General features: G+C 33.8%; 1 protein-coding gene across 1 annotated transcript; it reads left to right on the plus strand.

The window, feature by feature from the left end:
- Positions 1–11,927: 11,927 nt before the first annotated feature.
- Positions 11,928–53,168, plus strand: LOC143222966 (IDLSRF-like peptide). Its single transcript, XM_076450212.1, has 4 exons — positions 11,928–12,253; positions 36,165–36,305; positions 49,501–49,653; positions 51,966–53,168. The coding sequence occupies exons 1-4, from the start codon at positions 12,124–12,126 to the stop codon at positions 52,157–52,159; spliced, it is 618 nt and encodes a 205-aa protein (XP_076306327.1). The 5' UTR covers positions 11,928–12,123; the 3' UTR covers positions 52,160–53,168.
- The last annotated feature ends 18,921 nt before the right edge of the window (positions 53,169–72,089 follow it).

The following is a 72,089-nucleotide window of genomic DNA, read 5'->3' on the forward strand; positions in this document are numbered from 1 at the left end:
TCATGAAACTGTGGAGCGAAGGGATTTTGATTGACAAAAGCCTAACATTTGATTAACGTGACTAAGTTTAACTTAGCCCATTTCCTTAGTGGGTTTACACCTAGTCACACTATTTTGAGGCAAGTTAATCAAATTTCTGCATCATACGATAGGCCCACTCACGTCAGACAAAACCATCTCTTTCCTCCTTTCTCTTTAAAGATAAGTAGATTTGGTCAAATTATATTTATAAAACATTTTCCTTAAAATACAAAAATTAATATTTTTTATAATGAACCTTTTTAAGTCTGGGTCTAAGGTTTGCTGTAATTCTACATATGCTTATACATATGACAACTAAGAACAATCCTGTTGTCATGAATGTATCTTTAACGTGTTATTATTATTATTAACAGCATAAGAAAAGGTATTCGTCCCAAGTGACATAAAAAATTACATTAATCTATCAATTTAAATTATTCTATGGATTTTAAAAGGAGCCAAACTATTAGCAACTTATCCCCCCTCCTCCGCGAAAACCAGTTGTTGAGAATTTCAATCATCCTAAGATCCGCTTAATAATAACATATGGTAAATCTACATTTTTGTTATTTCACTTACACTTTAATATTTCAATGATAGTGTGATTAAATTTTCTAACAATTTAGTGTAGAATGCCCTGCTTGCAAAGTAAAATTTAGTATCAACATTTTACATACTTTTTTTCCTGTTACGTTACAAGTGAATGTTGGGCTTTGTCTGCGTGCGCAGCTTTTCAAACGAGAGACAGACGAACATTCCGAAAGACACCACGGTTCGCAATATATACAAGATTTTTTAATATTACTAAAGTATTAAGACTAACTTCATTCATTACTAAACATTACACGACGATATTTCGCTAACACTAAAAAATGAGAAGTAGTCATGCCTAAAATAAAATTTAAGAAAAGACAAAAATAAGTAAGCAACTCTTGCCTAATAATTGACTGAAAAACGCAATAGAAACAGTATACAAATATAACATGCATTTCCTTAGATAATCGAAATTAAACCGGTAAGTAAAGATGCTTTACGTTATTCTATACGAGTGTATGTGTGTGTTTCTTCTTATAGCAAAGCCATATCGGGCTATGTGCTGAGTTCACCTAGGGAAATCGAACCTCTCATGATAGCGGGAGACTATTCTATATAATACTTGAGCAATAATTTTAAGGCAAATCTCAGTTTTGTGAGTTTGTGCTTTTATCATTTAAATTTAGGGCTACTTCTTACTTCGTGTATATTTCATTCAAAAATATTGCACAAAATTTCAAATTTGAAAAAAAAAGTTTCTCTTATTAAGAAGACTTTTCAGAACAAAGAGAAAATCGAGATTCGAGTGTTTTATTTTTTATTTTTCTGGCGATAGTTGCGTGAATATCTTAACAGGTGTTTTGTTACAACAAAGTTTTGTTTCGAAATAAACTCTCTTGGTAATTAAATATAAAGCTTTTGAACAAAGTAGATAAGCCGTTACGGTTTTCTCTTAAAAAGATCTTCCAAATTAAAGTCGCTTTGTTTCTAACAGAGAAAAGACATAATGCCATGATGTTCTATGATAAATAGGGCTTATTTTTGAAAGAAACGTGATATAATACATTTTCATGTCCAGTTTAAGCTGTAATGCATCTTTTAGAGCTATGTTTAAATACTTTTTTCAAGCGATATGTGACAAAAAAGTAAAAACACTCAGGAGTCTTTCTTAAAAAAACATAAATAATAAAAACGTCTCTTTCTTCTTTAATACATTATGTAGGCAGAAGTTGATTGATAATGTTTTCATTTGAGCCGACAATCTGCCTAGAAGGAAGTAAATCTCGATAACGTTTAGGCACTCTTGTGCTGAATAAAAGATTCATATTTTGGCCGATTGCAGCGACCACGTCTTAGACTTTCTACTTTAAGATATCTACGTGAAGACATTGGGAACGATTTATTTAAGTTATGCTAATGTGCTCTGACTGGTTGGTTAGAATTTATGTGTCAAGACACTCTGCTCTGAATGATTTCTCGGGATTTTTATGTCAAGATGCTCTGAATGAGTTCCCACATCCTTATGTCAATGTGCTTTAAACGGGTAGTTAGAAACTGTACGTCAGGATGCTCTGACTGATTCGTTAGGCACAATAAATCAAGATGTTATGTATAAACGTTTAGATATATTTACGTCAAGATCCTTTGGCTGGTTTGTTAAAGTCTATATGTCAAGATATTTTGCACTGATTCTCAGGTCTTTACGTCAAAATGTTTGACTATTTTGTGACCTTTATGTCAAGGTACTATGAGCAGATTGTCAGGTCTTTACGTGAGGGTGTACGACTGAATTGTCGGGTATTTACGTACAGGCGTATAACTGAATTGCAAGGTAATTAAATCAAAGCGTATGAATAGATTGTCAGCTACTTACATTCATGTGTATGAGTTGATTGTCAGTGTTTACGCCAAAGCGTATGAGCCGATTGTCAGTGTTTACACCGTGTAAAATAATATATATTTGCCTTTAAATTACTACATCACAGACTTTACGTTGATAATTTGTAGAGTATGTGATTTTTTTTACATTGCTTGAATAATAAACATGTAAATACAATAGATGACAACAAAAACATTATTCTAGTTTATTGTTTCTAGATGTCTTGCTATCTAATGAAGAACGTAAATCTTAAATAAATGTTTATCACAAAATTTGACAGGATTTTAAATTCCTATTCACTATAATAGTTTTGTGTTTGTTATTGATTTTATACATTTTTCTTAGACTTAAAAATAAAATTTGGAATGATAAGCACGCTTTCAAAGTATACACGTTTCTCTCTCAATATATTTGTGTTCCCTTCTTTCTGTCCTTGGTTACCACTTTACTATCCTCTTTGTCTATCTCTTGTTGACATGTGACCTACACATTTCCAGTACTTTGGTTCTTTCCACTTCTTTAATATTAGCCCGTGCTACTGGTTCCTATAAAGATGAACACTTTTCCAGTCGAATGAACAGTTGCACTTTCACTCTAAGCGTACCTATTTATATTAATGTTTTTCTTCATTACAGATGTTGTTTAGGTACTTAAATCCATCAACGTTTTATTTAATGTGTATTTTAGTAAGTATGTATCATCTCTAATGTGGTTTTACTCTGAAGTATTCAGGATTTTACTGTCGAAACGTTTCTAAAAACTCGTATACAAAACAAAATTATGAACGATTTGAAGGCTGAAAATGTCCATTGAGAGCATACGTTTTATAGGGATGAAGTACATGACTGGACGCAAATAAATATCTAAGTAAAAGGTACATAGCTGGAATAACATGAACAGCAAAGTAAGACGTATCCAGCTGGAATAACACAAACAACAAGATGAGATTTATGCATCTGGATTAACATCAACAACAAAGTAAAAAGTATGTATCTGGTCTGATATGAAAAACAAAGTATGATGTTTGATGCTGAATTAATAACAACAACAAAACAAGATTTATGTAGCTGGAAAACATGGAAAACAAAGTTTAATGATGCAACTGGACTAACGTAAACAATAAACTGAGATACATACAGTTTGTTTAACATGAAAAACAAAGTGAGATATATGCAGGTGAACTAACGCGAACAGCAAAGTGAGATTGTGCAGCTGAATTAATAGGAACAGTAAAATACTATGTATACATCTGAAGTAACATGAAAAACAAATAAGTTTATGCAGCTGGACTAATATCACAAACAAAAAACAATATAAGAAGTATACAACCGTAATAACAAACACAAAGTATGATGTATGCAGCTGAAATACCACGATAAATAAAAAAATGATGTATGCAGCTGGAATAACACGGAAAACAAGACCTGATGAATGCAGCTGGGCTAACGTGAGAAACACAGTATGATGCGTGATGCTGGAAAAAGTGAGATGTATTCGGCTCAACTAACATGAAGAGCAAAGTGAGATGTTTACAAATGGAATAAAATGAAGAATGATGTATGCTGTGGAGCTAACATGAAGAACAAATGAGTTGTATGCATCTGGACTAATATGAGAAGCTATGAACTAATACATAGCTGGAATACCATGATAAACAAAGAACGATGTATGCAGTAGGAAAAATATAAAAAAAACAAAGTTAGATTTATGCGGCTGAGCTAATACTAGAAACAACAAAAGATGTACTAAACCCGAACAACATGAAAAATAAAGTAAGATGTTTACAGTAGTAATAACATGACAATTAAAGCAAAACGTATTTTGCTGGTGCAACATGAGAACCAAGGTTTGTGATTGCAGCTGAACTAACGTAAATATAAACATACAAGATTCATTAAACCTCTAAATATCTACTTAAATGAGAGAGACCAAATCCAAGTCATTCCTTAGTTCCTTTGATAAAAGATTACATTTTACTGTACCAAGATTTATTCTAAAACTAATTTTTGCATCAATAATATGCAAGAGTTGAGATAAAATATTCATACACAACTAATTCGTAAAGCATGCGTTCATAATAATCCCGACACACTAGTTAGAGGCGTACAGTCCAACAAACTGTCTGAGCTCATGTATGTAAGTAACTTTTAACACATAAAGCGCTTAGAATAATCCCGATGGGAGGTAAATAGAAGACCTAAACCGTCAAGCTGATTGAAGGCGCGCAGTCATGCTAAATAATTTCTCCTCATGTTATTTTGGTTTTGCTGCATATTTTTGTCGCTGTATTTACCTAGAATGTACTTATATAATAAGAAATATGATGCACACATAATGAACACAGAGACATCTCTAACAACATGCCCACTTTATATATTTAAAGAAGCGAACATACTGAGTTTCGCATTTGTTGCTTTGGCCCATATACAAATAATATTATATTTATTTTATAAATTGAGTTACATATTGCTTTGGGATACATTTATAACATTTTAATGTTTTGTTCACTACACTGAAGTCTAGAAGTTAGGTGAAACCTTAAGCTTCTGTGAAACCTAGAATCTTCTTTTAGTATGTAGAAAACATGTGCAATATAAAAGTGCCAGACTAAGAAAGTTGGATTAATGTACCAGTTCAGGATCAGTCAAAGAGTTTTAGTGAATTAAACTGGAGAATCATACAATCTGTTCGTCATAGAATGAGTTTTAAGTTAATCAACGCAGTTGTTATCGATCAGTTAGCGAGTAAATTGTTTTGAAGTAAGTTAGACCTACATAATTTTCGGAACTTCTATTGAAACGTTGTTTGTGAAGCTAGGCCTGCCAGTATAAAACATGATTGAAGAAATAAATTAATTCATTGTCGATGAGGACTGGATTTCTCAATATCTTTACTAAATAATCTTAAAGAACCAGCTCCACGATAGACACGTTATAACACTTGTAGCAGATGCTTAATTATCTTGGTAAAGCTAAAAAACAAAGTGACTAACCCTCAAAATGATAATAGAAACCCAAGGCGAGTTCGCAGGTGTGCTGTAGATGATGAAATAATCGAAAGACGAACAAGCAGAAGGAGAGAAAACAATTGAAGAATATTAAGGACTATAAGAAAGATAAATAAAACAAATATCGAGAAAAAGAGATGTAACATTTCAAGAAGAATTAAGGACAAAATGAGATCGGTGAAAGTATTAATAATATACAGAGAGATTACAACAAAGACATGAAACAAGTTCGGATATTCTGTAGTGACAAAATAAAACTGAAGTACAGAAATATCATAGCAGCAAAAATCAATGAAGTGGAAAATAATTTAAATCGTAGAATAAATCATTTGGAAAAGGAATTGGTAAATGTAAATCTCATCTAGCCAATAACCAATAATTTCAGCCTAAAATGCCATACACAATCAAATAATAAATATTTTGTCTACACATTTTACCTCTACTGCTGTGCTATTTGTGACTGCAGGACCTTCCTGGACTGTTCCAGCTATATCACAACCAAATTCAGTTCTAGAAACTATCAGGCCAGTTCAACAACATCACACAATTGAGAAACCAATAGACTATGATAGAAAGGTACCAGGGGATATATATCAGGCTCGTCTCGAAATAATTTCCAAAGCAAACTGTTGAAATCTGGAACAACAAACTGTTCATCTTGTTGCTCACTTGAAAGTACCAGATTTAACGACTATAAGAACCCTTATCAAGCATTGGTAACTCCTATATCCAGCAGGATCAAAGTGACACAGCAGAAGGAAACCTGCAAAGCAAAGTACAGAAGCTGAGCATAGAGGAAATAAGAAATCTCTAGTTGCCAGTTATCTTACCTGAATGCTTCAGATAGAATGATAGATTGGTTCTTACATAATCAGTCCATAAATGCCTTAATAGACAAGAATATGTGAATCAGGCTTAAGCACAAATGTGCACCTCTTTAAATAAAGCTTATTAAATCATTTAAGCATCAACTCTCAATGACGTTTAATTAGAAGAACTTTAAAAAAAAACGTAGATCAGTCATAAAATTAGTTGTTCAGAGTGGAAGAAGCAAACCACGAGAGAGGTGTTACAATTGTAACTCTCAACGACATTTGCTAGAAACTTTTCTGAAAAATGATAGTCTAAGTGTGGAAACCATAAACATTACGTTTGAATCTCTGAGGAGTTGGTAATTGTTAATGAACTAAAAATAAACAAATATTAAATATGATAATATTCTACCTGATGTAATGGAATTAAAGGGTGTGTTATGAGTCAACAACTTTATTAGAGTGAAGCCTTGCAGCATGTGATATGTTGATCAACACTGGTTATTTAGCTACAATTGGTCAACCAAGTTTAGTAATAAAAGATGTGAAATTGCCTCCACAAATGAAAAAGAAAGACAGAGAATGGTGCAAATAGTAAGTAGATATAAAGTCAGAGAAAGAGGAAAGTTTGGATTTAATCTCACCGTTAGAAAATTTTGTACACTACGCGTAGTTAACTGACATTGAGGAAATGCCTATACTGAAAACTAACATTGTTTAGAGACATGAGTGCGAGGTTACGCTTGCTTCAACCAGATTTACAGATTGTGACCAGGAACTCCTTACGTGCCTCACGACAATAACAAAACAACAGTTGAATTTCCAGTAATAACAAGAAGGACTAATGGTTGAAAGAACGATCTGAAAAATACAGATGTCATCATTAAGGCATAAACACAACAAATCATAATCTCAGGGTCAATTCTAAACTAAAGATGTGAAGCTGTATTGGTAACACTTCCACACCAAAGAACATCACAGGTAATCACTATTAAGATAAGATGTAGGAAAAATTATATCAAATCCTAAAATAATAACATCTTACCCCTCACTTACAAGACCTATATGACTATAGCTGCAAAAGTCTTAAATGTCATAGATCGCATGACTTACTCACAGAATATCAAAATATCTCTTCTAGTGAATCTCATTACTTAGGCCAAACAAATAGAGTGTCTTATAATAGATACTGAAAATGCAAGGTTACTTCCAATTGCAGAATAAGCTGAGCATTTCAATGAGATGAAGGTCATGAAGGAATAAGAGGAAATAAAACCAAGTAATAATTGTTGAGCATCATCTATTGGACTTCTGAAGAATAGAGATGAATCTATAAAGTTATGTGTGGGTTACAGGAAGGAGAATGTAGCACAAAGAAGGATTTTTACTCACTGCTAAGGACTGAGTCAAATTTGGATGCTTCATTTGGATCAAAATATATTTCAATCTTAGATCCTAAGAATGGATACTGGTAAGTCTAAGTCGATAAAGCAATAGAGAGAACACAGCCTTTACTGCAGGATATGGATTGTGGCAATTTGTCGTGTCACCAATAGAACCATATAATACACCAAATAACTTTCAATGATAAATGGAATGTGCTTTCTTTGTGAACTACCCTATAACACCGTATTTATGTACTTAAATGAAATAATCACGTACGTTAAAACCTCTCATAATGCTTGTAAGCATATCAGTTTTCTGAATCTAATCACAGGAGTTAATATATGTTATATTACTTCCACTTTGCTGAAGTCTCTCATGGTAATAGGTCATCATCATACTGATGTAAGCACTAGAATTATATTAAATCCATGAAATCAGTATAAATTGTTATGATTTATTTTGACCTTGTTAACTTTCATGTGTGGAGTTCTACTATGCCTTCTGCAAGCTGGTTCTTCAAATAATTTAAATAGAACTCAATTTTTATGTTTATTGCTTTCAAATAGATTTACAACTTAAAGGTTATTTTCTACAACAAAACGACTCTGATTGCAGTAGGCTGCAAAGCTTTAGAATCACCTACATTTCACCCACTTTTATTTTACACCACCAGCTTGAAATTACACATAAGCGTACGTATAGATACCTACAAAGAATGAAGAGAAATCTAGAATAAGAGAAATTCCCACTCGTTTGTGTACACAACGAAAACACCAAGAAGTAAAAAAGCAAAAGTAGGATCTGTTGTTTCGTTTAAAGTTGTATTTCTTTCACCCACATGAAACAGATATACATTGTACGAGAACTCAATGAGCAGGAAAGAAAGAAAAATTAAAAGTTATTTACTTACATGGTAATCAGTACATACTGGCTCTAAAGAGAAAAAAAACACATTTTTATTAGTTAAAATCCAGTAATAAGTAATAGAAGTCATTGGTGTTCAAAGACTAATTGATAATATTTACTAGATAGAGATAATAACATTGAAGAATGTCCAAAAAAAACTTTATTTCTGAGCTACGAGTTTTAATATCTACTTTAGTATTTAGATTTTTCGTAATCAGTTAATCTTTTTATTTTAATGTTAGCTGGACGGAATATATGTAAATTCGCGATTAATTAGACATCTTAGGACATGAAAAGTTGCTTCCCTTAGACGTAATTGCAAAAAGCGAAAAAACATCAATAAAAACTTCAAAACGGAAAAACAAAACAAAGCGTTTGTATGTTTCTCCACAGAGATCCAATGAACATCCATCTCAAATTTAGTGAAATTCCATCCACAGGAAATGAAGTAGTGGTAAAAATGCAAAAATTTCATAAAACCGTAAAATACAAAGTGCAAAACTAAAAACCTATATCTATCTCTCTAACGAACCAACAAACCTTCATGCCAAATTTAGTGAAGGTTTATCAACAAGAGGCAAAATATTGATAAAAAGCACGAAAATAAAACCGTAAACCGCAAAATGCAAAATTTAAAACTTTTATGAATCTCCATACCAATTTTGATGAAGATTCATTCATCCCTTGCAAAGAAGTTACATGAACTTACAACATACAGTACTGTTATATTTATATAGATGCTAGTCGCCTGTGTGTTTCAAACGGTAATGAATAGCCAATTATAATTTCTTTTATATTGAAATATAGGAATTTTACTTCTACTTTTGGCGCCAGTTAGTCTTGTCGTACGGTTCTGGGTTTCAAACTTGGGAAGCGGGTTTCAGTTTCTTTAATACCATAAAAATGTTCTGTGTGATTTTAAAGTGAGAATGTTTTATAATGGAGAGAGTCAATCCCTTAATACAGAGGATGGGTGGTAGGATACTGTTGATCAGCTGCCTCTCCTTTAATGGGTAGTTTAAAATCAGGGATGGCGGTAGGTATCATAAAACTACTAAATACACTATCTCGACTAAACAGTCAGGCCACATACCTCAATGATTAGGTATTTACGTTTCTAATTTTAAAGCGTTGAACAGAGAGAAGGAAGTCACTTACCAGTTTCTGTCTTCTGTACGGCTACTCTTACCCGAATAACGGAACTGAGCAGTTCGTTTATAACGTCCCCACAGTGTGTCTCGAAACTCGGACATTCCAATCAGCAGCACGGTATAGGATAACTGTTAGGTCACGCGCGTTGCAGTAGTTTAAAAAATACCGTATGAAACTATAGATATCATACTGTTGGTCATCCATTTTCATCACTCAAAACGTTTTTTTATGTTAACTTAATCATACATTTTTATTCAGTGATAAATTTTTATATATATTAAGAAATGCATAACCTATATAAACGAATACATATTTTCCACATATTTTACTAAATACATAGCCCACATCAGCCAAACAATGTTTTTCACACATATATTAATAAATAAATAATTCACACAACCGAATACATGCTTTCAACTGTCCTGAGTCAACAAATGTTCTTTTCCTAATATATTCCACTCTTTTGTAGTTCTATGCAAATGAATCATTGTCGAGATCTCTTCACTGACGTTAAACTAGGTCTTTGTAACCTTTATAAAAATATTACAGAATACGAATTTCTTAAATTCTCACTACCATCAGCGTTTCTTTCAATCACTTTAGCATTACCTTTTTCTCTTTACAAAGCTTAAATGAATAATACAGGATAAACTGGTGTCGCTGTATCATTCACAGCCATTGCACGATTAATAAATACAAAGCACATCTGTGTCACTGTATCGCAAACAACAGCGTTCGTATTTGTACTACAAATATATCAAATTTACTATATTCACGCCTCATCATCGAAGGAGCATCCTCACTATTTTTAATTTGTTATACAGATTACGGTTTTCGATATATTTAACTTTCCTTTTTATGGTTTATGCAAGACAAAATGTACCATTTTCTAGTAATACAATAATGATTAGCACTTCTACTACAATATAGTTTATTGTCACTTGCTTAAGTTGTCACTGAACATATGCTCTTTGTGTTATTGAAAATTCAGATAGTTCAGAACAAGCATTTGTGTCAGTTGTGTGAAACAAATCGTTTATGTTCTAGCATAGCTAGATTTTTAATACAAATAAAGCTATAAACCACATGACAGACAATCAAGTCAGTAGCAGTACGCTTGTGACATGACATCAATGGATAAGGACTTAACACACTTTCATAATTCTAATTTTCAGAAAATCCTCTAGGTATATTGCATTTCAGAGAAACAAAAATGTAACATGATTACACCTATTTCACGATCCCTCACTTGTGATATACAGGGTGGCCCATAAGTCCCTACTCATCCATATCTTATTATGTTATATTCAATTACGCATGTATATAAATTTGTTTATTTTTTTCAGAGAAATATGGCCGATGTAAGTCCATGTTGAGGAAAATGTCTCACAGAATATGGCGTCGCATAATATTATGCAGCGAGAATGAGGGACAGCATACAGATACACTGGATACATAAGATATATGGATGGGTAGGGACTTACGGGCCACCCTATATGTATCTATATATACATTATCATTTCCTTCGGAGTGTTCTAAAGTGTTTTGTGAAATTATGTAATATTGTATGAAAAGGGCCAATTCTTGCTATCAGTCGTCTTGAAGCAGGGCATTAAAATCGAAACTGAGAAAATATAAATAGTTTTCTCGCTGCCGAAATTGCTTCTCAGGGGCGAGATTTTAAAGCGTGTTTTCTATAGTAATCAGAAAATAATGTTTGTTCAATCGTCGTTATTTAAATCGTTAAAGATGTTGACTTGTGTGGGGAAGTTATTATGCACAGATATCAACTTCTTAGTTCGATTTGTTTAACATGTGGACTAATACAAGGTATGTTGAAGGACATGTTACATTAGCTATTCACCTATCTCCCTTGTTACTTGTCTGCCGTTTCTCAGTGTTCTGTTTATCTGGTTGTATTGACATTAATATTAGTTTGATTTACGTTTTCTTTGTTACTTTGAATAAATAAACAATTTCAAAGATGCACACTAACTCTTCATACTTTTCCAGTTACACGTTTTTCGTACTGTTGTGACGGAGTTTCTGTGACTTCAATTCTTTTTTCACAAATAATATTTACCTTCAGCTAAAATTCAGTCTGCTTTGTGATTGGACAGTTGCTGGACGACATTTTGCTAAATCACCGATTCCAGCCAACCAAGTTTTCCGGTAAAATAACCTTTGAGGAATGCGTGGGATAGAGAAAGGATAAAAAGGTCGATTTTCTGTTGGTTTCCTCTGACAGCTATATTCGAAAACATCGAGAGAAGAGGCTTCGTACAACGCAGTTGAAACTTTCAACTGGCGCTTTCGCTTGCTGTAACACTGACTGGCTCAGGCAGACGACAAACAACTTAGAAAGGAACTTAACGTATTAAATGTTTGTTTGACTTGCAAGCGTCACAACATAATTCTTAACAACCATGAAATGCAAACTGAAAGCTCTCTACATTGATGTTTTAATATTCATATCCGTTGGAATCGTTCAAGGAGCAAATTTCATTGACTTCGCAAATTTCTTTAATCACAATTTGGCCAGCGTTAAACGACAAGGTAAGTTTAGGACGTTTTATTGTTTTGAAGTATGAATATCGAATGTGATTTGTAATGACCTAAAGGTATTTAAAAAATTATATCATCATCTCTGGTAATTTGAACTTTTACTTTATATTTCTTACATATCAGGATTGTTGATTCTCTTCGTATCGCTGGAGTTTAAATTACGTGTTGCAACAATATCACTATATGGATTATTAACGCTTCTTCTTATGGTACTAAAATTTACAAAGATTAATTAAAAAATATTTCAAACGTTGTTAACATTTTATTTTGAGCACTGTAAGCTTTCTAATTCAAAAATTAAAATTATTATTTCTCAATAATTTAAGGTTGTTGTTTTTTTAACATACTAGAGAAAAGCCTACCAAAATGACGGGGAAAGTAAATCCTAACATCACATTTGATAACTAACTGAAATAAATAAATTTTGCGAAATCAAGCATTACCAACAAGAGGCAGAAAACTGTATTCCAGGTAGTCAAACGTCGCTAAATTCCTTTGCTGAGCCAATCAAAATTATGCCCAATCATGAAATGAATTATTGGCGTATTCAAAAGTAATTATTGATAAAAATTACCTGGGTTAACAATTTCTAATATATGGAAAATCCAGTGCATTTTGGTAACCTTACATTTGAATAATGGCTTTTAAGTCATGTCGCTGAGCAACAAAAGTATAGCCTGATATTGTTGTTAGTTTATGTACCGAAAGTATCAAACGAAATGTATAGACAAAAAACAGGAAAAATATTTGTTGATTTATTAATTTAGTTTCCACTGATTAAAGAAGTTTGTTTTTATTCAAAATGTTAGCGATATAACGGAAAATAGCCTAATTCAGAAAAGATTTAAGTTTAAAACTGAGTCGATAGTTTTACTTTCATGATAAATAGTATGCACTTGGCCATAGGTTATGTGTTACCTTTACTTTAGGCTTATTATACTAACACTCACTACACATACAAGGTTTCCCGACACCCCCTTCCTCACGCCACCCTTGCACACCTGTCGCTAAAACTGTAATAGGAAGACAGTAACTAAACTATTTGATCTGAGTAAATGCTTTTTAGCTTTTATGACTCCTTCTATTTCGAGAAATTGAGCGTGGTGTGACGCGACACGCATTAACTTTTATATAGGTGAGATTTTTCTATTTTTAAGAAACTTTGTTATTTTAACATAAACAGATTAATATATTCACTTAGTATAATTTAGTAACAATATTATTTTAATTTAATAAAATTTACAAAAGTATGTAAAGCATAGAGTAATCATTAGATTTTTTCCACAAATTATTTCAACTTACTGAAGATTTTGGGTGATTTTGAGAAGTTTCTTCAAGATTTTCAGAGATTTTATTTGAGTTCTATCAGCAAAAATCTCAGTTAAAGAGAGCAGTTATACAAGTTCATGATTCGTAAATACTTCTTTCTTCTTCAGATTCCGATTAGTCCAAAGTACTGTATATAAATAATTTTTTCTTACTTTATGAGTTTTTAACACTCAGTTTCTTATAGGTCTATAGTTCGTCGAACGAAACATTAAAGTGCGCCCTAAATAGCATATGTAATATATAAAATGCCTAAACAAAACTGAATCTTTTATGATTTAGACGGTGTATGGGTACGAAATAGTAAAATGTGAGCACATGTTCTTCCAAGAAAATGTTTCCAAAAAATTCTCTAAATGCAACTTCTTGCAATGTGGAATCTTTACATAATCCTGCTAATGAAAATTTGAACAGGTGTATCGCTAAATAAAATAACTTTTAAGAGCTAGTTACTGAATTTAAAAAAGGAACCAAACAAGATAGGTATGGAAGCGGACATATACCTTGATCGGTAAATGATCACAGAATAGACTAAAGTGTCTCAACTTTTCGGGGAAAATAAAATCCTACATTATTGGCTTCACCGCTTTGTCTATCGAAAGTTTGGTGTTTGAATAAAATCTCAGCTGTTATCCTTATACCTTTCCTTTAGTTAATTTTAGCATACTACTTTTATGACGAGCTTAAAATAGCATAACACTTTGCGATTGGATATTCTGGTCTTATTTGTTTCGCCAGTGATGAAATTAATAATGTAAAGCATGCATTCTCCATGTAAAGTTGAGAAGGATTAGTCTGTTATGTGATCATTAGGCGGATCAAGTGATATGCTCACTTCCATCCCTACCTTGTCTACTTCTTTTTTTAATTTGAGTAGCCAATCCAGCATAGCTGTTTTTATCTAGCAATAAACTTTTATCCTTGTATTTGTTTTTAACTTTTTTATAACTTGGTCTACGTGGGTTACAAGGTTGTAGTGTGTATTCCAAATCTTTAGAATATTTGCACATAATAATAATAAAATAGATAGTCAAAAATAGTGAAAACATTTTTGCTCTATCAAATTATTGTAAAATTATATTTACTGCTGAAACTAGGTAGGCGCTAAACCGGTTGAAGAGAAATGATAACGGTGAACGAAAATTAGAAATCTCATTTATGGTTATTCGCCGTTTTTCGAGTTTGGGACGCGCTAGATAGCTGAAAAGCAGCAACTACACCGTGAATAGGTAGCTCTTCATATTTAACTTCTGATAATCTGTAAAAGAAAATTCATTGTAAATCCGTAGACTTACCGCTATACCAACGGGGTACTCTCTACATAGAGAGCGCTAATTTGTTTGTTTGTTTGTTTTGGAATTTCGCACAAAGCTACTCGAGGGCTATCTGTGCTAGCCGTCCCTAATTTAGCAGTGTAAGACTAGAGGGAAGGCAGCTAGTCATCACCACCCACCGCCAACTCTTGGGCTACTCTTGGGATTGACCGTCACATTATAACGCCCCCACGGCTGGGAGGGCGATCATGTTTTTGCGCGACTCGGGCGCGAACCCGCGACCCTCAGATTACGAAGTGCACGCCTTCACGCCTTTTTTGTTGTTGTTTTGAATTAAGCACAAAGCTACACCATGAGCTATCTGTGCTCTGCCCACCACGGGTATCGAAACCCGGTTTTTAGCGTTGTAAGTCCGCAGACATACCGCTGAGCCACTGGGGGGCAAGAGAGCGCTAATATAAGTAGTCTTCACATTGAAAATATCCAGATTTAACGAAAACGATTTGTATCTGGTTTTGAACAACTTTATTTAAGGAATTTTAATTTATTTTATATATATATACGTAACTGCTAATACTTTACTATATAGTTCAAGAGTGCTAGAGGTGGGGGTATTGCACCTGCTGGTGCTAAGTAAACAAGGTAATATTTTTTACTTCTTTTTCTACATGTTTTTTTATTATTATTATTTACAAGACTGTTGTAAACAAGGCTGCTAGGACTATGTTTAAAGCTTCTTGCTTTATATAATTAGATCAGGATCGTATATTAAGAAACATCAAGGTAAATCTACTTCCTAGGATCCCCAAAAATCAAGAGTAATGATTATTTTTATTTTCTGTTTTTGAAGTTCATACGTCATAGTGTCTTACAGCCTGCAGAGTGCATAATTCTTCTCGTAATTCATGACATTCACACGTTTTACGTTCGACAACAGCATAGATTACAACGTTAAGTGTCCTTTATGTGACATCGTTTTAGTGACTACCGACTGACTGACAGACAACACACTACTGTATAAAACTGCAAATGGTTAAAAAATGTGACCCTTCCAGGCACCTTCATGACCCTATCGAGGAAGTGACGTGGCAGAGTTAGATAAATAATCATTTAATTGCTTGATAACTCTAGTAAAATGCAATGATGACAGAAATGTAATGGATCTTTCTTCCTTACCGTCAATTTAAAATTAAGATAAGTCCAGTGGTTAAATTTGGGTAGAACATTCTCGAACGGAGTTTCTTCTCTTGACTATCAAGCTGTTAATATTCGAGGTTTCTGATTAGAATGTCCAAGTTGATCACAAAAAGAAGTTGTACCTTTTTCAGAATCCCAGCTTAACCATTTAGTACGTCTGTTACCTAGTGGCGAGCAAGAATCCTAAGGGTTGGTGTTTTATCTTGCAAATAAATTACAGAAACTGTAACAATTTCGAACTGTCATGTAACTACTTCTGCAAAATTATGAGGTAGATTTCCAACTCGTGTGTGTTTTAAATTCTCCCTGCAAAATTTCATTACTTACATAGCTGTGCCTCTTTGGTAAGTGTTAATGCATATCCTTAACTAGCTTTTGTTTTCTAATGTATTTATTTACCATTAAGTATTATAATTCATCTCGGACGAGTTTCCGATTTATTATTTTACATACTCTCCATATATTACGATTCCAAATAACCGGAAATTTTATTTTTAATTTAGACGTTAATTAAATGTTTAGAATCATTAAATTTATGATACTTGCCAATAAGATTGAAACACATAATTTTATTTCTTAACACAAATATACTTTAATATAAAAATAATAATACAACTGATATTAATGGTTATTACTAATAGTTATTACAAATATTGGTTTATATGCAATATTTTTACAAACTTACAAACTATTCTGAGTCTTCTATCTGGACTAGAACTAAACATTTTATTGATGGTGCAGGTCCACAACAAGCATATTAATTCTTAGCTGATATCGTTACACCTCTCTTAAGCTAGTGCTATATTTTCTTGGCTGGTCTCACAACCTTACAAGCTGACGTTTTCCCGGCGAAGATATTTAATGTCCTCATAGAAATACTAATGTCCGAAGTTAAACCACTGAAATTGCACGATTCGTAAGGTTCAAAATCTATAAACGTTCCTGATCAAATTTTGTAGTTTCCAATTAATAAGCGTTTATCATAATTATAGCTTCCGAGACTTATAGTACACTGTAGCTGACCAACAATAATAATTTGTCACTCGGCTCGCTGCTTTTGTATGAATCACACGAGATTCTAGAACTTTCAACAATTTTCGAAAACATGCTAGTGGTTTTTGTAAAACAAATGTTGTTGGTTCTCATTCTCAAGAATCTTTTACAAATTTAGAGAACAGGCAGAACTTTGGCCATAATTCTGTTTTAGGAAATACTTTTGAAGTTCCGACATATATATATATGTATACGCCTAAATATAGCTTTGAAACTTTTGGATGAATTTCTTTTATCTTATTAAAAAATAAGATCTTATTAATAAATTAATCTTATTTGTTTAAAATTCTGCTTTGGTATTTCAAGTAAAAGGTGTGCAATTAACTGCAAAACTTTTATCATTTCTATTTATAAGTGTGTGAAATATTTGTGTTCCCATTAAATTAAAATTAACAAATTGTTACTAGAAAGGTTTTATTTACTTGTATTAATTCAGCTTTGTTAGCTTTGTTACCTACAACGTACTTGTTAGAAGAATGTCATCATTTACGTTTCATAGTAGTTACTATTTATATACTAAATTAAAGGTGACATTTATACATCAGATCGGGAGAAAGTAAAAAATATGCGTTTTTGGTTGTTACAAATAGTTCGGTATAAAATTTGTACAAATGTAGATTTCAATATCAACTTTACAGTTGAGAGAAAAAGTTTCGTTTTCTAAACACTGCAGCGAAAAACATTTACTTTAGTTCTTATCATAAGCAATTTATCATTTTATTATGGAAATAAATAATTAATTTTTAACGAACTCGAACTTTTCACTTATAATACTGACCTGGCGTGGCCAGGTGGTTAAGTCACTCGACTCGTAATCTGAAGGTCGCAGATTCGAATCCCAATCACACAAAACATGTTCGCCCTTTCATCCGTGGGGCCGTTATAATGTGACGGTCAATTCCACTATTGGTTGGTAAAAGAGCAACCCATGAGTTGGCGGTGGGTGATGATAACTAGTTGCCTTCCCTCTAGCCTTACACTACTAAATTAGAGACGGCTAACGCAGATAACCCTCTTATAGCTTTGCGCGATATTCAAACAAACCAAACCAAACTTATAATACAGTAACTAAAGGAAACATTTTTTTAACCAGATGTCGATAGAGATGCTACAACATTGAAAAGTGTTGCTTAGAATGACGTTGAATTACAATGACAAATTGATAACACACTGAAATACCCTACAAAAAAGATAGTAATGAATACGAGCAATTTGGAAAATATAACAAAACTCAGAGAAGAGCTGAACAGCAGGACTAATTTGGTTTTTGTTTATTTTGCTTTTCAAGTAAAGCTACACGAGGACTATTTGCGCTAGCCATCCCTAATTTAGCAGTGTAAGAGTAGAGAGAACGCAGCTAGTCATCACCATCCTCAACCAATGTTTGGCTACTCCTTTACCAACGAATAGTAGGATCGAACATAACCTAATAACGCCCCCACGGCTGAAAGAACGAGAATATCTGTTGGGACTGGAATTCAAACTCACGACCCTCAGATTGTTTGTTGAGCACCCTAACCCACAATCTGAGGGTCGTGGTCTATTAGGAGCAGACTGGGAAAACACTATAAAACCTAACTAATATCAAGGAATGCTAAGATTGACAATGTGCAGAATCCTGAAATAGGAAACACGAGACATGTGAGTATCAAGAAACTGTTTATCTCTGTAGGTTAAGTCTTGATTCCGAAATCAGAGATCTCTGTAAGACAACAGTTAGTTTACTTGTTTCATCAGTTTACTAAATACATGTTTCATTTGTTTTACTATTATCATAGTGCTTTTAATCACATACTATTTTTATGTTATTACTATCTATATTTTGATTCGCCAGTTATTATTATATTTTTCATTTTTAGTCAAATTCTGTTTTTTTTAGATACTTTGTGATCAGTTTTTGTTCCGAGATCACTTTCTAATTATTTTCAAATCCTTTTCTTAATTCTAATGCCCTCCCTATCTCCCACTTGCTGTCCCCTGGTGAGACAGCGACATGTCTTCGGAATTACAATGTTAAAATTAGAGACACAGCAGATGGCCTGATCTAGCTTTGCTATAGAAAACATGCGACTTCCAGTAGCTGAGAGGGAAGTCTTTAGGCTTTAACATTAAAACCTATGTTTTGATTTCAGCGGCTGGTACAGCACAGATAGCTCATTCTGTAGCTTTGTATGTAACAACAAACAATATAATATTCCAATCTGATCACCTCTACTAATTGTTTCTCACACTTCCCCTTTTTCCGTCAATATTCCAGTTGATTCATACACTTCATATCACTCATTTCTTTGAACTCCTCTTTCACTACCAGCCCAAATATTTCTTTGTTAGCTATTGGCTCTGATCACTAGGAATCTATTGCTGTATATAGTGATATTTCTGTTATTGTGAATTACAAAAATTTTGCAATAACTTTTAGGTTTATGTGGTTGAGAGTTTGGGGATCCAGCGATAGCTGGTAGATTTTTTATTGCTGTGGATTCTAGAACTCAGTTACAAATTGCAAGCTTTTTTTGTAAAGAGTTTTCGGGTCCAACGACATCTAATATATTTTCATGACCCTGGGTTTTACTATCCAGCGACAGATAATGTATATCTTACTACTGCATTTTACTATTCAGCGACAAATAGTGAATATTTTTATTGCGTTTTAATATTCAGTGACAAGTAGTTCATATTTGATTATCGTGTTTTACTATCCATCGACAAATAGTGTGTTCTAGTATCCAGTGTTAGACAGTGAATATTTTACTACTCTATATTTTATCACCCAGCGACAGATAGTGGTTATTTTCTTACTGTTTTCTAGTAGTAGAGACAGGTAATAGATATTTTATTACTGTATATTTTAATATCCAGCGACAAGTAATGGATATTTTAATGCTGTATATTTTAGAACCAACGATAGGTATGGAGTATTTTAATACTGTGTATTTTAGCAAGTAGCAACAGGTAAGGTAGTGAATGTGCTGTTACTATGGACTAAAGTTAACCACATAGTTTCTGTAAACTATTGGATGTGATATCGATATGAACAAACTGTGCTATATTGTTCTTATTTTCGTAAATAAAACAATCAGAAACTACTGCTAATCTATTAACTTGTCTGCCTGTATACATGTAACAAAAAAAGATGGTGCACAATGAATTAAAGATTAAAATCCAAGATAAACAGGAAGTTTTAAATAAATGAATCACACTTTGAAATATATAAGGTAGGTAGTTATTCCCTGGACTCTTCGATTCGGTTTCGTTACGAAACACACGTCACTTGTTAACAGATCTAAATTTTTCAATATCATATCTCTTACGTTTTATAAAGTTACTGATTAGTTTGTGTCTTTACTTGAATGCGATCAATTTCGTGAAAAACATGTCAAATGTTTCCCTTACATCTAGTGGCAAAAAGCATTAACCGTAGTTTCACTTGCACTGGAAATATTACGAGTTTTTAATACTTATCATGTATGTTACCCCTACAACAAAATATCGCACAATATATTGTTCAAAACTTACAGAATTTTGTACAAATTATATATATATTTATATGGAGAGAGAGAGACAAAATTATAAATAAATATAATAAAGGATTCATAGGAAAATGAGCTTAGCAATCAGTTAAATAAATGTATATAAGTTAACATGCTTAAACTTAAATATTTATTTATTTAATTTACGAAGCTACTTGGGATAATACAGGTAATAAAAACACATATTTTCCTGGCTGATGGTCGATCTGGTTGTGGCGCCTCCAAAAGCAAGAGTTTCCATGGCGACCGACATAACATAAGATTTTCAACAGTTTCTACACTGCTTTAATCCGAAATACTTCTATTAAATATTTAAGAGCCATATGATCAAATGGTTGATCTTTCAATGTAAAGTCATTTTGTTGACTTCCTTTCCGTTTGTTGCACTTAAGATACTGAGAAAGAAAAGATAACCCCTAAACAAAATGTGCTATTTATTGATAAAAACAGGAAATTTTAATTCTAAAAAAAATTTAGTTACACATATTAGCTGATTTCTTAGTAACGTTGATTGGTTGGTTTGGCGTTTTATTGCACAAAACAACCAAACTATCTACGTCAAAATATCTTTGCAAAATAATCAATTTATCTTTGATACCTTTAAGTAGATTTCTTATTAAGTCAGTGTCTAACAATTTCAAACATCTGATACTTTTAATCCCACATTTAAAATAAAGTCTGCAGCAATCAACGACTATAAATTCCAAATAAGTGTACTTGTTTCATAAAAGTGCCTTAATTTCACACGAAAGGATATAACATTCGTTCATTTCCCACTGCTAATATTTTAAACAAGTAGTGTTTCAATGTCAAAACACGTTTTCAGCCAAACATTCGAACTTCAATTAATACTGAAAGAAGTAACGCCGTATATTTTTCTCCCTTATCAAAATTGTAAATTTTGAAAATAAAATTACAAATGAAACGGGAAGTACACTTTCCACTCAACCTCTCATTAGTATCCAGGGCAAATCAAAGAACAATATCAGACTTGTTGTAATGGTGAAATGAACTGTATGTTTACAGTGTTTATTCACCACAAATTACTTACAGGTATTTGATAAAGAACTAATGCTAATACGAACAACTTATTAGTCCGTACTATTCAATAAACAAATGAATAAAAATGAATTTTTAGAGTCAATATTATTTATTTATTATTTAACTACGTATACTTTATTTGTCACAAATAAAAAAATTGAAAAAATTAAATATGTCAATGTCAAATACTACAGAAGCAAAACAAAGACGTATGCGTAAATCCATACAAAAATCCCTACATAATTATCCATTAAGTACCGAGTCAATTTTTTAAGCTGATTCCCGTTAACCACTGCGAGACTGTATGATACAAAACAGTTTAAATACTTTTACTCAAACCTGAAATCATATAGATAAAAGTTGTTCTTGGAAAAATTTGGCTACTTATGCAGTTATTTTGTATGATTTTGTGTATTCATCGCAATTTTTCTGCATTACCATCTCTATATCATACTTAACTTTTACAAATAATGTTTTCACTATAATCTTTCCTCTTTCTCGATCAGGTGGTTAGGGAACTCGACTCGCAATCTGAGGGTCTCGGATTCGCATCTCCCTCACACCAAACATGCTTGCCCTTTCAGCCGTGGAGTGCGTTAAAAACTTACGGTCAATCCCACTGTTCATTTTTTAAAAAGTAGTTATCTCAAGAGTTGGCGGTCAGTGGTGATGACTAGCTGCCTTCCCTCTAGTCTCACGCTTCTAAATTAGGGACAGGTAGCGCAGATAGCCCTTGTGTAGCTTCTACTTATATTATTCTTTCCTTAAACACTTGATGTTTCACTCAAAACTATAAACCTCTCCACTTGTTACTTAATATTTCCACAGATCTTTTAAGATTGGTGATTTAAGTGATTTATCGTCATTCCCTCTTCTTCATCTCTTTTAGTGGCTATAGAAATAAATAAATGTCACTAATTATCTACAATAAGTTGTAAAAAGAAACGTTACGTCAAAAAAGAAGTGCAAGTTCAACATAAAGTTCTTTCCTTCTGCTACTGATAAAGATGAATTCACACTTAACTATTTTATATAACGACAAACTGTTTAACAGTTTTAATATTGATCTATGTATTTGCTCATTCTTTGTTCCACTGGGAAGACCATTTAGCTTATTATATTTCATCAAATGAAAAGAAAGAAAAGACGTACACAAAATGTAAAACAAAGATAGAGACGAATTCTTTAAAACATCAGCTGTCTTCTAAGGGTAAAGTGTTTCAAACCGCTCTTTTTTACATAATGTTACGGAACGTTTACATTTCATGAAATAAATTTAAAAAACTAAATAATTTCTCAAATAAAACTAGATGCCTCGGGCTTGTTATTTAAAACAAAATTTTAAGTTTCTGTTTCTGATATACAACTGTTAGTTTAAAGACATGTGAATATTAGCTGTAATTGTATAAAAGAATGTGAATTTTTTAGACTTTCGTTCGTGTTTTTCATTTGATGTTGGCTTGGCTTGGCCTAACCTTTGATTGTTGTCAAATGGAACGTGAGTTAAAGGAAAACAGGTATAGGCTAAAAGCCTACCAAGTACTGTCTTTATACTGCATTTGAAGTACAGACTGATCATAACAGTATTCCAAATTGGATTCTCAACAATATTCCAACTTGGATTCTTAAGTGAGTGTAACATCTGTTCATGGAAATGAAGTTGTATCCCTTTCAATTTCAGCTATCTTCTTTTCGGTTAAACAAAAACGTCAAAGTAGCATCCTAATGTATTCAAATATTGCATGTGTGTTTACTTATAGCATAACCACATGGGGCTGTTGTGTTCACTGAGATTAACGAACCCCTAATTGTAGCATTATAAATCCGGAAACTTACAGCTGTCCCACCGGGTGACATTCAAAAATTGAGAAAAGGTACAGAAACAAATATGATAAAATATTTATTTTAAGAAAAATATACAAAGAAAAAGTAAAAACTTAGGAAGTGGCATTTCAATTCTACACATGAAAGGGTCTTTTAAGCTTCGCCAGAGAATTGGGTATAACAATTCTACAGAATGTTAAGTTACTTAATCTAATAAACTAGACTTTCTGGAGATACTTCCCTAAAAGAGAGGAAGTGAAATGAAAAGAAGTACAGCATTATAAATACAAGACTATAAACAGACGTACTTAGATCGGCATAATAAATGCTGTATTATTGGGTATTTAGAAAGGTCTAAACTTTCTTGCTCTATACTTCCGCATATAGCCTAATCAGAAATGTTAGTACATATATAAAATTTATAAACTTTATTTTCGAAGTCGTTTAAGCAACTTAAAAGTACTAGCATTTAACTGGCATTTTTAGTCCGTTAAAATTACATGTTAACTAATCACAACACAAAGTTAAACAGTGATACCCATTGTTAAATTTCTCCCGAATCAAAAACAAGCAGAAGAGATCCAGTCTTTGAAGAACTGATCTGTTACTTTGGTAACAGAATGACAAAGAAGTATCTTCAGGTAAATATAATGATAATCTCATAGTACACTGAAAGTTGAATACATTATTTTAAAACGGTATTTAATCTGCAGATCAGCGAGACACGTAACAACCACAGGTTTAATGTGAATTCATATTGAAATATGATATTACAGAAGTACATTTTGACACTGTTTGGCTTTCATAGGTAATTTAATGTCACTGACAATTTGTGGATGGGAAGAGTATACAATAATTCCTGCAGATAAAAGTATTTACACACTCAAAACGAGCATATCCTTTGTAGTTAATGGCACTGAGAAAAACAGCAATATGAATCAACTTTGAGTACCAGAATCATCCAAATAAAGACCTGCCACTTGAGTCTAAAATTTCTTATCGCTTGATCATGGATAACATTTAAAAATATCTGAAATATGTTATTATAGTAGGTATTCTAATTATTACGGGTTGAGGTAAATGTATCACTTCGATGACGTAGGCTTATTTTAATTACCTTAAGTATATAACCTATAACTATAAAATAATATTCCTCTTCTAAACAATGTCAAATAACTTTACCAGTTATAGGAAAGTATTTCTTGACGTGAATGTTTTATTTCATAAAAAAACTATGTAAAACTTACCAACATAATAATAAATAACATTTTGGTTACACGAGAAACATCTATAAAGATAAAAAGGAAAAGGAGAAAATGGATAATGATGAACGCTTGTGTGTCTGGTGTGTAAGAACAAGAAAAAATCGTACATCAGTGAGTAGGTAAAAAAATATCTGTGTGTGTTAAAGCATCTTCCTTTCAATTTCTATGTATTAGGAAGATTCTTTATGTTCCTATGTTTGTGAATCAGTAGGTTTCTAATCTATATTTCTTGTAATAAAAGGTGTATAATAATGCTAAAGTTCTACTTGGTATTGATTTAGATGCAACGTTATTTAATTCTCTTCTTATGTTGATAAATTATTTAGTATGTCAGTGCGCAATGTCGTAACAGATAGACGGGCTTCTCTGAAACTATATTAATGTAAATGAATTCTTATCAAGAGAAATGGAGGACAGTATCTGATCGCTATATTAATAAAAAACAAAAAAGAACATAGAATTCGTTATGGAAGTCGCAACAATTTGATAAAATTATATCTATTATTTATAACAGCAGCAGAAAGATGAAGACTGCAGATGAAACTAAAATGTGAAAGTTCTCACTTTGTTTCAACTTTGTATAAATATCAAGCATTATATTTGTAAATAGTAACTAGGTCTGAATATTTAGTGCCTAACCTCGCTATACTGGATGACAGAGATTTGTAAATATCAGGCATACAGACTTAATTGAATAAACTTTTATAAAACAAGAAACTTTATCTGAGCTAAATCAGTAGGAATAAATTTACGCAAACATATAAAACCAAAATACTGTAGTGAAAGGACGGATGACTATTTGAAATGCTTCCAACTATGTTAGGCCCGGCATGGCCAGATGGTTAGGGCGCTCATCTCGTAATCCAAGGGCCTTGGGTTTGAATCCTCGTTACACCAAATATCCTCGCCCTTTCAGCCGTGGGGGCGTTATAATGTGACAGTCAACCCCACTATTCGTTTTTTAAAAAGTAGCCTAAAATTTGACGATGGGTGGTGATGACAAGCTGCCTTCCCTCTAATCTTAGACTGCTAAATTAGGAGCAGCTAGCGCAGATAGTCCTCGTTTAGCTTTGCGCGAAATTCAAAAGCAAACAAATTGAACTATATTATTATTAATAATCAAAATTAAAACGTTCAAAATAATACATTATTTTTTCAAAGAAAATAAAGATCTAATACAAAAATAAGCACATTCCTTTGATGATTTAAGCATTACGAATATTAAGATTGAATATTTCTTTATCTGCAATGACACACGTTTACTTTATTATGAAGTATCGAGTGAATTTCACTCAGTGATGTCGAGAGAACCCACTTGACGATGACCGAAGAAGGTCGAAACGTTGTTCGCTCTTCTATGTAAAATATTTTCTCAACCCAAAAGAGCCGTTTTTGCATATATAGTGAATTTCACTGCTGTCTTCTGATACCAACTCTATTTTTACTCTGAATAGTTAGTATCTGTACAGCTTCCCAACTTTCCTAAACAGAAATGTTTGGTGAAACTTAAATAGCATTTCCAGCGTCTTAAAGTAGATACGCTTTTTTTGAAAAGCTAAAATCCATAGTTAAATATGGATTATTGTAGATATATTTCTTTCAGTCAGATAACTTTGATGTGAATTGTCATCGCCTTTTTTTTAAATTTCTTTACCTTAAATGTTTCGAAAATCTGCAGTTTTCTAGAATATAAAAAGTGTCTAACACTCTTCAATATTCTTATAGGTCAACTAACTGCTTTTGTACCTTAAGGTATATCAATAAAAATTAGTGTTAAGACCTATATCCTTGACTTCCAGGTCATGAAGCCTTAAGGAAAACAAATCACTGTATACTAGATTAGTTTTATTCTGATCGTTTCTGAATCAGGTTAATTTTAATAAGGTGTATTACTCTCTCTTTTTTTACATATAACGATTATTTCATATATTGTAGTTTTAGAGAACTAAAAGTGTTGATTATTAGCTAGAACATCAGTATATATTCTTTTGATAAATTATTTTGAATAATTTTAAAAAGTAAAAGTTAGATATATACACTGCTGGCCAAAATCTTAAGGCCAATGAACATAAAGAAAAAATATGCATTTTGCATTGTTAGACTAAACCATTTACTTGAGTATAGCTTCAAAAAATGACAATAAGAAAAGAGAAAATTAGCCTAAATACTTGCTAGTAAAATTTAAGACGATACCAAAAAGAAGTCCTAAACAGGGTAGGAAATGCCCAACAAGAGATCTCAGTAGTGAGTTGCATGACCGTCATTGCGAATGACTGCAAACATTCGCTTTGGCTTGATTGATATAAATGTATGCAGAAGGCTGGCTGGAATGTTATTCCAAGTGGTGAAGATGGCTTCACGAAGATCATGCACTGTTTGGAATTGACTTCCATTTCTATAGACTTCCCCTGCCATCCACCCTCAAACATTTTCAATGGGGTTCAGTTCGCGCGAACACGCTGGATAGTCCAAATGAATCACGTTATTCACCGTGAAAAAGTCCTTGGTCATGCGGGCGTTGTGGATTGCAGCATTGTCCTGCTGAAAAATCCAGTCATTTCCACACAAGCGAGGGTCTTCAGTCAATAAGTATGTTCTTTCCAACATGCCAATGTAGGCAGCTGCGATTTGACGCCCCTGTATAACCTGAAGCTCCATTGTTCCATGGAAGGAGAAACCACCCCAAATCATGATAAACCTCCTCCACTGTGTTGTGTAGCAAATGTCTCCGGTGGGATATCCTTATCGTGCCAGTAACGTTGGAAGCCAGCTGGACCATCCAGGTTAATTTTTTTGTCATCAGAGAACAAAATCTTCTTCCACTTTTCTACGTCCCATATTTGATGCTTCTCAGCAAAGTTTAACCGAGCTGTTTCGTGGTGTGGAAGGAGGCGTGGCCTTTGAAAATATTTACGGTTTTAAAGCCTTTCTCTCGTAGATGCCGTCTTATTGTTCTTGAGCTGCATTCTGCATCCATAAGGACCTTATTCTGGTTTGAAGATTGGCTGGTGTCTTGCTAGACAACCTGTCGAATCCTCCTGCTCAACGTAGGGGAAATTTTCTTGGGCCGACCACTTGAAATTCTCGTTCCATATCCCTCAGGGTCTTTTAAGAAATTTGCAACAGCAGTTTTATTTCACCCAATCTCACCAGCGATGGCACGTCGAGAAAGACCTTGCTTTCGCAACTCGACAATTCTGCCACGTTCAAACTCTGTCAACTTTTTAGCCTTTGCCATGTTTTTACCCAATGTAACATAGGAGATGTCAGTGGGAGATGTTGACAATGCTAATGCTTGAACACAAATGACTAAATTTCGTTAAGTGTTTACCGATTAACGCTTTGTTTCAGTATGTTCTTAAACTTTTGACCAGCTAGTATTTAGGCTAATTTCATAGTGTTCACATTTTCCCTATTAAAAGCTAAAAAGTTTATTTTTATTTTCCCTTTTCTTGTTTTCATCTTTCGAAGCACAACTCAAATAAGTGGTTGAGTCTAACAATGCAAAATGCATATTTTTTCTTTATGTTCATTAGCCTTAAGATTTTGGCCAACAGTGTATATATATATACTACATGTATTTATATTTTTCCTAAGACTACATATAGAAACAGAACTGTTGCCATTTCTAAATATTCACAAATACATTAGTGACCACCCCATATCGATGAAGTGCAATTTTATCCTTGTACTTATAATAGTGTGCATCTCTCCATATCAGTTTTTCAACTGTATTACGTAAATACTTTCCATAAGTTTCGTTTTCATAGCCTGAACGTCAGTACTAGAATATATTTTTGGCATTTATGTTTTGTTTTCTTGCCCTTCCTTAGTGCAAAACCACACAACTGGCTATCTGCGCTCTCTCCATCGCGGGAAAATGTGTCTCAGATTTTAGCACTGTAAGTTCGTATATTTACCACTGTCCCACCAGAGGACTTGTCATCAAATAGACCTGAGTTTGTGTATCATACTACCCAGTTTAATCGTCATTCACTGATTCGTATCTCATATCCATTTATAATAGGCTATTTACATGTCCCGGTCTTACTTGTTCTTCTATTTTTATACATTAATGAACTTGCAGTAACTCGCTTGGTAATTTTCATCTTTCTGATAATTCACCATAAAATAAATACGGAATAATTCAGCGTATGAGTGTGAATAAAACAAAAGAATATAATAATAAATGCAAATAATGGCGATTAAACGGCGTAACGTAATACACAAACATAAGCTTACTTCTTTCCACGGTGTTGATTCAGCCACTTTCATCTGGCAAGAAAAGAAAACATACTTGAATTTTTCCTAGGGTAGAAATACACAAACAAAAGAAAATACAACACTCAAGATTAAATTAAGAAATCAAGATACATTTTAAAAATAAGTTCAGAAAAGCAAACATCGGTGTACAGACAAGCAGATAATACTTATGTGGCTCAAGAATTTTGCAAAAGGGCCTCAACATTTATGCTACTATTTAATTCTATCACGGGCTGGCATGGCCTCGACTCGCAATCCGAAGGTTGCAGGTTGGAATCCCAGTCACACCAAATATGCTCGCCCTTTCGGCCGTGGGAGCGTTATGATGGTACGGCCAATCCCACTATTCATTGGTAAAAGACCAGTCCAAGAGTTGGTGGTGGGTGGTAATGACTAGTTGCATTCCCTTTAGCCTTACAATGCAGATAGCCCTGGTGTAGCTTGGCGCGAAATTCAAAACAAACTAAACTCTATCACGACCGGGAAGCGCATTTTTGGGGTCGAGTGCACACTTACAAATGAAATTTCAAAAATTTAAACAAAAACAGTCTAACTACTTCAAGAATTTCCAAATCCAATACGTGTTGTAATTAATATCTCATCAATTTATGATATTTGTTTAGTGTAATTCTTAATGAAAAAATGCTTAAACTTTCCTTTCTGCGCAACTGAGGAGTCTAGTGTATAAAATGCGCTTATCGATTTTTTAGGTTTTTCTGTTGATCCCAAAGCACAGGTTTATATTTGCTAAGAGTAAGAAACTATCTTCCCATGAGAATAGTTGTGTATGGAAATATGTTATGCTAATATTATAATAAATTGACAAACAGCAATTTATAAGCATAATGAAGTGGTTTTATTTTGTCAATTTACCATCCCTTGAGAAAATAATAATCCATTATATATTTCTCATGTGAGTTGTAAAGAAAAATAGGCGCTATATTTCAATTAGGCTGTGGCATGCTATTTATGCCATTGAAATAAAAACTACAATAAATTATCAAGTGAAATTTAAAAAGAGGTTGAAATAACTAGAACAGAAAATAAGAAATCGATGTTCCCTACGGACTGTCGAACATCTCAACAAATACATCCTGATCAATTAATTCCTCCTTTTCAAATAATGTCTAGACTTTCTCTTATCGCTACAACATCGGCTTCAAACCGCCAACACAATCTCTCAGAGGCCTACACCTTTCGTAATTACAATATTCTTGGAATGTTGTATGAAACTACACCTCCTTTGCCGAGAAAGGTTATCCTAGTACAAACCTGCTTTCATAGTGACTGAAAGAATCGTCACACAAACTGTGTAATTGTTATTACATCCTTTCAAAACTGTGCTTCAAATGAGCCAGACAAAACTGATGAAATTTGGCTTTTGTATATCTAATTTTGAGCAAATCACGTTTTTGATATATTTTTGTAATTTGTAAATGGTACAACACTCAATTCTGTAATATTTTGTAGGTACCTGAGAATGACTGAAAAGGCATATAGAATTTTCTTATCTATTATAAATGATTAACGTATTTGTTAATTCTTTATACTTTAACATTTCTACTGTTGAAATGGTTATTTTTATTAATTCGCTAAAATAATGCAGAATTGAGTCCTTAACGAAAGGCAAATTGTTTTTAACTTTTCAACTGAAAATTTTACAGCTTACAACAGTGTATTCCAAACTGTAATTTGCGCACCCGGAGAGGACCACAACTCGAGGAATTTTCCTAAAAAGAGCAAGCTTACACATCACACCAATAAATGCAACAAATTAGTTTCACAATTTTAATATTACTTTCTTTGAAATATATTTTAACACTTTAAATTTTCCTATTAATACCTCAGAAAAACTGATTAAAGGGAGGCAAAGAAAGTGCTGTATTTTCTATTTTTATCGCTTTTAGAAATTATTTAGTATGTAGGAGAGTGGGCTCCGAGAAAAGTAATGCTGAGTGGGGAGGCGTCACAACATAAAATTAGGAAACCACTGACGTACAAGGTTTAAAGCATAGATACGGTTTCAAAATTAATGATGACCAAATCGTAGGCCTAACACATAAATAAAATAATCACTTGTTGTTGTTTTGAATTAAGCACAAAGCTACACCATGGGCTATCTGTGCTCTGCCCACCACGGGTATCGAAACCCGGTTTTTAGCGTTGTAAGTCCGCAGACATACCGCTGAGCGACTGGGAGAGCAATCACATGTTAAATTCCCTTTCGTATATAAGCAACCACTGGAAAATGTATAGCGCAGAATTCACTCACTAATAAACTAATTCAATCACTCATTAATCAATTGACTCATTTCTACTTAACTCTCTTACTTACTGTGGCGTTAGCAAACAACTCTACAGCGTTTTGTAGATCATTGTTGTAACGTGTTATATTGTTGTCATTTGCTGAGCTGGTTTTTCAATTAATATTTGTTACAGTCACGTTTACTTGTGGACCTAATTTAATAAACTTTGCAAACATAAATTTGAATATAAACTCAGAAATAAGAGTTTATTAAATATTAAAAACAATTTTAATAAAAAAAAATTCCGAGTCTAGCTTAATTAGCTTTGTTAGATAAACAATTAACTCACCAAACAGGTAAATAGCGGAATAGATGCGAGAATTCTAACTTTTAACATTGAATAACTTTACTACCAATAAACTGACGCAATCATTACTCACTTGTTTTTATTTTGTAACTTTCATGAACCTTTTAGTTGTTACCATCATTATCACAAACTCCCTCTAACAGACATTTAAATCGAAACATTAAAATTATAGCTTATGACAGTACTGTTCCCTAAGTTTCTAGAAACTTCGAGACGTTACGTCAACTCTAGACATTCCAGAAATATCTTGGCGCCAAACATCATCAGAAGATCATGCCAAAACTCCATCTCGTGTACCATACCCAACTGTTCATATCAAAATGTGAGAAGCATAGTTCACAACAATAAAATGAATTCACCGACTGATTTATATGTTTAAATAAGAATACAGTGATACCTCGGTTCTCGAACTTAATTAGTTCCAGAAGGCTGCTCGAAAACCGAATCAATTTTTCCCATAAGAAATACTGTAAATTATATTAATCCGTTACATACCTCCAAAATTTACGCATTATGAAGCATTTTAAGTAAAAATATTGCTTATTTATACCTGTATAATAATACTTACATGCATAAAGTCAACCACAAAAACTATAGCCACAATAAAAAAACAATAAAAGAAAATTTAACTGCACTTTACCTGTGCTGAGGAGAGCTGATGGCGTAAGTAAAAGGTGGTGAGGAACGTGGAGAGTAGGAGGGTTATTATTGTTTGAAGGGGGTCACCTTCCATAAAAAACGTCAGATAACTCTACTTCTGGGGTTCTTTCTCTTTCTGTCTCTTTGCACAGCTACAACCTGCTTGAGACTCACTTGACCTGTTTCTCAATAAAAACTTGTCTAATGACGTTTGTTTCTGCCTGCATTTTAAAATGTTTCTGAAGTAAGGCATGGCATTATCATTGAAAAGGTTTATGCTGCGGTTTGCTACAGCTTTGTCAGGGTGAACTTTTTCCACAAAGCTTTGTAACTCTCCCCCATTTTCCACACATTTCCGTGATTAGTGAACTAGGAACACCCTCCCTTCGATCCTCCTCATCTGAAGACACCTCCTCAGTTGCCTTCTGTTGCTGCTCTTTCTGAAGGTCTTGGAGTTCTTCCGTGGTGAGCTCAGTGTTGTGGTCTTCCACCAACTCCTCCACATCATCACCACTGACATTCAAGCCCATACACGTGCCTAGTGAGACAATATCCTCGACAACAGGATCAGCCTAAAAGCCTTAAAAAGTCTCTATCTGCTACTGAGTCTGGCCACAATTTCTTCCAGGCTGAGTTCATGGTCCTCAAAGACACTTCCCTCCAGGCTTTGTCTATGATCCTCAAGCAATGGAGTACATTAAAGTGATTTTTTCAGAACTCTCTGAGGGTTAACTCTGTGTCAGAGGTCACTTCAAAACACCTTTGAAACAGTGCTTTGGTGTAGAGTTTCTTAAAGTTCGATATGACCTGCTAGTCCATGGGCTGAATGAGAGGAGTCGTGTTAGGGGGCAAGAGCTTCACCATAATGAAACTACTCCTCCACCAACCCGTCCTCCAAGCCTGGTGGGTGAGCAGGTGCATTGTCCATCAGAAGAAGGGCCTTGAGTGGCAACTGTTTTTCCGTGAGGTAATTCTTTACTCTTGGGGCAAACACTTCATGAACCAACTAAATAAAAAATTGCCTGGTTACCCATGCCTTACTATTAGCCCTCCACATGACATTTAGTTTACTTTTCATGACATTATTTTTCTTAAAAACCCTCGGATTCTCAGAATGGTACATAAGCAAAGGCTTAAGTTTCAAGTCCCCACTTGCATTACTGCATAACAATAGAGTTAACCTGTCCTTCATTGGCTTGTGTCCTAGTAGTAACTTCTCCTCCTTGGTGATGTAGGTCCTCTTTGGCATTTTCTTCCAAAAGAGGCCTGTCTCATCACAGTTGAACACTTGTTGGGGAATAAAACCCTCAGCTTCTACAGAGTCCTTAAATTCCCTAACAAATTTATCAGCAGCGTCTTTGTTAGAACTGGCACCCTCTCCATGTCTCACCACACTATGTATGCTACTTCTCTTCCTAAATTTTTCAAACCACCCCCTACTATCCTTAAAGGCATCACTTGTATCAGCACTCGTTCCAGGGGTGTTTTTCAGAAGGTCAGCATGCAACTGCTTTGCTTTCTCACAAATGATGGTCTCAGAAATGCTATCACCAGCTAACTGTTTTTCGTTTACCCAAATCAACAAGTTTTTGTACCTCTTCCATTGTTTGTGATCTTTGTTTCGTAAGCACTGTTACTCCTTTTGCAACATCAGTTCCTCTGATGACCCCTTTATTTTTCAGTATAGTGCAGACTGTAGACTTCACCATACCAAACTGTGTAGCAAGATTAGACACGCGAACACCACTCTCATACTTCGTTATGAGATCTTTTTTCATCTCTATTGTGGCTCTAACAACTTTTCTCTTTGGTTCGCTGCTTTCATTATCCTTATTTGACTCCATGGTGGCTTACTTAATCAGAATACTTAGAAAAAAACAAAAAGAAAAACGAGAACGTTCACAGCAGATTTTAGCGGGGGTGTGGACTGAGCGACAGGTGCGGGTAAAATGTTTTGGGCAAGCTTGGCGTGGGCCGAAAATGGTCGAAGGGTCGTTCGGGTCATCAGACGGGTTATTTCGGGGATTCGGACCACAACAGTTTGGTTCGGGAACCGAGCTTATCTTCGACAACCGAGACATTTCTTTCTCAAACAGTATGTTCAAAAACCGAATTGTTCGAGAAAGGGGGTCGTTCGAGAACCGAGGTACCACTGTATTTCAAAGAATGATTATTGAATTTTATTTACATTTGCTAGATTCAGAACCTCAAACATTTCCCATTGGCATTGAATCAAAACTGTACAAATATAAAGGATTAAATGTTATACAAAATGTTCATACTGATGCAAAGTTCAATTTTTTACGACTCTGGACTTCAGGTAAAAGAAGACTAGTAACAGTGTAAAGTTAATGTGTAAATTCCGCCTATTAACATCAAAAGTGTTGTATACTACTTCCCATTCCATACACTATAGAAATTTAACCAACTAAAATCTATTATGAATTGTTACAAGAGAAGATAAAAATGACACTAAATGACATTCCTTGTTTTTCATTTGATACGAATGTGAGATATATAGACAACTGCGTTTGATGATCAAACTAATCTCAGTGTAAATTAGATGTTTAAAATATTTCTTCTTTCAGTTGTTGTAACGTGCATTACTTTTATTGGTTTTGATGGTCTTTCGTAACAATATTCCTGAAAAGCAAAGGAGTTCGTACAATCTCGTAATCAAGGCCCGCTTGTGAAAATTATGTACCTGTTTAAGGCTTCCATGAGTGAATTAAAAAAGGCACATAAACTCCATAAATATAGTAACCAATAACCTAATACATGTATTTTCTTTCGATCCTTTAGAAATAATTCAATTGATTTAGCAAACAATAATTAATATTGATACAGATCAATATCTTCTGATGAACTAATATGAAAATAAAACTAGTGCAGGCTAATACATTCTAATACAATAATATAAAGAAAACAAAAAAATACTGGTCGGGACCAGCTTCTTCTGATTCACTAACAAGAAAAAACTGGTGCAGACCAATGCATGCTGATATAAAAAATAACAGGAAAAATCATACTTCTGCATGGCCAGATGGTTAAGGCACTCGACTTGTAATTTGAGTGTCACAAGTTCGAATCCCCGTCACACCAAACATGTTCTCTCTTTCAGCCATGGGGGCGCTATAATATTAAAGTTAATCCCACTATTCATTGGTAAAGGAGTAGCCCAATAGTTGGCGGTGGGTGGTGATGACGAGCTGCCTTACCTCTATTCTTACACTACTAAATTAGGAACGGCTAGCGCCAATAGCTCTTGTGTAGCTAGAATGTTCTAGAATACAGATTAGAGGTCAGCGAACTTAAATAAAATCGAGCTTTCCAGAGAGAATGTGATGGCATTTACGTGCGGAAGTTTTACAATCTAGAAGTTTCTGGAGTTGTATGATAGTATATAAATTATCGTTAAGGGTAGTGTCAAGATAATACCTTCTGCAGAAATCTGATCGACTACCGTTATGTCATTACGTTCGAGCTTTCAAAAAACTTGGAACTGTGTGTGAAGGTTGAAAAAACAAACAAAAAACTTGGACATATTGTATTAAGAAATTCTTGATTCTGACCAGGCCAGTTAATTTTTAGTATTTTTGTGATTGTGTAACTATTGTTAGGTTAATAATTGTGTAAATGTTGTCACTGTAAAATTATTCTTACTGTGATTTAATAAATTTGTAAATAATTATTCTTGTAAATTGGGTCTGTCTTGTTTGTTGGTATCACGATTGGTAATTTCTACCTCAACGATGTGCCACAAATAAATGAAACAAAACATGTTGGTAGGTGTATAAATGTATGATTTTATCTTTCTAACAAATGGTATCGTGTTCGTGTATGATTTTATCTGATCATTAGTTACTTAATACTTTAGATGATAATGACCGTTGCCATCCCACACGACCATTTCGGTGTCCAGGAGACGAAACGATCTGTATTTCCATCCAGTACTTGTGTGACGGAGCCCCGGACTGCCCCGACGGCTATGACGAAGATAACCGTCTCTGTACTGCTGGTATGTTACCTTGGAAAAAACAAACTTTTTTGTGTGACACTCGTAAATTTTTCTAATCGTTAGAGTCTTCTTTCAAAGCTTTAAGATTTGTATTCTTATTCAAAATGTTCTTGTAGTTTATTTAATACCCTATGTAAATACATGGTCTAAAATTTATAAAGTGCTGTATTTATATAACAATTAAGTAGGTTGAGGATGTGGACATTAAAGTAACTCTAAAGTTAGAGAGAAACAGAGATTTTGTTACAGCTCACCTTAAGAGTTATATTATTACCACAGTATTTACCAAATGTTTATTCCTAATTCTACTAACATTATATACTTTATCAGTGGTGACATAATAATCTGTTAATACGTTTTGAGCAGTGCTGAAACATTTCCACTTTTCATCAGTTGTATTTTTTACAACAGAAATAGCTGGTTGTGGATGCTGCATATCCTGTGTTTCCAGAGCTATGGATTTAGGTGCTCTGGCTTTCAGGTTATGTTTTGATATTTTGCCACACCAAGGAAAAAACTGAAAATGCTCCTGGTATTTTTTTTACTGTTAGATAATTTGTTGTTGTTGTTTTTTTTCATTATTCTCTTTCAATAGTGTGGGTTTACCTGAACCATTACATGTATACAGAGCCTTTCAGCAACACAGACACTTCAGCTTGAATGTAACAAATTACTATATTTTCTAGGAGATTACATCATTCTTACGAATAAATGTTTTAACATAGAGAACTAGTTTTAAGACACATAGAATGTGGGTTTGTACACATTTACTGCCCAGGAGAATAGTTACCATGTTGTTAATTTTAAGGTAGGATTATTACAACGTTTTTTATTGCTATTTTTCAGGGGGATAGTAAGTTACTGAACTTTAAGGTTGGTCAATTTAATTAATGTATCCTAAATAATAAGAAATATATATATAATTACACTTTTTTAATATTTAAAAATCTCCAATTTTCGTATTTCTTCTGCAGTACTGTAAAACGATTTATTTTCAAATGCTGTTAGAACGACGTTATAAAAGTGAAACATTATAAATTGTTTTGTTCGTAAATACTAAAATATTTAGACAAGATAAGTTTTGGATTCATATTTATCATGTTTGTGATCAGATTTATTGGTTTGAATTTCGCGAAAAGCTACACGAGGGTTATCTGCTCTAGTTGTGCTTAATTTAACAGTAAAAGACTAGAGGGAAGGCTGGTAGTCATCACTGCCCACCGCCAACTCTTGGACTACTTTTTTACCAACGAATAGTGAGATTGGTCGTAACATTATATATAAGGCTCCATGGCCTAAAAAGCGAGCATGTTTGGTGGAACGGTGATTCAAACCCGCGACCCTCCGATTGTGAATCAAGCGCCCTAACCACTTGGCCATCCATATTTATAACTAAATGTTAGCTATCCACATATAGCAACAGTTTATTAACGTAGAAAATAAGTTGTTATTAAAATAATGACATAAGGTGCACTGTTAGAATAAATGAACATAGCAGCAGCCCCCCAGCAGCACATCGGTACGTCCACCGACTTACAATGCTAGAAACTAGCTTTTGATACCTGTGGTGGGCAGAGCACAGATAGCCTACTGTGTAGCTTTGTGTTTCACTTCAAACAAACATAGAAGCAGTAGGTGAGACTTTCAAACCGACTGTGAATCAACAGTGTCTGGCATTTCTTTCTTCTAAAAGTGTAAGTTGATAATTAAACCATTGCTAACTTAGATCATTGCGATTTTCGAAACAATTATTTTGTAGCTTGCGACAAAGAAGATGGTGTGGTTAACATCTTCATGGCTGGAACATTCAAAGCAATGTAGAATCTTTGTGTTATTGGTTTTAATATTGTTAACTTCCTCTGATCACCCACATTATCTATACCCTGGAATGTTGCTCTAATTGTTATGTTGACTCGAATACTTTTGTTGTCTCACCTCAAAAATGTCTCGTGTTTTATTACTTTGTATTATACAAAAATAATTCTAGTAACAAGTCTAGTTGCACAGTTTGATAAACGGAGAATTTTTACTGTTTTATTCCTACACTATCAACACGATCAGAAAACCACTTTAGTAGAACGATAATGGAATCACTGTAATTTAACTTCAAAGTAACTCGTACAATGCTGTGTATAACAGAACTGTGTATAACATATTCACAGTGGATTGGATCAGTATCTCACATGTTAGTAAAAATTAATTCGTATGACATTCATTATATAACTGTGTATAACATATTCACAGTGGATTGGATCAGTATCTCACATGTTAGTAAAAATTAATTCGTATGACATTCATTATATGGCACACATTATAGACAATATTGTAGAATTAATGAATCTCCTGACAAAGTAACATCCAGCAAACTAATTCACGATAGAAACAGAAAAAAAAGAAAGATATCATTGATACGTGCAATGATTTTCATATTCCACACGAAATCCACAGTCACCGGTAAGTACCTGTAGATTAACAGTAGATCAAAGCAGCACAGAATAAAGACAGGCGCCAAAGACTGCCTAATCTCCAGACAACGTTCATGAAAGTGAAGATGCTGAGAAGAATGGGAAAATAACACATCATTATAACCTTCTTTGAAAGTGAATACCCTGACGACTTGGTAAAAGAAAGGAAAGGAAGAAAAGCGCCACAGAATAAACAGAAAGAAAGTTACTGAAACTTATCCATAATACCCTATGTCACAGGTTCTATAAAAATATACGATGATCATATTCAGCTCTCTAAAAATATGAAAATGTGTCCATACATTTGTCGTTTTCAACGGACGGGATCATTTTAAGGGGGACAATGATGAATAATATTCTACAGATATCCATCAAGATTCATCAAAATCCGATTATTTTTGACAGAGTTATTGATCAAAAATAGTATGAAAAATCAGCCCCATGGTAACAGGTAGAGATTATTTGGATTTTCGAGACCTTGCTGTGATCTTGACCCTCTAAAAACCAATAACTTTTATGATGGATCACAGTCCAAATTTAAACCATCATTCTTCCAAGTCGACTAACAAGGGTGAAATCTTAACCTCACACAATTATTACACGCTAAATCATACGGAATCCTAAAGGAGAACAATAACATCTTTAACAGGTTTTGTAAATATAGACTGCATACATTAGAGAAACCAAAAGACCAAGAAAAATCAGAATTGGAAGTATAATAGGAAAACAAGACTGTAGTTTGGTTTGAATTGAATTTCGTGCAAAGTTACTCGAGGGTTATCTGTCCTAGCCGTCCCTAATTTAGCAGTGTAAGACTAGAGAGAAGGCAACTAGTCATCATCACCCACCGCCAACTCTTGGGCGTCTACTTTTTACCAACGAATAGTGGGATTGACCGTCACATTATAACGCCCCCACGGCTGAAAGGGCAAGCATGTTTGGTGTGACGGGGATTCGAACCCGCGACCCTCAGATTACGAGTCAGTGCCTTAACCATCTGGCCACGTCGGGCCCAAGACCGTAATAAATACTCATATGCGATAGTCTTTAATGTCAGGAAAGAGTATTATAATTTAACGTAACAACACTAAAATAATGGGGCATGGATCATACAAAAGAAAATGAAAGATAAAAGAAGCCTCCATATCCACCTAAGATAATTCTTATGCTACCATTAAAAGAGTTAGTTTTAAGGCCCAGGGACGTTAAAGCCCAGACAAATATATATAGCACGCCGACGTTTTTAACAATAAAATTTACGGCGGAATCATAGCTCCTGTCTGGACGTGTAATGCTTATTTGTAGTTATCAGCCGAAATATAGAATAAAAATTAATTAATATATAATGAATAAATAACTAATTAGTAATCTGAGTTAGGTGTCCGTAATGACTATTAACCGGAAAAACAAGCGATATAAATGTATTTTTGATGTGCCAAAGAGTATAATAGGAAACGAACCTATTACCGTTTAACTATGTAGTGATTTTCTATGTCCACTGAGACCCTGAATCATCAAAGTAATTATATATTTGATGCGTATCTTTAAAAAAGTTATATATTAAATATTACTAGCGAAAGTCTCAATATGCTGTCTAGACAGCTGGAAAATATCATCTTAAGTACCACACTCATCTGTAAGGGTTATCCAATTTATGGAAAATGTGAGAAAACTTTCATGACTTAGCCTGCAAAGAGTAATTTTTTATGAGGCTTGTGGTCATGAAGATGAACTAAAGTTCAAAACTTAAGCTATTAAAAGTGTTTTCATACATTCATGTTAATGTTAAAAACCTACTTACAGTTCTTTCAAACACTTCTTTTCTATCACAAGTACTCCAAAGGTGGTCAGCAAAGTAAGGTGTTTTGTAACAAGTAAGAACACAAAGGTCACTAGCAAACACTGTTTGCGCATCCCGAGCAATATTGAGCAATATAATCTGGAAGAACCTCCAAAACTAGGCCAGAAAGGTATGATTTTACCAAGATAAATCTGTCAGTCATACCTTCCATTCATCTGTCGCATGTCTCATAAAAATAGAGAATGGAATATTTATTAATGCTATTTCATATGAAAACATAACCTATTGATTTCTGTGTTATCCAACTGTTGAAAACGGCGCTGGAAAACTGCCTTTTTTCTACGTTTTGGTAGATTATGGAAAGTTTGTGAGGTGGAATAGTGAGCTTCAAACGTGGCACTCTTAGGCTCTAGCTTTTTACAATAAAAATTACGCTCTGTGCTTATCACCAAGAGAAACAGTCGTCACGCAGAACATTAGCAGATGCAACGACATGGAAAATAACGTGGCAAGGCTTCAAATTGTTCTGATATAAGGAATTCAACCTTTATACATTTACTAGAGTGTAATCTCTCAAAATGGGTGCAATTATTAATCCTGATTACGAATTCCAAAAAGGTAGAAGATAAAAATGCTCTGTTGTCAAACAAACATAGATATCTATGTTTCAACAATCCGTTTCGCTATTCTTTTTAGTAGACCAGGTCCCGAAAAATAACCAAGGTTTTATAAGCCAATGCCAATTAAGTTTATTTGTTTATTTATGAAGTAACTTGCTACAGCCAACTTTTTCTTAAGTTATTTCAATACTTAATTACACAAGAAAGTTTTTATAGTTTCGCTTAGTTAAAGGGCAAAACAAAATATGAATATGCTAAATGCTTCAAGCCTACTGGAATCATTCAGAGCACGCTAACCCTAACTGGAACGCTATCTTCTTGTAACGCAAATTATAAAAATGCCTTAATAACACGCATACAAATAGAGAAAGCATATGTGTACTTACTTTAATGCAGTCTTTACAATGTTGTAATATAATCAATTTGCATAAAGCATATCGAATGACGTCCTTGTTATTTTAATAATTAAAATTGGTCATGAATAATTTTACATACGCAGTGGCCAACACGTCTCTGCCATTTCCACGTAATATATTATTCACATTTTTAATAGTCTTCTCATCAGAAACAGCAAAAATATTATGTGAAAATAAACAAAAAGTCAGTTAATTATATGATACCACAAACGTTTAATTCGTTATTTTTTCGTTGATCTGTTATTGTATCGTAATTATCGTCAAAGCTGAGTAGCAATTTTACTAGTACAGACAGCAATGTACATTACTGGAAATGATAAATAAAACGACTGTAGACTTATGTCTCAAAACGGTTTTCTTTGTTATAATGTACACGTTACTTAATCAGGTTGCCTTTTACATAGCTGAAGGTAGAAACGATAACAAGTTGGAAATAATCATTTATTCGTTTTGAATATTTGCGCAAAGCTACAAGAAACTATCTACTTTAGTCATCTCTAATTTCGAGCTCACAGACTGAGGGATGTATTTGCTCAACATCAATCACCGACAGCTCTCGAGCTATTGTAATTGAATAGTGAAATTAGGCTGTCGCTCTTATAACGCACGTCATCCCGGTCGCGCCAAACATGCTCGCCCTTTCAGCCGTGGGGCGTTATAATGTGACGGTCAATCCCACTATTCGTTGGTAAAAGAGTAGCCCAAGAGTTGGCGGTGGTTGGTGATGACTATCTGTCTTCCCTCTAGTCTTACACTGCTAAATTAGGGACGGCTAGCACAGATAGCCCTAGAGTAGCTTTCTGCGAAATTCAAAACAAACAAACAAACAAACTTATAACGTACCTACAAGTCTCCAAGTCCGGCCAGCAGTTATACAACAACAAGACACGAATCATAGACTTTTCGTATATAGGATTTAACACGCTAACTACTACGCCACACTCGGCCACAGAAACTATGTATGCATCGCTATGACAGAATAGGACAGGATTGCCTATGTATATAGTAACATTAACTTACTGAGTCATGTTTAGGGCAATAAAATTATAGTAATGTATTATAAGTATATAACTTTAGAATCTTAGTGTTAGCATAATGTAATTATAAAAATACAACGCAGTGTTACTTATATGGTTAAGGTTTATTTTGTTGCGTGGGAAACCCTAACATCTAACAATAGCTGCATTGTATGTCCTCTAGTGAGTTAGTGATAAGTTTACAGATTTACAATTTTAAAATCCTGGTTTCGATTCCCCGCAATGATACAAAAATTAATCTAATGTCGCTTTGCTCTAAAGCAAACCGTGTCGTAGCGTTATCAATATATTTAAAAATGTTTCTCTTTGAATTTTTAGATAAGAACATTATCTTTCCATTTTAGAATTGAAATGTACAGGCATATCATACATTTAATTCTCCTTAATTAATATCCCGAGCTTTTCAAACTTTTTGTGCAATGAGCACGTTTAGCTACCCATATAAAAGCCGTTCAAAGGAAAACTGAGTTCTCCTCAACTTAATTACTCAAGGAATAAGATCACTCAACTAGTTTATCGAACCTACTCTCTCACAGAAAAGATAGCTATAATTTTACTTGTTATGTACCAAAATAGACAAGAGCCTTTTCTGTTGGTGAGTCGGATGATGTTCAAAGGACACAGTTTGCCTTTACGCTGAAGCAAGAGTGATCTCGAGTCACGTGTGTATACTGAGCAGCCTGGTCTCTGTTTAGTTTATGAGAAAGTCTTCTCTTACTACTTTAAATTCAGAATCTGAATCGCCTTCATTCAGACAGATAACAGATAAATTTTAGATTAAACGAAAAAAGAAGTAAGATTAAAATCTAAACTTTTACAACTTTGAATAAACCTTGACTATAATTTATAAAAGAATAGAACTTTATCACTTAGCCTTCAGTTGCTTAGAATTATATCTTCATTTAATAAAAGTATATTTATAGTTGTTGCAAGTCATATCTGTGTCGTAAATAAAAATTACAGTTGCTTACTAACTTGTTTCCAGTTTCTTTATTGTCACTCAAACTGAGTGAAATGAAGAGTTGATTTACGCACTGTTTCATTCTACCAAATCCTCTTATTATCTTATGGATTTCAAACACTACTCGGAGCGAACTCGATGAATCTGTAAATATGATAGAATTAATGGTTTTCACAAATATATATACATTCTATAAGAATTTCTTAATATTATGATAGTGTATAACATTTCTTGTAATAAATCAAATGTTGTAATGAGGTAAATTCTTTATGAATTTTCACACCATTTGGAAAATTGTAATAACATTTGACTTATTAGAAGAAATGTCGTACACTATCGTAATATTAAGAAATTGTTATAGAATGTCCATAGATTTATGAAAACCATTAATCCTGTCGTATTTTCAAATGTTGTAATGAGGTAAATACTTCGTGAATTTTTACACCATTTAGAAAATTGTAATAATTTTTTGCAATGTTTCCCGTGTAGCCCAACCCCTTCTTGTACTAGTTATGTTGAATGAAACGTTTGATGAAGTTACATTCTGAAGAGCGTGACATCTTTATTGAATAATACGTCGATAACGTCAGGATGTATAGATGTTGCGTTGCAAGAACACTCTCTGTTTCTCTTGTTTGATACTTTAATTGCATAAGCAATAAATATTCTTGTAGAAAAGCCATCGTTTGAAAAGTAAAAAAAAAAAAATTCTCTTCAATGCATTGTTGTGTTTTATATGATTTTTTTATTACAAAATAAGGTAGCTTCCATGTTGTTTTGTTTCGTTACAATATGATAGTTTTTAATTGTTATAATTAAAAAAATTTTAATGTACGATAATGAACTAATTGTTCCTTCAAGAATGTTCCTTTACACACACACTCTTGAGCAAAGTAAAAGAATAGATTAAACTTACATTATATTTTTCAGGAAATCGTATATTTTCATGTTAAGTTCTGGTAGAGTGCCAGCTTCCATTACTGCAGTAACTAAATCCATAAGTCAGTTATAGTGTTATAAAATGAAAACTTTCTTAACTGGTGGCTGTATTGTCTTTTCGAAAGAGAAAACATGCGTCGTTTCGCTCTTTCGTCTTCAGAACACGACACAATAAAATTAGACTCTTTTATTTTCTCGATTCCCTGGGTAATCTTGTCTACTTAAGTAAGGGACGGCTAACACAGATAGTCCTCGAGTAGCTTTGCGCGAAACACAAAACTAAACAAACCAATAGGTCAAGATAAGCTAAGGAAACCAAAGCTCTTACAATATTTGAAAAGAGTTTTAACTAATTATGCGGGTAGATATATTTACCATTGTGTATTTGATATGTTTTTATTGCAATAGTACAGCTACATTCTGACTTTATCGTGATAACTAAATAATGACTAAAGAATAATAACTTTGCGCTAACAAAAATTTATAGCTTAAATCTATTTTCAAATCATTTAATCAGCTCATTCATTGACTTTGATCCCAGTTTTTTTGGGCACAAGTCTTGTTTTCTCTCTCGGGCTCAGGTATTTGTGAAACGTGTAGTTGCTTTTGTGTTCCTAAATATTTTAATTTTGGACATTAACCAAGTAGCGGCAATTTCAATTATTTATCAAATGATTATAATATACGATATCTTATATTTATTGAACCAATAGCTAAATTATCTACAAAACTGTGATATAACTTTGTAAGATACAAATGATAGTCATGCTTAGCCCTCTAGTGGCTCAACGGTAAGTTTGTGCTGCAGATTCAGAAAACTAAAACGGGAAATGACGTCAATACTTGAGCCGTAATTCTGATTTTCTTCATATCTATGAATGTGGTCAAGTGTCTGTTTTACTGGCTGTCTATCAATTCAAAGTTCAAAACCTGTACGTTTTGCTGTTTAGTTATAAACTGACGCTCGGTCTCATTTGTTATTTCAAAAAATCGGGAAAAAAATTCTTATGACCGTTAATACTTCTTAATTTCCTTTTCTCACAAATAATGCATAATTAGGTATGTTTATATCTGAATCCCAAGTGTTTCTCATTCTTGTTGAAAAGTCGTATTATCCATGGATATTTATATTTTTAATTAGATATAAATGTTACATTTTTATATATTATTGTAATAATGTATTGTTTAAAAAAAGACTTCAATAATTTCGTCGATTTATATATATTTCATTAAAATAATAAAATCGCTTAATAATATTATTTTGGGAATTAGGAATTCTCACTTTCCACCAGCTTGCTTTTAACGACGGTTGGCAGCTTTCTTCTCTATGTAAACTATAAACTGTATCTAAGCTTTATAATAATTAAAAATAACATGCGCAATTTTAATGTTCATTTATCATATAAAAAGTCTGAGAGCTTATTCCTAAATACTAAAGGTTTATACAACATCGTAAATGAAAGAAATGTGTCACATTATGAAACAATACTCATCTTTCACATATACAAAAAAAATATGAAAATACAAATATACAAAATTGTTCATATTCCGTATAAAACATGTAACGGGTTTAATAGTATATATTCATTTTAATATCTATATATGTTATAGTTTAATGTATATTTAGAAATGCCTGTAATTTATTGTTAAATGTGTATTGCGAAAATCCCTCCTAAGTTTGTAGACGATTCTTGAGTGTAAGAATAAACAATGTACTATGTGTATATGTAAATATCAGTATTTTGTCAACTGAACTTTCGAGAACCTCACCTTAAAGTTTATAAATTGACACAAAGAGACAGTACAATATTTTTGGTTTACTACATTTAGTATACTATAAACATTAGAAGCTATAACAGTAATAAACGGGAAACTACAGGTACTTCACAAGGAACGTTTATGGATTTCGAACATTACAAACCATTTAACTTCAGTGAATTAACTTATGCTAATATTTCTATGAGAACATTACGTATCTTTGTCTGTGAAAAAAAAACACGTGTGAGCGGAAAAAGATAATTTACCCGTTAAGTGAACTGTACCGATATCTGTACTTGAAATTAATTCGCTGATCATAAAGGTCGATAAAACATTCTGTTCAGGACCACATAGAAGACTCAGTATTGTTTATAAGTTTGTAAACCTTTTATTTGTAAATCGTTTATTTGTAATAACTATTATAAATTGTATTGTTCTTTGTATATTAAAATATAATTGTGTTAAGAAAAAATGTGTGTATCAGTCTTGTTGGCAACTATCATAAATTTGATACATATCAATATTCAATTAATTTTTAAATTAAAACTAAAATTTACAGCTAGTTAAAATCGTAATACGTAACATAATAAATTGGAGGCTTATCAGAGATAAATTGTGATACGTAACCAATAACGCCCCCCGCTACTACAGCGGTAAGTCTACGGATTTACAACGCTAAAATCAGGAGTTCGATTCACCTTAGTGGGCTCAGCAGATAGCCCAATGTGGCTTTGCTATAAGAAAAACACACACAGTAACAAATAATTACTTAACGAATGTGGAATATCTTTATTAAATTATATATTTTTGTGTGCGCTTCTAGAATTTCTATTTGGTATTTGATCTTGCATTACTATGCCATAAATTACGTAATTGAGTAATCCAGAACTAGTATTAAAATAATTTTTTTCTATTTTCCTTAAACTATTGAACTGATCTAAAGTTGTGTTTTTAATGCCTGCATTCATAAATGGATGACTGTTTGTTTTTGGAATTTTGCACAGAGCCACTCGAGGGCTATCTGTGCTATCCGTCCCTAATTTAGCAGTGTAAGACTAGAGGGAAGGCAACTAGTCATCACCACCCACCGCCAACTCTTGGGCTACTCTTTTACCAACGAATAGTGGGATTGACCGTCACATTATAACGCCCCCACGGCTGAAAGGGCGAGCATGTTTGGCGCGACCGGGATGCGAACCCGCGATCCTCAGATTACGAGTCGCACGACTTAACACGCTTGGCCATGCCGGGCCAGGAGATGAATCACACAAATAACTGCATATATGCATTATCAACTTTCATTTTTATTTTGTTTCCAATGCAGTAGAGGAATGAGTGCCCAAATATTTCGGAATTAGTTAGAAATTATAACTTGAAACTGATTCATGACGGCTTGATGTTTTTAACCGCACTCTATGTAATCTGCTGTGTCCACCATGGGGAATCGAACCCCGAATTTTAACATTGCAAGTCCATAAATTTACTGCTTTCTCATCAGGAGACAATGGTATTTAGTTGGATGGGATACTTGATAAAGGTGATGGTGTTTAGTTAATTGGGGTGCTTGATAAAGTACGTTTCCTTACCCATATATATTAAACATAAAGCGTTTAAATAGGTATAAAATGTTGTTTATCATATATAAATATTTTAGAAACAGTTGAAATAAGCTCTAAAAAATTCTCCCTTATGCTACTGGAAATAACGCGCTATCCACTGAGAAGTTTACCTCTGAAACAATGAATTCGTTTGGTTAATTACCTCTGCGTTAAGTTTTACTTTCATTTTATACCAGACACCTAAGTTTTATGAGCTATTTTACGTTTATTAATGCATCTATTCAAATAATATTAAATAGTATAATCTCCCATTGTTCCCACTTACCACATAACTATAGAAATATTATTTTTAAATCATTTTAAGCTCGGGAAATACTAGGTTATTTCATTTCTTCTCTCTCTCTCCCTCTGGTGTTGAGGTCTGTCAATACACTAAAATTCATACATTACCAGCATTCTAATTACCTTTGTTCTGCTCGTGTGAGAAGTAATGAAGATTGATGCTGAAAACTGATCCACGCTGTTTCACCTAGAACAATATGTGATCTTTAAATGTCATTCTGTGTTATTATACTTTTCAGACATGAAACTCTATGAATATTTCATATCTTAAGCTAAGAGTGGTTAAAAATAGCTTCTTAACAATACCGAATTTCAGTTCACATTTTGTATGTACATGTTTAAGACTTCTTTTCCTTTTCACCAGAGGTGAAATTGAAGAGAGAATTTGACATTGGGACATAATGTTTTATTTGTATGCTGTAAACTGCAGTTTCATCTATTATTCAAGACTCTTCAGCACGGCTTGGCTCAGCGAAGCGAAGGAATGACATTAGGCCTTTCATAATGGTGAATAATGAATTCGGCGAAATGTCATGATATTATTAACATACTTAATTAAAGTTACTATGTGGTAAAGGAAAATGAATTCAAAACCCCACAGAGATTACACTGTAACCAGTAGTACTCGTTATTATTATTATAACAAAACGTTAAGAAACATGCGTTGTTTGAGCCTTGCGTGAGTACAGTGGTGTCTTTGAAGAACTGTAAAGAGATTGATTATTACCTGTAATTAAAATTGTTTATTTAATTCGGACTTTACGGTATAAATATATTTTGATTTCGAATCAGTTGCTGTAATTATTACACAATTAAGAACACCAGTGTGTTTTGTGTTACAATTTGATACGTATATTTTAAGGATCCAGTTAAGACTTACAAAAAGCAACTACATTGATGGTACTAAAACAGTGTAAAGTTGTTTAATATATTGCCCTTATGGATACTAACTTGCTTCGCATATTATTACGTGTCCGTAATAGTGTTTTTAAAGTTCGCGTTAAGGCGTGCGCTTCGTAATCTGAGGGTCGCGGGTTCGCGCCCGACTCGCGCTAAACATGCTCGCCCTCCCAGCCGTGGGGGCGTTATAATGTGACGGTCAATCCAACTATTCGTTGGTAAAAGAGTAGCCCAAGAGTTGGCGGTGAGTGGTGATGACTAGCTGCCTTCCCTCTAGTCTTACACTGCTAAATTAGGGACGGCTAACACAGATAGCCCTCGAGTAGCTTTGTGCGAAATTCCCAAACAAACAAACAAAAATTATATAATCAATGGACTATTTTTGTAATTTTTATAGCAAAGCGTCCTCCCGTAGAAGAAACTGCAAACTTTCTACAGACTCTCCTGGCAAATCACGGACCAAATTATCTTGAAAAACTATTCGGGAATAAGGCACGAGATGCTTTAGAGCCGCTCGGGGGTATACAGAAAGTTGCTGTTGCCCTTTCAGGTAAGAGGTTTTGACAACATACTGCTATTGTTTATTTGTATACAGAAAGTTGCTGTTGCCCTTTCAGGTAAGGGGTTTTGAGAGCATACTGCTATTGTTTATTTGTATACAGAAAGTTGCTGTTGCACTTTCAGGTAAGGGGTTTTGAAAGCATACTGCTATTGTTTATTTGTATGCAGAAAGTTGCTGTTGCACTTTCAGGTAAGGGGTTTTGAGAGCATACTGCTATTGTTTATTTGTGTAAACACTTTCCAAAATATTTTTTGGCTGAACATATAATTTTTAAAAAATCCGCGGAAGCTAGGCTTAAAATTTTTTGTACAAGATAGCTTATATGTATATTTGTTTGCGATTGTGCAACTTAAAATAAAAATTAAACAAGTAATTCGATGTGCGAAGAACAGCTAACAGCAACTGCATAATAAGTATATATATATATATATATATATATATATATAAATATGCATGTAATGTGTGTGCACATATATACACATACACACAAACGTAGAGTTTTATTGTGCCTTATAAAATATCTTTACAGAATATTTTGCTATGTTCGCTTATGCTTCACCTGACGATCATGTAACTCGACAATAGTCCTAAAATGTAATTTACTTCGAAAAGTTGTCATCTCCAAAGCAGACACTCACCCACCCACTTCTCTTCGGGGTTTTCATAAGACATATAATGTACGAGAACGGCAGTTTATCAACGCCCGTTTCTACATTCCTATCACACAGAGATCCATCTGGTGCAACAGTTGAATGTATATGTATTGCTGGAAGCAACTTTGTATATTTAATTCGTGACACTTTTGTAGATGGAAATCCATCCTTATTAATGTTGCGTTCTATTGCCTGGAGCTCTTGGACACTTTTGTCACTGAAGTTCTGTTTGTAGATATTCACTTATTACAAAATGCTGCATCTCGCTTAGCGCGGTTGGAAAATGACTTGTTGCAGGTCTGTTTTCAAATAGTCCTGGAGCCCTAAGTTGAACCAATTTGTTTTCCAATGCTTGTTGCAGGTCTGTTTTCAAATGGTCCTGGAGCCCTAAGTCGAACCAATTTGTTTTTCAATGCCTTTAAGAAAAATAGACATACCAGTCTTGAAAATTCTAAATTCTCAATTTGAAAAGATACATATGATCTAGATATATGAATAATTTGCCCCTTTTGGTAAATTGTTGTTACGTACCTTTCAGAAAACAGATCACCTATCTATGAAATAACAATGTCAATATGTAGTTTTGATATATTCCGTTCCACGTTCTTTTAAGCGGCCATGGTCACGTGATTCGCTGATTAGTATGGTCAAAAATCGATTCAATATAACCCACTCAATCTTTTGTATCAGTATCTCTATAAGCTTCACTTGTTTATTCAAGTTTGTATCGTTCATCCATAACACTTTGTCAATTAAATTATTTATTTCAAGATATATTTTGTCCTGTCAGTTTATTATACGCATCCACTTCCTTCCTAAATACTGTAATTGACTAATATTATAAGATAATTTATTAGGAGAACTCAAAATAATAGAGTCAAATTTAGTCAAATAGATTTCGATGTTTTGATGCATAATACCATAAAAAATTCTTCTAAATTAATGGTTCTTTAAGAAGCAAGAAATAAGTATGAGATTCTCCACATTACATGGTGAACAAATTTGTTACAATTACAACAAATAAAAGAATGCAATCCCTCGCTAGTAGAGCGGTAAGTCGACGGACTTACAACGCTAAAATCAGGGGTTCGATTCCCCTCGGTGGGCTCCGCAGATACCCTAATGTGGATTTGCTATAAGAAAAACACACACACACACACACAAAAGAATGTTTTATAATAATTGTGTGATCGATTTGACTGTGTTTCGAATTGAACACAAAACTACACCATGGCTATCTGTGCTCTGCCCACCATGAGTTTTGAAAGTTGGTTTCTCGCGGTGAGAGTCCGCAGACATACCGCTGTGCCACTGAGGGGTAACTGTGAAATTTACTAGGTTCACATAGAAGAGGTAAGATTGAAGGTAGGATTTTGGTAGCTTGTAAAATTCTAATTCGATCTCATATGTTATAAATGTAGCACTTGAGTTAACTTGACTTAAAACTGTGTTCATTCTTTTATTTAAGTTATTAGGTAACAATAATTTATTTGGAAAAATATAGAAAACATAAGCACAAATGTCTGAATAGATGAACTAATGGGATCATTAAATAGCTATTTTCAAATCTGAAAGAAAATATGAACGATTTTAGTAACAATATTATTTTTCCAGTTAGTTCGATTAAATGTTTTTATCCGTCCTCAGAAAGCGAAACCTTGGAAGACTTTGGGGTAGCTTTACATCTGATGAGAACAGACCTTGACCACCTGAGAAATGTCTTCAGAGCTGTTGCAACAGACGACGTGGGCATGCTGAAATCTCTTGGCATCCGGGACTCTGAACTCGCTGACGTCAAGTTTTTTCTAGACAAACTTGTTAGCACAGGCTTTATGGAGTAACAAACAGTTGGTTTGTCAACTTTTTAAGATAGCTTATCCTTCTGTCCTGGCAAGCCAATAATATTTTATCACTTTATACCTTTTGTAGCGTTATCAATAGAAGCACCTGATACCATGCTGAACGAGAACAGTTAATATATCATATTCAACCTACTGACAAAATTTGAGATTCAAACTTTTTTCATTTGTTTGTTATTGTTGTTTTCAGAAGTAATGAAATTATTGAACTAAAACAAAAATATGCAAAGTTATTAAGCAAGATATAGATATAAATATTCCGTTTACATTTCTTAACTGAAAGATTGACTTACCTTAAATTGCACTGGTTAGTTTTATTTTTTCAAATACATAAGCATATATAAAACATAAATAAGTCCCATAACACTGAAAAATTCGGCCACGTTCATCTTTGCCTAAAGAAAGATAAATAAATCTGTAACTAAACATTTTTATGAAACCGGTACTCCTGTTCAACAACAGTGACATTATAATCATTCAGTGTCAAAGAAAAGAACCAACTATTATTTAGTGCATAAAAAATTATACATCAATACTGTTCTGTATAGACACATTCATTGATTTTATGTAAGTTGTACTGAGGTTTTTGTTCTTCATATATATAGAGCTGTATGAACTTTAAGTTGGAAACATTGCAATAGAGTAAACCATATTTGATTAAAGAATAATAAAAGGTAGCTTGTTTTATATGTAGTCTATTCAACAGTTATATAGAGAAGTCAGACAGACGATGTTTATTAACCAGAAAATAAACCTGTTTCATTCCGTATTTCGTATTGTTTCGAAAATAAAATATTAGCTCTAACATATAACAAAATATTTCATCTGGACTTTTATTAGTTCTTGAGTAGATATGTACTTTTTTTTAATCACTTGAAAGCTTGTGTTACCTTGTGGTCCTCTGCTGGTGTAAATGTTGGTAATGTGTATCGTTATTATAGACAATGAAATGTAGAAGTGAATTTTAAAACTTCCATAATCTCTATTTGTGTTTCATTCAGTTACAGTTACGAAGTTTCTCTTTTTCAGAACGCAGAACAAATAACAAACACATTAGTACTACAGTATATGTCTGCGAACGTTTGTTCAAATACTTCTATTGCTCACATGAATTTAAACACTTCAAGTTTAAAATAAGACAAAAGCCAAAGCTTAGCATCCATTTTACATGGTTAAAAATAGCCTTTCTGTATTTAGATCCTTGTCAATATGAGCTTACAATTCTTTTTCACAAAGCTAGACCTCTCTTAAGCATTCCATAGAGGTAGCAATTTACTTTTACCATTATGTCAAAAAATCATAAAACAAAATGTACTTTATTTAGAAGTTACAGGTCTGGGACCCCTTCAAAGTACTCTCCTCCCCAACGCACACACTTATCCCAACGGTGTTTCCACTTGTTGAAACAGTCCTGGTACGCTTCTTTTGTAATGTCCTCCAGCTCCTTCGTCGCATTTGCCTTAATCTCGGGAATCGTCTCAAATCTTCTTCCTTTCAAGGGTCTTTTGAGTTTGGGGAACAAGAAAATATCTCAAGGAGCAAGGTCAGGTGAGTAGGGGGGGGAAGAACAGTGATCGAGTGTTTGGTCAAAAACTCACGAGTTCTGAGGCACAAATTTCGCAGCAACGCGGTGCATCTTTAATTTTTCGGTCAAAATCTCGTAACAAGATCCAACTGATATCCCACACTCTTCAGCAAACTCCCTGACAGTCAGACGTTGATTTGCCCGCACCAGGGTGTTGATTTTATCGACGTGTGGGTCGTCAGTTGATGTGGAAGGACGTCCAGGACGCTCATCATCTTCATTGGACTGTCGACCATCCTTAAAACGTTCATGCCACTTGAAACATGCCGTACGCTTCTTAGCAACATCACCGTAAGCCGTGTTAAGCATAGCAAAAGTTTCAGTCGCAGATTTTCCAAGTTTAACACAAAATTTCACAGCGAGTCGTTGCTCCTTCAGGTCATTCATTCTGAAATCCGCCAAACGAAAAAATAGCACTTCACTTAAAACCGCGTAGCTAATACACAAATGAAGATATCTGCAATCGGGAAATGGCGTCATAATCAGATGATCTGTGTGAACCTAGCAACACCAAGCGGATTCCTGGAACCAACTGGAGCCACGCAATTCAAACAGTCCGCGTATTTTTTGAACAGACCTCGTATATATAAACTGTATCTGTTCGACGTTCAGAAGTCGACGATGTTTCGGATATTCCCCACATATCAGTACATTTTACATCCCTAAAATATTTCAGAAATAATTCTTATATGCTATTTTGAAACATTTTAGATATATTGGTAAAATTAATACAATCGCTTCTATTAAAATTATCAACAACTTCCGAAAACAACTGTAATTTCGTGAGCGTGCTTTATAAAAAAAACAATAATGAAAACATTAGTGTCAAAAATAGAACTTTCTTATTTTGTAACGTTTTGTTTTTCAAAAATTATCTGGATGCGAGCTAAGTTAAACGCGGTTTGAAATACAATAAATATGACTCCAGATCTTAGATAAATAAACATGAATATGTATTTACATATAAAAATAATACTTCCAGTTCTAATTACTCCTTATGACCAAATGTTGGTTCATCTATCGTTATAAATGGTTGTAAGAATACCTTATACACTGCTGGCAAAAATCTTAAGGCCAATGAACATTTAGCATTTAATAGGGAATAGGGTAACATTATGAAATTAGTCTAAATACCAGCTAGTCAAAAGTTTAAGACCATACCAAAAATAAGTCCTAAACAGGGTAGGAAATGCCCAACAAGAAATCTCAGTAGTGAGTTGCACGGCCGTCATTGCGAATAACTGCAAACATTCACTTTGGCATGGTCTATATATATATATGCGTTTGCAGAAGGCTGGCTAAGATGTTATTGCAAGTGGTAAAGATGGCTTCACGAAGATCATGCACTGTTTAGAATTGACTTCCATTTCTATAGCCTTCCCTTGCTATCTACCCCCAAACATTTTCAATGGGGTTTAGTTCGGGCGAACATGCTGGATAATCAAAAAAATTCACGTTATTCGCCAGGAAAAAATCCTTTGTCCTGCGGGCATTGTGGATTGCAGCATTTTCCTGCTGAAAGATCCAATCATTTCCACATAAGCGAAGGCCTTCAGTCAATAAGGATGCTCTCTCCAACATGCCAATGTAGCCAGCTGCTGTTTGATGTCCCTGTATAGCCTAAAGCTCCATTGTTCCATGGAAGTAGAAAGCACTCTAGATCATGAAGGAACCTTCTCCATTGTTTTGTGTAGAAAATATCTCCGGTGGGATATCCTTATCGTGCCAGTAACGTTGGAAGCCATCTGGACCATCCAGGTTAATTTTTTTGTCATCAGAGAACAAAATCTTCTTCCACTTTTCTACGTCCCATATTTGATGCTTCTCAGCAAAGTTTAACCGAGCTGTTTCGTGGTGTGGAAGGAGGCGTGGCATTTGAAAATATTTACGGTTTTAAAGCCTTTCTCTCGTAGATGCCGTCTTATTGTTCTTGAGCTGCATTCTGCATCCATAAGGACCTTATTCTGGTTTGAAGATTGGCTGATGTCTTGCCAGACAACCTGTCGAATCCTCCTGCTCAACGTAGGGGAATTTTCTTGGGCCGACCACTTGAAATTCTCGTTCCATATCCCTCAGGGTCTTTTAAGAAATTTGCAACAGCAGTTTTATTTCACCCAATCTCACCAGCGATGGCACGTCGAGAAAGACCTTGCCTTTGCAGCTCGACAATTCTGCCACGTTCAAACTCTGTCAACGTTTTAGCCTTTGCCATGTTTTTACCCAATGTAACACAGGAGATGTCAGTGGGAGATGTTGACAACACTAATGCTTGAACACAAATGACAAAATTTCGCCAGCTAGTATTTAGGCTAATTTCATAGTGCTTACATTTTTCCTATTAAATGCTAAAATAATTTTTATTTTTATTTTCCCTTTTCTTATTTTCATCTTTCAAAGCTCTACTCAAATAAGTGGTTGAGTCTAACAACACAAAATACATATTTTGTCTTTATGTTCATTGGCCTTAAGATTTTAGCCAGCAGTGTACATGTTAAGATAGCAGCATTATTTCGCTAATCTTGCCCCTCCCCAATGGCACAGCAGTATGTCTGGGGACTCACACCGCTAAAAACAGGGTTTCGATATTCGTGGCGGGCAGAACACATATGACCCTCATCGTACAAACCATGCTCGCCCTTTCAGCCGTAAGGGCGTTATAATGTGACGGTTAATTCCTCTAGTCGTTGGTAAAAGAGTAGCCCAAGAGTTGGCGGTGGGTGGTTATGACTATCTGCCTTTCTTCTTGTCTTACACTACTAAATTAGAGACGGTTAGCGCAGTTAGCCCTCGAGTAGCTTTGCGCGAAACAAACAAATAAACAAACAGATAGCTCATTGTATAGGTTTGTGCTTAATTTTAAACAAAAAAATTGGTAATTTAAGGTGTGGCACCACAGGAGATATATTTAATTGAGGCCACGATACGGACAATTCGGCAGAAAAATACCACCAGTATAGGCTTATGACTGGAGGAATATGTCACGGTCTCTTCTGAAAACGTATTTTCATATAATGACATATTTAAACACTGAAGAAAGAAAGAGACAAAAGTTTCGAAAGCTTTCAATGCTCTTTCTGTTAGTACAAAACATTCATAGTTAAACGGTAATGATACTAACATGCTCTGAAACTACACCACAGTCAATTCGAGCAACTCCTCCATCTGCAAAATGATGGTTGAGGTTATGAAAGAAATATTCTAACGCAAAGAACCGCTATGAACAAATTGAACATATCTCCTGTTACTTTTAATGCTATAAGAAAGTTTATTGTACTTTTAAATGTGCTACAGTCTGTATTCGATCACTTCGGGTTTCTCCGAAAAGAACAATGTATTTCAACCACACCACATCACATCCGCCACATGTATTGCCGACTATGAGTTTCTCTCAATAACAGAACTCTTTGGGCCTGGTGGAATACAACAAATTTAAAAATAAGTGAATTATTATTGTGTTATGATGAATGTTTCTGATCATTATCACACTTCACCAGCTTACACAAAGAAAAAAACATTTTACACTAAAACAATAGTTAAGTAAGTTGAAAATAACTCTGTGGTTTACTTTGTTCTAGTTTGTAAGTAATAGAAAAAACCGAGAGAAGGTTACTGCACTTTTTACAGGTCGTTGTCGTCGTTTTGACAAGGAAATGAAAAGTAAAAGCACTAAAGATAGGTGACCGTACATTTAACAGTTGAATGTTTTGGTTTGTAACTAGGAAACAATTTGTTAGTTTTTGAATTTCGCGTAAAGCTATACGAGGGCTATCCGCACTAGTCGTCCCTAATTTAGTAGTGTAAGACTTCGGGAAAGCAGCTAATTATCGCCACCCTCCGTCGACTCTTGGGCTACTCTTTTATCGACGAATAGTGAGATTGACTCTCACATTATAACACCCTCACGGCTGAAAAGGCGAGCATGCTTTATGTGACGGGAATTCGAATCCGCTTCCCTCAGATTGCGAGTCGAGCGCCCTAACCATCTGTGGTTTTACTATAAAATAAACAAACAATCTTTTACAAAGAACATAAGCCTGAAAGTATGTCACATTGAGATTTTCACTGTCGGTTCTCTTAAGCTTGTAGCTATTCCTTATTGTTGAAATGATAAACTGAAGGGAAAACAACCAACCAAAAATCGCCAATTACCGATGCTTTAGTTACTCCTGTTAGATTATTAAGGAAAGTGCGGGAGAGAACTTTTTTCTATAATATATCAAAGGATATTGCGTGTAATATGTAGAAATTGTAAGTCATAAAATAAGCACTTATCCAGGATTTTAAATACTGAGAGTAAACATTCTTTGGCTTTAATATAAAAATGGAAATTTCTTCCTTTGAAGTTTTGGATGAACATCTTTATCAATGGATTGCAGTCTTTGTTACATCCACTAAAAACTTGAAACAAAAATATTTTAAGATGTACAGACTTCAGCAATTTACATGTAATTAATTTGTTTGTTTTATGCATTTTGCGCAAAGCTACACAAGAGCTATCTGCGCTAGCCGTTCCTAATTTAGTTGTGTAAGACTACAGGAAAAGCAACTAGTCATCACCATCTACCGCCAACCGTTGTGCTCCTCTTTTACCAACGAATAGCGGGATTGACTTCACATTATAACGCTCCCACGGCAAAAAAAGTGAGCTTATTTGGTGTAACAGGGATTCGAACCCATAGCCCTCAAATTACTTGTCGAACGCCTTAACCAGCTGGTCATGCCTGGTCCGTGTAATTAATTGATATATTTCCAAATAGCATTTATCTTCAGAAATTACAGAAGACTTCTTAAATAATGTAGGATTCTAAGATAAGTGCATATGGATAACAGAAGAGCTGAGAAAGAAATATATTGATCTATTTTAGATCATTGACAAGAACCCTGAACATGGAAGATATAATTATTCAACACATATGGGTTTACGTAAGTTACGTTAAGCAAGGTTTTATTTTTATTTTTTTCACCCACGTGAGAAATTTAACTTAGAAGTGCAAGAAGACTTGGTTTTTCTAAAATTAATAATGTTAGTCCCTTTCAAATGCGTTTTATGTTTTTCTCCAAATCCCAGCAAAATTCATATTTAAAATATTATTACTAAGATTTTTCTTGAGGCATTAACAAAATAAACAGCAAATTTTTACAGACTCTCCTAGCAAATCATTCACCACATTATCTTGAAAAAGTTATTTCGGGTCAATGTACGAGATGTTTTAGAATCGTTGGGGAAAAGGATATGAAATGTTGTTACTTTATTTTTGTAATCTATTGTTGTAATATGTTTTATTAAGTTTATTTAATTATTAATCATTTATAATTATTTTGGCTTCAATGTTGTTACGTCTCCACACTAAAACTTTATTCTGCCATACGGTGGCATTTCCTGGCTGTTACCATATACAACTCGTGTTTATTGACCAACGTAATTTATATGGATACTGTAGCACAATTGCAGTAGGAGTGTACCATAGATTGCATCCACATAGAGCAATATTACTCGCTCAAAGATGAGTATATTTGGTAGCAACCAGCTTATCATCATTCTATTACAAATCATGTCATCATCACCTATGGCAAGTGTTCATTCCTGTCGCTTCAACTATAATTTGCAAACTTTGGTAACATAATGTTAAGAGTTTATATTAATCACCATGCCAGACCATCAGTCTGGGAGTAATAATGATAAGTACATTTTTTCACTAAGAGAATAACACTGCACAACCATTTTTTGAAAAGTTTTGCTTCCTGAAAGGTTTTTGCTGATTGTGACAGGTACCTGGTGGGTAGCACAAATATAGTTTTGGTTTTGCTTCATCACATAGAAACTCTAAGAAATAGACAGTTAACTGTTTACCGGCAATAACATATTTAATTGCGTTTATGTTTCTAATACGCTATTAAGTTCAACATAATTAAAAGTGTTTTGCTCCTGATTTTCGTTTGTATTCAATATCCGTTGCATCACGTTGCAGTGTCCAACAGTAGTCAGCAAGCATTGACGGATTCCAGTTGCCCTGATATCGTTTTTCCATTTTAGCAATGCCCTGGTGAAAACTAAATATTTTGATAAAACGGTACGTGATGGGCAAATTTGGATGTGATTTTCGTGGTCAGCAGCCAAAAATCTATAAGGAATACTCAACAGCGTTCAAGAAGCAAAAATTTTGTTGTGCAGTGTTATTAGCTGTTGAAATCATCTCCCTGTTCTAAGTGAAGTTCTTCAGGTGTGCCAAATTTGGCGATCCAGTGTTCTACTAATACAACACTGATGCACTATGCTGAAGTATCGACCAGTCGTCAAGCCTAATTCCCCTTAGTGAAGTAATCGATAATTACCACCATATACATTATTCAATCTATGTAAAAGAACCAAGGTTAATTTCTGCAGGAGAAAGCCAATGATTCCTAATATGATTTATCCTATCTAGAAAGGCCTTTTATTTAGGTAGTGCACACTGCGTAGTGTTGACACCACCATTTAACGTCTTCATCTTCAAGCAACCAGTAAGATCGCCATTACACATTATCACAAGTGCATGTAACACTGTAGTGACCTCCAATTCTTGTGCTACGCAAAGTCTCCATACTTTCTTGCCTTAGAGTTACTGTGACCACTAGATGCAACACAGTCTGGCAACCAAATCTCTGTGATTGATAACAATGGTTGGGCGTGTTTCCCTGTATTTTTCGTTGTTGTATGAGTGCAACTGGATAAGTGCATGGGTTCTACCTTCTTTACTCCGCACTTGTGCTTCAACTGTGAACGACAAATATTAGTCATGCTAGCCCAGTGTATTTCTCTTACTCTTCCTGGATTTCGTAAAGCAATAATCGTATAATTCAATCATTAGTGAAGCATCCTACCTTTGTTGTTATTTCAAAAATGGCTTTAACTCCGACACAGTGTTCTGAATCAGAACATTTAATGAACGAACATTTTCAAACGTAGCAAAATAATCTGTCGGCATTTCCGTGCTGTGGACCCAGATATGATGCAGAGACTACTACTATGAATAGTCGCGTTAAAAGCTCTCAGCGTAAAACCAACATATGCGACTACACATTCCACTCCATTCTGCAACTGTAATAACACTGCCCCTATTACATTATCACTATTGTCAGTTTCCAACAAAAACACCTATTCTTGCCATGGGTGTACCATCACTGGAGCTTTCACACCATGAACACACAGTTCTGTCATGGGTACGCCAACACTGCAGCTTTTACACCAAGCACACAGTCATGTCATATATACACCAACACTGCAGCTTTTACACCAAGTAAACAGTCCTGTCATGAATACGCCATCACTGGAGTTTTTACACCAAGCACACAATCCTGTCATAGATACACAAACACTGCATTTTCACTCCAAACACACTGTCGTATCATATATACACAGACACTGTAGTTTTCACACCAAGTAGACAGTCCTCTCGTGAATACACACTGCAGTTTTCACACAAAGCACACTGTCTTATCATGGATACACCAACATTGCAACTTTCACACCAAGCAGCTTTAGCGATTTAGCATTTAGCAATGTTGGTGTGTTAAGTTTGGTCACTCTCGTTAGTCCATCTAAAATGCAATAATAGAGATAATGGTGCGACGTTCTCATACAACCTGACCACATAGTTTTAGTAATACAATACAAAATCACGGAAACTGCGCCCTTTTTATTCGAACCCATCATAATAGCTGTCACATACCGCTGGGACATTTTCAAAAGCAACTTTACTCTCTCACGCTTTGTCCATGTCAAATAGGTTTAAATTAACACCAGTCTCTCAGGCAGTGTCCATGTCATATTATTTCAAATCAATATTACTATCTTAGACAGTGTCTTTGTTACATTGTTTCAGGTTTTTATTTTTAACACTTAAGTGTATTTTTCGTTTTTCTTTGCCATGTATAAATTTATCAAATAATACACAATGCAGATATTATTTCTTTCCCATGTGAGTGCTATTCCTCTATAAATTAAGAAAGAGACTGTACATGAAATCTGAGTTTTGTTTTTCAGTTTTTGCCTGAAATTTAATTGATGTTTCGAACAGGTTGGTATATTCTCAGCACGCTATACTTGAAGAAACATTATAACTGGAAAATAAATGTTTTGAATAGCCTTCCTTCCTGTCTATTAAGTTATGAGCCACTTTAACAGCTAATAAATATTTTAATAATACCAATACTTCTTACGTGGAACTAAAGTTGAACATCTTTATTAACAGTGAATATTAGAGATCTTAAAAAACGTATAAATTTGGTATACGTTTTAATTAATGCTGTAGCAAGAATAACAAAGACATACATTTCCTAATATTGTAATCTGATAATGTGTATATAAATATTGTGAAGTGTGTGAATGAATAGAAATTGTATATTACTTATTATTTATTCTTACAGTTTGAAAATCGAAAGTCATTAGATTTAGATTGTTGATTCTATTGAACACTAAACGTATTAGCTGGAACTGTATAACAAATCATAATAAATCAGAGACTACAAAATCGAGAAATATCAATCAACAAATCAGAATCAGAGACCACAGCATCAGAAATATTAGATCTCACCAGACAATGTCATAACGAAACATAAACTGTCAGAGACCACATTATCGAACAATATCATACCTCATCAAGTAATGTCATAATAAATCAGAATAAATTAAATACCCCAGTAGTTAGAAATATGAGATGCCATTACATAATGTCGTAACGAAAGAGAATCAGTCAGAGACTACGAAATGAGCAATATCAGATCTCATTAGATTACGTCATGCTACTCAACATAATGTTAATTCAAAGCACATCTAATTCTTGCATAAAATCGTCTTTCTAGAACCAACTTACATAAGTTGTAACTTTTAAAATACAAGTATTTCGGTACCATGTGCTTATTAATGTGGGATCTACGGTCTACATTGAACATATAAAAAATAAATGTTTTATCGTATTAATGAAATATGATATTATAAACGAAAAAGGCGAACACAATTCGTAATACAACTCCTTTAGGTTAGGTCTGGAGTAAAGATTTTAAAGTTCTCTACTGTATAAATATAAACATTATCTCGTCTAATTCTGAATAAAAACCGTTGATGAAAATAACGGTAAAGAAATAATATACCATATATTTCTTAAGAAACACACAAACAGAATACAAAGAGAATACAAACGCCATTTTAAAATATTCCATTGAGAGATTAATGATGACTAGCAGTTAGCCAGCATTAATCATCATTACTGGAATAAAAATTGTTTGTACTTTACCTAAATGTTTGTTTCAGATTGTTCCTTTTAATACGTGAATCTACTTATTTTTACTACAAGGTAAATATCGTTAATTTTGCAACAAATAATTATGTAACCAAACTGTAGCGACGTACCTTACGTGGAAAAGTATTATATTATTTTTAAATGAAACTAGAAAAATAACTGTTGAGATAAACTTAAAGGTTCTGTTGATGAGAGAAATAAGAATTACGTAAATAAAAAATCTTACATAGGTAAGTTCAATTACTTGACCATGCAACAAATATAGTGTCACTTCATCTAGTGTTCAAACTAGTAGCAAAAGTTATCAAAAAGCTGAGTAACATTGCAGTTACTGTATGCTCAGGGAAATACTTTCGGACAAATCTGAGGAATTATTACCACAGTTTTCCCTGATTTTGAAATATCACCATTTGGAGGTTCTTGAACATGGCTACATGATCGCACTTTATATTATATTATGAGAACTAAACTGTCGGCAAATAATTCAATTACATGTGTCACAGATTTCTTTTCGTGTTCACCGAAGATAAAATTTAAGAGAATTTGTTACGTATAGGCCATACTTGCTGCACTCTTTACTGTAGTTGCAGATTCGCCTATTTAAATCTCATCAGCACAGTTTGGGCTAGCAAACCAAAGAAATACAGTGAGGCCTCTTATAATGATGATATATGTATATCTATATAGTTTGGAGTAATTTTAAAATTACTCAGAAATTCCATAATTATCACAGCTATCGTTATTTTCCTTGTAGTAGGATGTCACAAAAAAATCACACAACTAAATACCGATTAGAAGTAGAGAATATAATCATTTTGTCAGCTGTAGTTTATATAGTAATTAGTAAACATATTTCGTACTTTTTTACAGGTTAATGCATCTCACAACTAGAGGCATAAATAATACGATTTGAATTAAAACAGTAAATGACATTAGCGTTTAGGAGTAAACGGTTTTGTATCATCTAATATTGTGGGCTCAAATATCAATTGAACTTGAATTATACGTTGTAGAAATTTTAAAATTTTGTAACTTGCATTATTAAAAAATGTCCTTAAGTGTAAGATTTCAATTAATAAGTGGGCCAGGTATTCCCCAATTTGTTCTTGTTTAACATTTTATTTTACATCTTCATAGAGTTTCCCTTTTATATAGGCCAGGTAGTTAAGGTACTCGACTCGTAATCCAAGGGTCGCGGGCTCGAATCCCCTTAACAGCAAACATGCTCACCCTTTCAGTCGTGGGGACGTTATAATGTACGATCAATTCCACTATTTTTTGATAAAAGAGAAGCCCAAGAGTAGGTGGTGGGTGGTGATGACTAGCTGCCTTCTCTCTTGTCTTACACTGCTAAATTAGGGACAGCTAGTCAGATAACCCTCGTGTAGCTTTGCGCGAAATTCAAAACAAACCAAATCCTTTTATATATATAGTAAATTATTATTAAGCTCAGGTATTTTTCAGTTGTTGATAACCAGTCAAAGCAAAATGTACTGATATGTAATTAAACATCTTACAAGTTCAAAAACAGCTAAGTTAGTATAAAAAGATCTTCATATGAATGATGTGTGTGCCTTCTTATAACAAAGCCGCATTGGGCTCTCTGCTGCGTTCCCCGTTGGTATAGCGTTAAGTATACGGATTTACAACGCTAAAATCAGAGGTTTCGATTCCCTTCCAAGTACTCGGTAAATACCCCGATGTAACTTTACTATAAGAAAACACCCACACTCTTACACGAATGACGACCTAAGTTGTATAAGAGGACAAACTCTGTGAAGATGCAATGTAAAAATTAATGACTTCAAAAATAAAATATTGCAAAAAATTAGGTTTTCTTTTTATATTTATAATTCTGCTTATTACAGTTGCATTTAAAAAGGGAATCCAGGTATTTCCAAGTTTGTTTTTGCTTACCATTTTACACGACTTGTTTATAGAGTTTTCCCTTCACATAGCTTGTCTCTTTTTGATATCACATCTTTAAATGGTTCACCCGTTTATTCTTCTATGGCTGTGTCTTTAGATCTAAAATGTTTTGATCAGATACGTTTTACAGTAGCAAAGTTTCACATTTCAATCCTCTTACCTTGCGTAAGTCTTTGAAAAAAGCGTCTAGTTTGTGTCAGGAAGTGACTGCTAACAATAAAAATGTTCTATTCAATACAAAAAACGACTTCATTTACACTTCATTACTTAATCCAAAAATATCCAGAATCTATTGTTGTTGTATTCTAATAAAATATAAGCTGTTTCTCTGGGTCAGATTAATCTTCATTTTTATCATTTTTACACGACTTGGGTGTTATAATTATTACTATAATGGTTAGAAAAACTACGTATTATGAAGCTTCTAATCTACCCAAGTATCTGTAATTATTTAACCATATACATGTATCATCATTCTGGTGTACCTACCACTGATGTAACATTGAAAGAAACATTCTTTGAAGGATAGTTTCCCTCTGTTTTTTTATCAAGTTTGAAATTGTATAAAAGAAGGAAAATTTAGCCAATCAATTCTAAGAGGTTTCCTCAAGTAAAACAGACATTAATGGATATCCACGTCGTAAGAGAAGAAAGCCAGGTAACGGAGGATTGTGTGTGTGTTTCCTTATAGCAAAGTCACATTGGGCTATCTGCTATGTCCAACGAGGAGAAACTAACTCCTGGTTTTAGCATTGTAAATCTGTAGACTTACCCCTGTACCAGCGGGTACTTGTGATGGAGGACATAGTATTCTTTTGAAAGAAACTGAAATTTATACTAGGTGGGTTATACTTTATAGCTCCTAACTCTCCAGAATTTACAATATTCACATCAATTTTGAGTCATACAATTTAGTTAAAAGTATATAATATGTCTGTAAATATCTCAGTAAAGGTTGAGGTATGGCTGTTTTTGGTACTGAATAGGGTAGTAATATCAGAGACGAAGTTTCAGTTTCAACATACCAGTTGGAAAGATACATAAGAACAAATGAAGCAGTGTGAAGAATATCTGAATTTCCAATACATGAACATCATTCAACAGTTGTATGTCCACTTAGAAAATGTTCAACGGGTATTCTTTAATGATGAAAATGTATTACAGAGAATTGAACAACCACCAAGAACTCCATTTGCTGCCTTTTTAAGCTAAGCTCTGCTGGTGAATTTGCATAAACATTATTGTATTCAAAAGTATCATTCTATTTCATATCGAAAAACCAACAAAAGGCGGAAAAGAAGAGAACAAGGTTACAATATGGAAAGCCATCCTCGTATCAAATTATGTTCTGCATTAGGAAGATTTTATACAGTACCTCCAACTAGCTTTAAGTGCTTTTGTTTGAGACTGTTATTGCATACAGTTATTGATCCTACCTACTTTGAAGATTTGAAGCGAGTCAATAGTGAATTATCTTACAGTTTTAGAGTTGTTTGCAGTTTAAAGGTTTGTTGGAGGACAATAATCATCGGAACAGCACACTTAAGGAAGCAGCTGCCACAAATTCATTATAATATTTAGGTTTTATTTGCAGCGCTGTTACAAACATGTTATTTCAAACCATTTTAAACTGTGGGAAAATCATAGAGAAATTATGTCCCCAGATATCCTTTAAAAAATTAAAGGGTTGCTCCAGACATAGATCTCCAGCACTGTGGAGTATTTAATGAAGGGTTAATCATCCTTGAAGACTTAGAACTTTACAACTTGGTGGAAGATCACTCCAAATTAGGATTGAAGTAAAGAACAATTTTGTGGATTGCTCTATGGAAATATCATTTAATATGAGTGATCTTTTGACATTTGTTACTGAAAATGAAGAAAACTGACAAAAGACCAAGATTTTGCTTATAAACATATCCTTAACAATGTTCAAAGTGATAAAGTGGTCTAATATTCCTTGATGCTCCAGGTGGATAAAAAAAAGATCGCCAAAAGAAATAACTTTGGCTGTTTCATCACCGGGAACTACAGCAACATTGATTTTAGGAAGGCCAGCTACAAGCTGTGTGTGGTATAAAAAAAGAAAATAAAGGCAAGGTTGTTGAAATAATGTAAAATGATAATATGGTATGAATCAATAATGGCTTACAAAAATGCACTTGAAGCTTTAGATAGAACATTGAGAGATATCAGAGAAAATGATGTTATTTGATTGTGTTATATTACTATTATCAGTTAACTTTAGAAATTCTTCTTGTTATTGTAAGTGAAACAAGACCTTATGAGATAGATGTACATGTAAACCCATCTTATACGTGGAAGCATGTTAAAAAATTGACCTTAAAAACAAACATGAGAGTATATTTAAGTGGTGACAATGATGCTGTTGAATTTTCAAAACTTCTTAATATTGGTGATGGAAATATTTCAATCAATCAAATAACTAACTTTCTTGTCAGTTGTTAATACTTTACTGCCACATGTTATTGAAGCAACAATTACAAATGGTCATGCCATATGTCAAGATGTCTTCCTTCCAAAAATTTCTTTGCTATCGAGTGATTGCCCCTTTTAACTAAGAAGGCTTAAATTCTGAGTTACAATTTGATTTGAAATATCAATCAGTAAGACACAAGGTAAACGTTTAAAGTATTATTCCTAAAGCCTTGCTTTTCACTTGGTCAATTCCATGTATGATATTCAAGGTTGGATATATTTTTTAGAAGAAGAAACAACAGCCAATGTGGTATACCAAGAAACTTTAATTTAGATTGTATAATTTTTGTTTCGAAAATCAAAGATTTAGATAAAAATTAAATGTTATGAAAATTAAGTTTAAATAAATATTCTTAAAATATTTTTCTTTCCAAATACATAATTCAAGTAACATGGACGTTTGAGAATGGATAGTTCAGCTAGGTTATTGTAATTTTTACATCCAGACTAAACAATTTGATTTTTCGACCAGAAAATACCAAGCAATCGTATAACTTCATTGTTGTCTCTAACTCTTTATTTTGGTAATCATAGAAAATTGTTTCTCTTATTGGTGCATTATACATACTTGCTTATTCGCATAGTTTTAAAAGGAAAAAAATATCCTCCGTCATGTGTGATCTTCAATCCACAAAACCTAGTGATAACAGAGTCGTATAGCTGGATCAAAATGGAGTGTTGTTAAAGTTACAATGGGTATAAAACCTTACAAAACATAACTAAAAGTATACTTTAAAAAAGTTATGAATGTAAGAACAGTTTGTAATTTAATAAAAACCCAAGTTATAAAAACGCCAATTCTTGTAAAGAAAAACGCTGTCTACAATGAATGGTGGTCCATACACGTGTGCCAATTGTCAATTACTCCAAAACATGCGTCCACGAAGATCCCTTGATATTTCTTCGTAACATGAGTGTTGACACTTTATCTTAGAGTGGACCAGAGCACAAAAAAACAAATTTCAAGCTATAACCTTTAAGGCAATCGTGTCAGTTCCAATAAGCTACTTCGTCTGACCCAAGTCTTTTAATCAAACCAAAATGAAATATTGTGTTTAGACAAGTAATGACCAGCTCACATTGGAAAGTCTAACGTTCTTGTATTACTTACGTAATTCTAGGATCCCTATATTCATATTAACCAAACTCAAACCAAGAAAGCGAAACAAAATAATGAACTAAGTTATCTATGTACTTACCACGTCTACCTTTAGTGTGTGACCAATATAATAAGAAATACAGATGGTTGTTATGTTAGTGCTAATATCTGGGGTATGTATAAGATGAATCGTTTAACGGTAAAATACGTATTTTACTGATTTCAGGAAGTGGCACTATGTACGCCACTGCACAAATATTCAATGTGGTCATCATCCTTTTTGATAACTGCTCTTATATTTAACTCTGTTCATAAGTTGGCTGTAACGTTAGAGGACCCCTAGGATTAAGCTACAGTAATCTCTTAGTTTAAGTTACTGACGAAAGAGAGGGCAGTCAGCCAACGACACCTAACGCCACTTAGGTTTTGTCCAATGTTTTAGCTGAAAAATAGAAGTAACTGACACATCTATACCGCGCCTATAGCTCAAAATAAAGAGTTTTTAAATGGTAACCTTGGACCCTCGATCCGCAGCCTTATACCCGAACTAACGGCCATACCCGAACTCAGTACTCATGCATCAAATAATTACACACACACACACACCTCACAATCATTACATAAATTATCTCAGCATATTTGATATTGTTTTTAACCTGCATGCGTAGAAACTTCAAGTTCATGAGATAAATTCTTGTATTTAAAAAGCAAAAAACTGGTTATATAACATTATCTTTTTAAGTATGGTGGTATTTCATTAAATAACAACCAGCTGAAAAAACAGTTTCAATGTAATAGAAGGTTATCTTAGGATATGAAAAGTAGCTTCCCATATGTGTAACTGTAAGAAACGCCCATAAAAATCGCAAAACACAAAACTTAAATTTTGTATGTACTTCCGCATAGACTTAATTAGCTTTCATATTAATTTTCGTGAAGATACATCCACAACCTGCAAAGCAGTGGTTACACAGACACACAACAAACACCACTATTATATTTATATGGATAGATAGTTTTACCAAACATGTATTTACTAAGGCAGTATCACCGTTAGGTATAAACAATAAACTCTTTTGAGATGTTAGAACAGGAACTTCTGCAACTGTGCATTTTATACTACCCACAGATCAACAACTAAACTTTATATTAATATAATTCATAATTTTTATAAAACCCCAAGGTAGTCTCAACCAGAAATCATTACCTCAACTGAAAGACAGGCAGGGTCTTAATGATAAAAAATACACTTCTCAGTAATTGGGTTAATGTTGTTGTTGTTGTTGTTTTTGGGGGGAGTGTTAGAGGAGATTAAATGGAGTGTGGATTGTGGTACACATAAAGTAAAACAAAATAAAAGCAAACAGTTCTCCTTTTATTCATATTCAATTGAGTTTATAAACATTGTCACGATCTAAAATTAAACAGTTAATTACTGCATCTTAATTCTTAATAGTATATTTCTCTTATTATAAAGACCTGCAACTCTCTATATACCATTCATTTCAATGCTGAAAGCAACGTATGGAGTCAGGTGTTTTTTTATGTGTGTTTTTGTTTATTTGTTTGTTTGTTTTTCTTTCGTTGTTGACTACTTTTATGACAGAATAAAAAATAAAACAAAAGGCACTGAGGTATGAAAGCAGAAAGGCAGGTGCCTGAGTACATCCTGCTCCCTTCTCCTCTGGTTCCCCTTCTGTTTGTTGTGTTTATTGCTAACTTTACTGGGAATGCTCTTGTTATAATACAAAATAAAGGATAATTTTGTCAAATTAGCTTGACCAATACTCGTGATACAATAGACTAAGAAAACGAAACGATAAATTTAGCAATACAGACATAAGTTTGGTTGCATTATAAATAACTGGATAGTAAGATCAGTTTATTTCAAGTGAAAGTGTATATTGTCGTTGTTTGCACATGTTGGATATTACGACAGATTTAGTTCATGCATGATGTTCTACGTTTAGCTTACGTATTATCTTAAAAGTGAAAATGGTACAATTAAACTATATATGACACGATTAATAACGGATGCATTGAAATAATGCATAACTGAGAATGATTATTTTCTGTATTGTTAGCAGCCAGGGTTCGATCCTGAGTCTTCTTTGTGAAAGTCTGGTGCGTAATTCACTCCATTGTGGATGGTTTATGTATTCTTGAACCTCATCTGTAGCGTGTAACCACATTACGAATGAATTAGCAACATATCTTGCGCCTTCTATCTGTACTTTCATTCCGTATATTATTTATTTAGACCCTTGTTTTTCTATATGTCTATCCTGAATTTAGTTCAGAGCAACGTTTAACAGATTTCTATTAACTTTACCAGAACTAGAACTCTTTTTAAAACTGCCGAGCTGTTTTTGTTGCTCTTTGATAAGTTCAAGTACCATAACGAAAAACATTTTTGTTGATTATAATCGTTCACATTCACGTTACTGAGGTCGGATTTCAGGTTATGGTAACAATAACGAATACAGATGCTAGTTCTTGATTCAGCCTACTAACCTGAGAAGATACAATAACAAACGGTAACGGTTGCTGAAACTGCGAATTACTCTTGTGTCTTCTGAAATCACGTGAATAATCTCGTGCTATTTTCAAGTCAATACAGATACTTAAATAATACTAATGAATAAATAAATAAAACTTTTCAAAATTAGCAGTTTTGAATTTCAAAAAACAAAAGAAATAAATCACTATGTTTAGAAACGTGTTTAAATCGATCACATAGCTTAATTTGATAAACACAGTTTTTTTATATCCAAGACATGTTTATGTTTTATATCCATGTTAGAACATTTTTCTAACCTATAGAAATATAGCAAACAAATTATGTATCTACTAGCTCTTGTAAACCGTCCTGTTCCAGGTCATATAGACTTGCCCTTGGTTACTCTTGTAAACTGTCCTGTTCCAGTCTATATAGATCTTATCTTCAGTTACTCTTGTAAACTGTGCTGTTCCAGTCCATATAGATCTTACCCTCGGTTAGTCTTGTAAACCATCCTGTTCTAGTCTATACATATCTTACCCTCGGTTACTCTTACAAACCGTCCTGTTCCAGCTCATATAAGCTTGCCCTTGGTTACTCTTGTAAACTGTCCTGTTCCGGTCCATATATATCTTGCCATGACTTGAACTTTTCTCACAACTACAGTCAAGAAAATGATGGCTGTCAACCATCGATATCACCACAATTAAAGCTGAGTTTATTTCTAAACACGTGATATGATCATATTGCTATCAACTTTTTAAAACCATTATAGAAATTTAGATTAAAATTTATTAACTAAAATCTCTTATCAAATACATGTTAGTTTATTTGAAAAAAATATATCTTGAAATAATACGTCTTTGTTATCCTATTTTGTGTTTAAACAAATTAAAATACACTGATTAAACAGCATTCGTGAAAAATTTTAAAACATACGATTAAGTTATGAGCACTCAGTGTCACGAAATTAAACAAGGGTGAAGGATTGTTTGTTTGTTTAATTTCGCGCAAATCTACAC

This window comes from Tachypleus tridentatus, chromosome 8, assembly GCF_004210375.1.
Source record: "Tachypleus tridentatus isolate NWPU-2018 chromosome 8, ASM421037v1, whole genome shotgun sequence".
In the NCBI taxonomy this organism is placed as follows: domain Eukaryota; kingdom Metazoa; phylum Arthropoda; class Merostomata; order Xiphosura; family Limulidae; genus Tachypleus; species Tachypleus tridentatus.

What these genes read in the sequence shown, in the direction of transcription:
- LOC143222966 (XM_076450212.1), top strand. Translation starts at nt 12,124, where the DNA reads ATGAAATGCAAACTGAAAGCTCTCTACATTGATGTTTTAATATTCATA. An exon ending in TAACCGTCTCTGTACTGCTG is followed by an intron (nt 36,306 to 49,500) that starts GTATGTTACCTT and finishes TAATTTTTATAG; the next exon opens with CAAAGCGTCCTCCCGTAGAA. An exon ending in AGTTGCTGTTGCCCTTTCAG is followed by an intron (nt 49,654 to 51,965) that starts GTAAGAGGTTTT and finishes ATCCGTCCTCAG; the next exon opens with AAAGCGAAACCTTGGAAGAC.